Genomic DNA, 71,018 nt, shown 5'->3' on the forward strand with positions numbered 1-71,018 from the left:
TATTGTGATAGAAATCAGAATGGCTGGATCTGGGGGTTAGCTCAGTGGTTGAGTGCATGCTTTGCATGTGCAAGGCCCTGGGTTCAATCTCCAGACAAGGAAGGTAGGGAGGGAGGAAGACCAGAAGGAAGGAGAGTGGGGTGGCAAAGCGGGGAAGAACTCAGAATAGTGGTTGCCTGTCAGGGGAGGGAGGGGCAGGATGATAGGGAGGCGATCATGTTTTCTGAAGTGAAGGAAATTTCTCTCTTTTGTAGATGATGGTTGCACAGATGCATTTATTTGTCAAAACTCATCAAACATTACACTTAAATTTATCTATTTTTAATACATAAACTATACCTCACTAGAGAATTTGACATAAAGAGTGAGAGAAAGTTGACAATGGGCATTCTGCAATTACCAAAGGACAATACAACACATGTTAAAATATGTAAAAATTGATGACATTCCTTTTTTTTAAACACTCATTCTTTATTAAGTCCAATTTTACTCTGAAACTTTTGATTTTTGGTGGGGTATCAGGGATTGAACTTAGGGGCATTCGACCACTGAGCCACCTCCCCAGCCCTATTTTTTGTATTTTATTTAGAGACAGGGTCTCACTGAGTTGCTTAGTGCCTCACTTTTGCTGAGGCTGGCTTTGAACTCATGATCCTACTGCCTCAGCCTCCTGAGCCGCTGGGATAATAGGCTCATGACACTGCACCTGGAAAAACTTTTGAATTTATTTTTACCATTTCTAGTACTCATCTCACTTAATAAAGTTCACTTTCAGAACCACAGTAGAACTGAGACAAAGAGAGAAGAAACTGTACATGACGTTCTAAGACAAAGATAGAAACAAGGTTAATTAATGAAAGAAAAAGCCTGTAATAGACTTAACTAAATTGTGGGTAACGACAAATACAGGAAAAGAACTATTCCTCCAGAGGGAAGGAAGCAGATCTTAGAGGAAGTCTTCAGAGAAAACAGGTGAAGCGAAAGCACTAATTAGCTGGATCTGACCTCAGGGATGCCACTTAACTTCCCTGGGGATGATTCCGATTTTTAGATTTTTCTATATGTTAAATGATAGAATTGAACCAAAAGAACTCAGAGCACCATTCTATTAAAATACAATATAATAATTAATATTTATGACTCATTCAGAAGTGGCTAATTTGTGTTACCCTGTACCAAGTAATGTCCTAGGCAATATATTTCTATTGTCTTATTTAATTTATACTTTAATTGGTGAGTGAATTTTATAACTTGCATACTTGGATCAGGTAAGAATGGTTAAAAATAACATTTATTTATCTTTAATAACAATAATGCAGCCAGGCATGTGGGCGCACACCTGTAATCCCAGCGGCTAGGGAGGTGGAGGCCGGAGGATTGTGAATTCAAAGCCAGTCTCAGCAATTTAGCAAGGTGCTAAGTAACTCAGCGAGACCTTGATTCTAAATAAAATATAAAAAAGGATTGGGGATGTGGACCCTGTGTTCAATCCCTGGTAAAAAAAAAAAAAAAAAAAAAAAAATCACCAGTATCAAAATAATAATTGTGGTAATAATAATAAAAGTGATAATAATGATAATGCAGCATCATTACAGAAAACCAGAAAAATAAAATCATAGAGAAAAAAATAATCTTTCACTGTAAAAATAACCAGCAACATTTAGAGTACATCCACTAAATCTTCTGAATATACATATGTACTTTTGATTTTTAAAATAAAATTGTGGTAAAATTCAACATATTCTTTGTATCTTGCTTCTAATTTCAAAAGTGTGACTTTTCAATAACCACAGAGCTTTCCATTTTGTAAGTAAAAAGAATCAGATCCCTTATTATTGGCCCTAAGGGAAAGGTTGACACCAGTGATGTAAATTTTAGTTACAGGAAAAATTCCCTGGGGCAGTGTCTTAATCAGGGTCCCCAGAGGAAACAGATGGTATACTTCAAGAGGGTAATTTGGGAGTATTAAATACAGGAACGATTTTCAAAGAAGTGGGTAGGGACTAGGGCACCACATGTAACAAGGCAGTATTTGACAGCGCTGCTGATGGCACCCCTTAGCCTGAAGGGGCAAGAAAGAGGAAGGGGCAGTTCCTGGAACCTGGAGACAAAGGAATCTCCATGGAGACAGCGGCCTGACAGAGCCGTAGCTGGCACTAGATGGGGAGCTGCCAGCCTGCTGCTTTCTGCCTGGAGGACTGGAGGGAGCTGGGGATGAACACTTTGAGACCCCTTGCTCTGAACTACTGCCTGTGCTCCCCACTCTCGGAGGGCCAGGGGGGACAGTGTAGAACACACAGGTCAATCTCTGTGGGTGCCAATCATGGTGGAGAAAAGTGAAGGGTACAGTTGGAGGAGTGAATGGAATTCTAAGCATATATACTTTTTTGTTTTAATCAATCTTTGTAACGACAGTCTGGGAGTCGGAGAAGGTTTCTCTTATAAGTGATGCTGAATCTGAGACCTAGAAGATGGGCAGGTGTTGAGAACGTCAAGAGCAAGAAAAGAACACACTAAGCAGCTGGAAGAGCATGTACAAGATCCCTGAGGAGAGAGGATGTGTTTCAGAAACTGAAAGATGACTAGGGGTGACACAGAAAGACAAAGGGGAAGAACAGAGTGAAGATTTTGGCAGGCCACATGTTAGGTAGGTTCCACTTTGGATTTTGAACTTTATCCTTAAAACAAAAGTAAGACATTGACACGTGTTAGTCATCCAATTACAGATTAGATTTGTATAAGAAAATTCTTTCTCTTTTGCTTTGTCCCTGGGAAGAAGGGAGGATTGAGGATGTGCCTTCTAGAAGCCCATCCTCAGCTATTTGCTCCTTTGCTTCCTTTCCTCACTTCATGTTGTGGAGTGTTCCCACCCTACTGCAGTATGAACTTGTGGACAAGTAGGGCTGAGCCCATCCATCTTCGTATGCTAACCATCGTAGCCCACTGTGCTGCTCATCTGTCTATCATTTATCCTGTTTAATCTGAGTCTCTCCTGGGACTGACTGTGAGCAAGACCCAGTCCCCACTTCCCTAGATCATACAAGGACACTGACACCAAAAGAGGCAATTCTTGACCCTAAAATAAATGCTGATGGTGAGGCAGGGGGTGAAGGTCAGGAGTCAGTATAGAGAATGAATGATTGGGTGGAGAGGATGAGAATTGGTTATCAAAGAAAGGACAACGAGTTGCTCATGATTATACTCCCCAGCACAATGGGTTGCTAAGGATTAGTGCTCCTGCTCCTTCCTGTCCCCTAGACACACAAGAGAAGAAAGAGAAGGCAGCTGGGCATTGTGGCCCCACACCTGTAATCCCAGGGATTGGGGAGACTGAGGCAGGAGAATCGCAAGTTCAAAGTCTCAGCCTCAGCAATTTAGCGAGATCCTGTCTCAAAATAAAAAATAAAAAAGGGTTGGGAATGTGGCTCAGTAGTTAAGCGCTCCTGGGTTCAGTCTGAGTACCAGAAAAAAAGAAAGAGAGAAGGCAATAATTAAAAGGGTGGGGGGTTCCAAAATCTATACGAGAGACCAGACTACCTGCTCCTGTGGAACCCAGTTCTGGGTTCCCCTTCTCTTCAGAGAAGCCTGTCTGTCCTTTTTCTTAAATAAAACTTGCTTTCTACATTTGCCTTGTGTTTCATATTCAGCTTCGGGAACAAGGATCTGCTCCTGATCTCCAAGACCTGGCATCAGCCGTACAAGAACGGGTGCCCCAGAGGACAAGGGATGGAACAGAATCCTGGAGACAGCCTTGTTAGCACAAAAAGACAGTGCAGAATGCAAACCTCATACGTCATCTCAACTCTGTATTGGGGCAGGGGGGATGAAATGGTGCCTGTGGACCCACTCTCCTTGGTGGAAAACGAGCCACAGAACAAAGGACTCGGTGTTGCGAGCAGTCAGTAAGAGAGAAATCAAGTTTGGTTCCAACAAGTGGATTTTATTCATGCAATGCACACTCAACTTAACGTTCCTAATAATAGCAAGTCACAAATACATTGAAGATTCACTCCCTTATTCACCTAGAGTCCAACCCCCATGGACTTACTCAACACAATGTCTCTTAGCCAAGATGCCAGTCAATAAGACCGAGGGAATTCTTCCCAGCTGTAGGCTCTCTCAGCTCCTTGGATGTCTTCAGATATCCTCGGGTGTCCAATAAGCCTGAGGCTGGATGCCAGTCATCGTTGTGGGAGAGATGGTTAGTCATGTGGCCTCGGTGACAATGGTCAATCAGCAATCAGCGATAGTGTGAACAGCAGTCAGGGCAGTCAAGAGATAGAGCGATGTGGGGTTCTCTGGTCACGGTGCTGCTGACAGTTTGCTCCAAAAGTTCAGGGGTTTAAGTAGTGATTTTCAGCCCAGTCATGCTCTGGTCTTCATTGATAAGGACCAGAACATGACTAGACTAGGAGCCACCACTGAAATCATAGATAAAGATTCATATTGGCATTGTTCAGGAGTGTCATCCTGCCACACAGCAAGTTTGTCACCAGGCGACTTTTATGATTTTAGTTTTACAAGTCCAGGCAAATACCAAATATAACTTATTATTACTACATAACACACAACTATAGCAATTCCTATTATTTTCTGTCTCATTATACAGGGTTTATATAGTTCATTTGAGGGGTGGGCTAGTGAACATATATCAGTTTGCTTGGATATGCAAGCCTTTTGGTCAGGGACTGTGGATGGTGTTTGAAGAGAGTTTACTTTGGAGATTACCATCTCCCAGAGACTGCTTCCTTTAAGGGTGGTAAAACACCTCCTCCTATCTGCATCTGGCCAGGGGTCTGGAAAACATTTGTCCTGGGAGATGAAGGCTGTCAGTACATTGGCCTTCATTTTCCCAGGTCCCATTATCTTGGGGATCTTTTTATTCTCCATATCCATTAAACCTAGCTGTTATTCCGCTGCTAGCTGCAAACAGAAGTCCTGCCTGAGACCCATTTTATCTTCCCACTGCGTTACATTTCAAGTGTGGACCTTGGGGTTGGGTGTGGGGTGGAGGTTCAAGGGACATCCCTAATATTCCCCAGTCTCCTGCCTCTGCATGTTCTGTGATCTCTATCGAGTGCAGGAGTGCAGAGAGCAGTCTTCCTGCCAGATGGTGGCCACACTCAGCAGTTACTAATAAATATTTCTGGAGTAAATGGAAAGGTCAGTGCAACACTTGTGCAGTTCGAACTTCTTGCCCCTCCTTCCACTTGAGAAGCGGATTCCTCACCATTCTTTCCGTAAACCCTAAACCCCGGCCACTCGGCCGCTGACAGAGGCCCCGCCCACCTCTGGGCGCGGCCCCGCTGGGCGCGCTCCCACCGCACCCGCGCGCGCCTCAACACTCCGGGACACGCGGAATCAAGTTCCGGGTCTCAGCGCGCTTGCGCAAGTGTTGTTGCGGCTGAAGGAGGGCGGAGCCTGAGAGCTTGCGCTGCGGTGATACTGAAAATACGGAAAGGATCAGGACAGTCGTTTGCTGTGGCTCCTTCAGGTTCCTTCTCTCCTGGTCCTTTAGTGGGTGTCTGTCCTATCAGGGACTCATCTGAGTTTACACACAGCGTGCCTTTAACTGCTAACTTATCTGTTCATTTTTGTTTTTTTCAGTTAAGTTTAGTGGTGGAGACCCAATTCTATCTTTGTTCTGACTCTGTGACTTTAGTCTTGAACAAATTATCTATCCAAGCTTCAATATCTGTGTATGGAATGGAGCTGATAACAGTCACGCACCTCACAGGACTTTTGTGGAGATTACACAGTGTGTGTAAAGTATTTGGCAATGTACCTGGTATCCAGATAAAGTCTAATAAACGTTAAGTGCTATTGTGACCATTATTATTACTATCATGCTAATCATCATAATCTGGATTTGTGTGGGTCAGGATCCTTTGTATGCAACTATTATGCTGGCGATCTTTGGGAACTAGGAACTATCAGACAACATAAGAAAAAGTAACAGAAAATTCGAGACTGGATGTAACAGCTTGCTGCATGATGTTTTTATTTCGTTTAAGTGTGGACATCTTATCAGATCTCATAAGTGAGAATTGGGAATGAACTACCTCTCCCCTCAGAACGTTATGTCAAAACTTATCAGACCCCATACTTGAGTTACTGTCCTGAACTATTGGACTTCAAAAATACATATAAACTCATAAATATCATATTGGATAAACACCATCATACATGGAACATCACTAATTGGGACACTCTGAAATGCCAACTGATAGATTCTTCACGGTGGCACACGAACATATAGTGTTTCATGGTGCAAGAGTATAACTAGGAGAAAGGAACTTCTTTATTACCCTTTCATACATATGACATCAAAGCAAAATAGAACTACAATTTAAAGCATGTAAATCTCTATTTACTACTCATAATGTGTTAAGACAGACCATTTCAGATTATACAGATAGATTACATAGGACCTGCCCCATATTTGAGAACCTGGCTTATATATGCACCATAGTTAATACTCCATCAGAATTAAGATTGCCATTATTTGACTGCATATGGTGGTTCACACCTGTAATCCCAGCAATTCAGGAGACTGAGGCGGGAGGATTGCAAGTTCAGGTCAGCTTCAGCAACTGAGCGAGGTTCTAAGCAATTTAACAAGACCTTGTCTTAAAATAAATAAATAAAAATAAGGGCTGGGGAGATAGCCCAGTTGGTAGAGTGCTTGCCTCACAAGCACAAGGCCCTGAGTTCAATCCCCAGTACTGCAAAAAAAAATAAATAAATAAATAAAAATAAAAATAAAAATGGCTGGGGATGTATCTCAGTGGTTAAGCACCCTTGGGTTCAAGCCCCAGTACCAAAAAAATTTTTTTCCATATATTTATAAGAAAAATGACCAATAGCCTACCATTAAGGCATTAGGAATATGGACTTCGTGTTATGAAAACTCTTTGATAACTGAGTTGGATCAAGGTACTTACTTCATAGGCAAATTTGTACAATCATGAGCCAATGAACAAGATATTTTGTGGTATTTTCACATTTTTTATAAGGTCTTTGGTTCTACTGAATGCTTTAATGGCTTGTTTAAACAAGATTGCTCACTTACAAATGAAGGCAGGGGCCAAAAGTTTATGACAGGGTACTAAATCTTAAACATAGGTACAAATCCAATGACTATGCTTTTTGAGAAATGTTACTACCCATACCAACAATATTACTATCCATAAGATTGTAACTGATAATCACAAACATTGAAAAGTCTTAATTAGAAAATATTTTAACACCTTTTCTACAGGTGAAATTATTTTTTACTCCTCCTACTAATAAAACCTCAGATAACAAAAGGTAAAGGTATCTTACACCAAATTAAAGACACAAATCTCATGTGTTTTTATATGACCTTGAAAGCAATGAGACTTTTTACCTCCTTAAAAAAAAAAAAAAAAATCAGAACAAAATGAGTGGGATGATACATACACTTGGGAGGCTGAGGTAGGAAGATCACAAGTTCAAAGCCAGCTTCAGCAACTTAGTGAAACCCTGTCTCAAAATAAAAGATAAAAATGAGGGCTGGGGAGATAGCTCAGCTGGTAGAGTGCTTGCCTCACAAGCACAAGGCCCTGAGTTCGATTTCCAGTACCACCAAAAAAAAAAAAAAAAAAAAAAAAAAAATGGCTGGGAAGGTAGCTGAGTGTTAAAATGTCTCTGGATTCAATCCCTAGTACCAAAGAAAGAAAAAGAAAAAAGCAAGCACGTAGTACTAGCAGGTTTGGAGCAATTACAAATTCCACCAACAAATATTTTGGACTTGCTTCTAATACATTAACATAACTTATAGATATCAAGTTTTAGATGCATGCTTGGCATTAAACAAGTACCTACACTGCAAAGTACTGTAACATTTTAAATGTTTTACTTTTTTCTAAACTGGAATGCAATACTCTGGAAAGAACACAACAGTACCATCTGCAGAGCAGCTGACTTCATCTTTTGACTTATAAACCAGGTTCTCCTCATCCCAACCTTCTGTTCCCCTACTACCAAGATGGAAAAGTTTTCACCAATGAGAGATGGAGTTCTACAAAAACCTGAGAGGCCACTAAAACAGCAGCTCCTTTTTTCTCAGAGAGAATAGAATAGGACCAGCTGGAAGAAACAACAGTGGCAGCATATGGCCTACATTAGCCATCTAATGGTGTAACCCACCTACTCTTGCTTCGGTTCTGTTACCAGGTACTGACCAGCCTATCTTTCCTGGAACTTGGCTTTGAGAATTAGGTGCAACTTTGGGTAGCATTCAAGGATTGTGTGAATTCTACCCTGATTTTATCCCTGATTTGTTTAAGTGTTGTGTCATACTACTGTAGAAGAGCTGCAGCGTTTTCAGAATTGGCTCTAGGCTTTATGCAACCCACTGTCATACCGACCTCTGCAACTGTTTGCACCATGCAATATCTTGTGGCTTTTGCTCAGCTGGGTGCCTAGGAATTAGATTGCATCCTTTAGGAATTCCTAAACATTGTCATAAATACCCATCTATAATAATGGCATAGACCACTTCTCTTTTTATACTTTAGGAAAATAGATTTGGGTACTAGAACTCCCAGTGTTACTAGTACTCTGGGAGGAACACCGTTTCTACTTCTATTCTTATTACTCCTAATCCCTTCTCTTCGTTGCTGAAATATAAAGGAAAATATTTAACTTTGTCTATTACCAAGGAATGGTTAGGCAATATTAGTTTTTGATTAGGCAATATTAGTTAATGCTAATTAGGCAATATTAATTAGATTCCATATATACAAACCTACATAAACCCTTGTAATTGAAGGAGTTTTTGCACTACTGTGCAAAGGTTTAACCTCTCCTGAAATTAGAGAGAAGTTAAAAAAAATATCATGTGTACTTTACTGAGAGAATCACACCAGATATATACAGGCCCACGTCTGTAATCCCAGTGACTCAGGAGGCTGGGGCAGGAGGATCATGAGCTCAAAACCAGCTTCAGGCAAAGTGAAGTGCTAAGCAACTCAGTGAGACCCTGTCTCTAAATAAAATACAAAATAGGGCCGGGAATGTGGCTCAGTGGTCAAGTGACACTGAGTTTAATCCCCAGTTTAAAAAAATTAAAAAAAAAAAGAAAGAAAAACCCATGTAACAATTCTTCACTATTAGACGATGCTCTTTAAATACCTTTTATTTTACTAATTTTGGAGACAAAATGACAATGCTACTTGCCTCAATTGAACCTAAAACTGATTCACATAGATTATGTGAATGATACCTTGAACTTTCTTCTAAAGACATGAACCACTTAGCAATGTGGCAATAACTTCAGGATTGCCTCACATGAAAGCAGGACTATGTTCACATAAGTTACAAATATTCCTATGAGGAAGCAAGCACTAGACATCAGCACTCAAAACACCTGCATCACAACCAATACACCACTATTACCAATATCAGTCTATAATGAAACTCATTAATTCCACTAAAATATGACCTCTACTAGCAAGAGTATTTTATCTTTACCATATACACAAAACCTTCATTTAGATATTCCTGAGATCATAATGTCACAAACGGTAACAATATTACTTGGCTGATATCAGAATGGCCTAATTTATTCTTTTCTGGTCACTTAATTGTACATGAAACTACGTGCCATTTCCATAGCTGTCTTCTTTAACCCCTTCTTCAACATCTCTCCTACTGTGAATTAAATTGGCAACATCAAACTTTTCCTCTTATATTCACCAATATCAACTCCACCACATTTAAATATAAAGGAAATATAAAGGAAAATATTTATCCCAACGATATATCCATAGCTTGCCTACAGGCACATCACTTTGAAAATAAAAAAAAAAAATTACAGTACTGTGAGCTATGTGTATGTGTAAATAAATAAAAAGAGGCAAAGAAAGCGAGGATGAAATTTAAACGTAATATATACATCAGAAAGTTCCTTTTGTCAACAGGACTAAATATTGCCAAAATGACACCTAATTACAGATGGCCTGAAGAGTCTATTGCAAGATGCAACTCTTCTGCATAGGAGAATACTATATTCAGCAGCTCTGCAGGACCTGCCACACTAGGACCACTTATGCCCATATTTACTGGCTACAAATATATTTGCTCTCCCAATATGGTATTATAATAATACACACATCAACATCTCTGCATCAATAGTACAAACAGCTTTGACTATAGTCTCACTAATTCTATCTGCAATAAGACTAAACTTTACAATAATCACACTTCAGTGACTGCTATCAATTATGTGTTGCACAATTTTAAATTTTACATGTGAAATTTTTTTTTAATTGTCAGTGGACCTTTATTTTACTTATTTATATTTGGTGCTAAGAATCGAACCCAGTGCATTGAACATGCTAGGCAAGCGCTCTACCACTGAGCTACAACACCAGCCCTGTGAAATATTCTTTAATGCCATGTATGGTACAGTTTACAAATACTCCTACAATGCTTCAGGAATAAATTATAATATTAACACATGGTTCAAACCTGAAATTTAATATGTTCAGACTCCTGTACTATTATATTTAACAGTATACTATGCACATTATCTGTGGGCAAAACAACCTCTCTAACATTCCCTTTTGGGATAACACTACTTTAAAGATATGGAATTTTACTACAACTGACTACATGGATTAGAAGGCTAGAATGAAATCTGATACACTATCTAGTAGCAGGTAGAATATATTCTTCGTTTCACTGACCTCATATGCAGATGAATTCTCCTCGTGATCTACAACATCTCAGGTGCTGTAATATATGACTTTAGTTTGAATACTAATGTACATCCACGTGAAAAGGGTTGGGCTAAGTTATCTCTAGTGGTAAATGGTGTTAGGGTTGGATGTAAGGTGTCCCCCAAAAGCTCATGTGTGAGGCAAAGCAAGAAGTGATTCAGAAATGATTGTGTTGTAAGAGTCTTAACCCAATCAGTGATTTAATCCCCTGATAGGGGATTACCTGAGTGGTAACTGGAGGAGGTGGAAATTGGGGCGTAGCTTTGGGTATATATTTGTATCTGGGGAATGAACTCTGTCTCTGCTTCCTGAACATGAGGTGAGCTGCTTCCCTCCACCACACTCTCCCACCATGATGTTCAGTTTGGAGGAATGGAGCCAGCCTTCTACGGATTAAAATTTTTGAATCAATGAGCCCTCAAATAAATTATTCCTCCAATACAATTGTTCTGATTGCGTCATTTAGTCACAGCAGTGAAAAAGCTGACTAAAACACATGACTATTTAGCATATCCATGACTGACGATGTATAATGTATATGCGCCTATAAAATAATTGAATACAGATGCATAGACTTTATGTCTAGATTTTAAAAACTGATCAACCTTGTAAAGTTTATAGAGGTAAAATTGCTATAAAAATTATTTTACCCTAGGTCATACATGGTATTTTACAGCAGATTTCTATTTAATTCCATCTATTTTCAAACAAGGATTTGGGAACTGATGACTAAGGATAAATTTAATGTAATTCTGTCACACCTGTAATCTCAGTGACTCAGCAGACTGAGACAGAAGGATTGCAAATTTGAAGTAAGTTTCAGCAACTTAGTGAGATCCTGTCTCACTAAGAATAAGAAATAAGAAATAAAAAGGGCTAGATGTGGTGGTGCACACCTGTAATCCCTGCAGTTTGGGAAGCTGAAGCAGGAGGATTGCAAGTTCAAAGCCAGCCTCAGCAATTTAGCAAGGTCCTAAGCAATTTAGAGAGACTCTGTCTCAAAATAAAATTTAAAAAGGGCTAGGGATGTGGTTCAGTGGTTAATTGCTCCTGCTTCAATCCCTGGTACCAAAAAATAAATAAATAATAAAAAGGGACTGGGGATTTAGCTGAGTGGTAAAGTGCCCGTGGTATAATCCCTAGTCCAAAAAGGAGGAGGAGGAGGAGGGGAGAAGGAGGAGGAGGAGGAGGAGGAGGAGAATGATGGATACTTTGATCATCTCCTTATTTCCACATATGCAGCACTGGAAAACATTCTGCTTGTGAGGCAAGCACTCTACCAACTGAGCCATATCCCCTGCCCCTAAACATTCTGATTTTTAAAAGGAGAAAAAGCCATCCTCCCTATCCTGCTCTCTCTCCCAGAGTTATCCTGAATAGTGTGCAGTCTCCAAATATTTTTACTTACATATCTCTACATGGGTATGACTTGTAATAGTTAGGAGTTTGTTAGGCTTCAGGGAAATGAAAAAACAATAAAAGGAAGCAATTCATTAGTCTTGTTCAAAAAGAAGCCCAAAGGAAATGATCCAAATGTCCCTGTATGAAAAATAAACAAAAAAAGGGTATACATACAACGGAATTTTATACAGCCTTTAAAAAGAGAGAAACTCTGATTCATGTTACAACCTGGATAAATGAAGACATGCTATGTGAAGGAAGTCTGTAATGAGACAAGGAAATAATAGGAATTGTTATAGTTGTGTGTTATGTAGTAATAATAAGCTATATTTGATATTTGCCAGGACTTATAAAACTAAAATCATAAAAGGCGCCTGGTGACACTCGCTGTGTAGCAGGATGACACTCCTGAACAATGCCAATATGAACCTTTATCTATGATCTGAGTGGTGGCTCCTAGTCTAGTCATGTTCTGGTCTTTATGTAACATGACTGGGCTGAAAATCACTACTTAAACCCCTGGACGTTTGGAGCAAACTGTCAGCAGCATCGTGACCAGAGAACTCCACATCGCTCTGTCTCCTGACTGCCCCAACTGCTGTCCACACTATTGCTGATTACTGATTGACCATCGTCACCAAGGTCACATGACTAACCACCTCTCCTGTGACGATGACTGCCGTCCAGTCTCTGGCTTATTGGACACCTGAGGACATCTGAAGACATCCGAGGAGCCGAGAGAGGCTACGGCTGAGAAGAATTCCCTCTGTCTTGTTGACTGGCTTTTTGGCTAAGAGACATCACATTGAGTAAATCCATGGGGGTTGGACTCCAGGTGAATAAGGGAGTGAATCTTCGATGTATTTGTGATTCGTTATTATTAGGAATGTTAAGTTGTGTAGGGAACATTCCTCAAGCTTATTTGACAGCAGTTGCTGACACCATGGTCTAAGAAAGCCAAACAGTCTGGACAGAGAAATTGAGGTAATGGTAAAGACTCGCTATGGAATGAAGGTCTTTGCTGTTGCTGAGGCTGAGTTAGGAACTGAGGGAGGCCTTGCTTATCAAGCATCCCAGAAAGCTGTGATGTGAGCTGCCCGCTCATGCTGCCTTGCCTCATGCTGTGTGTAGGAGCTTACCACCCCCCAGTCCTTTGCCTCAGACTTATTGCTGGGCAGAGTTACTTAGGCATATTGATTTGTTTACACTACCTGGATGTATAGTTCACCCATAGGCTGATTCTGTTATGCTTTAACGAGCGTGTTAACCTGATTGGATAATGTGCCTATATATGTCTTGTACAATCCTACATAAAATTAGATCCTTGCCTTCAGAGCCTGGTCCCCGGTGTCTGAACTGGGGTAGACACCATACGTCCTCACCCTCAGCGGGACCCTAGTCTCCAAACATCTACAAAGTTGCATGTGTACTGCATGAATAAAATCTACTTGTTGGAACCAAACTTGATTCCTGTCTTACTCACTGCTTGCAACGAAGTCAGATACAAGAAGAACTCAAATTACAAGATTCCTCTCATATCAGGTACATATGACAGAGAGTAGAGTAGTGGTTGCCAGAGGCTGGGGGTATAACACGAAGGGGGAGCATGTTTAATGGGTGGGATCTGGGTTTTTTCATTGTTGTTTTTTTGGTGCCAGGGATCAAATCCAGGAGAACTTAACCACTGAGCCACATCCCCGGTCATTTTTTCTTTTTTTTTTTTTTTTTTTCTTTTGTACTGGGGATTGAACTCAGGGGCACTCACCACTGAGTCACATCCCCAGCCCTATTTTATATTTTATTTACAGACAGGGTCTCACTGAGTTGCTTAGCACCTCACCATTGCTGAGGCTGGATTTGAACTCAAGATCCCCCTGCCTCTGTTTCCTGAACCATTGGGATTACAAGAGTGTGCCACCACGGCTAGCCAGTGGGTGAGATTTGGGATCATGAAAATGTTCTGGAAATGGGAGGTGATAATAGGTGTGCAACAGTGTGAATGCACTTAATGTCACTAAACTGTACACTTACGTATGGTTTACCTCAAGAAGAAAAGGAAAGAAGAGAAGCCAGGGCAGGCAGTGCACAGTGGACAGCGTGCAGTTCAGCTCAATGATGACACCAGCAACCCAGGTTCTTTCTGTCTTTCAGTTCACTGTTCCCAGCATTTGGCTTTTGTCCTTGTGGTCATAAGATGGTTGCTGCTTCCCTGGTGTTATGTCCATGGACTAGAAAGGAAGGGCCAAAAGTCATCTTCTTTTGAAGTTTCATATTTGCATTCAGAAAAGAAAGCCTCACAGAGTTTCTGCCTGTGATTCACTCTCCAGAATTTTATCACATGCTCTCAATGCAGAGTCTGGGAAAGTTACCTGTCAGGTATCTAAAGTAAATTCAGGTAAATTCAGGTAGCCAAATTTTCAGTGTCTGCCATAAAAACATGCATGTTAGCTTGGAATTTTTTTTTTCATAAATAGGCTTATACTGCATATTAGTTTTTTGCAACTTGTTATTTTTCTTAGCAATGTGAATGAGAATTTCCTATAAGGGCAGGAAAGAAAGTCCTTGGATCCGTTGGCTGCTGCATATAATCCTTGTTTCATTATTCTCAGGCACACTTTTCCATTCGCATTTTACAATCTCTAAAATTGGTGTGCATTTTACAGTTGCTATCAGCTAGGCAGCAGTTGTGATGTAGCTGTCATTGCCTGCTGGCTAGGCAAGGAAACTTGCAGAATAAAATTCAGCAGCCTGGAATATCAATGACTCTGAGACCAAACATTATTCAGAAATGTCTGACTTGGAGAAGGGGATTTGGATATGCTTTAATCAATTTATTTCATGAAAACTTTCCTTTTAATATATGTCCAAGTGTGATATGGAACTTAAAAATCTACAGCTTAAGTCTCAATTAGCCTTTTCAAAAGGTCTAAAAATTATAAATGGTAAGAAAGTTTTCCATTAAAGTTCAATTAGAAGTATTTTTAATGATACAAAAAATGATGTATATAATTGATGACAGTGAAATATGACTTTAAACACTATGACTATTTCATAACTTATTTAATCATTTCCCTTTTGGTAAATGTTTTTACTTTTGTGTTTTTTTTTTTTAAATGATGCTTCAGTAAACTCTCCTTCATGACTTTTTTTGCATCTACACAAGTAATATTTCTCTTGATGTCTAGGATTGTGCATTTTAAAATACCAATAGCAATTGCCTCCAAAAAGGTCCTAACCTACATGGAAGTCTTAGGCAGGAGGATCACATGTTTGGACAAAAAAGAAAAAAAAAAAGGAAAGAGCCTATCGATTTATACTCTTTCCAAAATGAAAAGGAACCAATTTTTCCAACCAATTCAAAATTTTAGCAAATCTAATCTCCAAAAATAGCACATTATGGTTTTGATTTTGTCTTTTAACATCACTAAGAGTCTTTATTACATAGCAGTTTTTGTGTGTGTGTGTGTGTGTGTGTGTGTGTGTGTGTGTGTGTGGTGTTGGGGATTGAACCAGGGCCTTGTGCTTACTAGGCAAGTGCTCTGCCAAATGAGCTATATCCCCAGCCCTAGAGGTTGTTTTTAAAATAAACTTTTTATTTTTGAATAATTTAAGATGTAGAAAATTTTTGAAAATAGAGTATTTCCATATACTCACATCTAGTTTCTTAGCTGTTAACATCTCACTGTTAAGTAGTATGGTACTTTTACCAGAATTTATGAGCAAATATTGATGGAGTATTATTAACTAAAGTCCATGCTCTGTTCAGATTTCCTTACTTTTTCCTAATGCCGTTTTCTGTTGCACAGTCTCATGTGCAATCAAATGTAGTCAAAAGTTTTCTGTGTTCTTCTTGGTTGTGAAAATTTCTCGGACTTTCCTAGTTTTGATGTCCTTGATGTTTTGAGGATTACTCTCTAGGTATTTTGTAGAATATTCCTTAGTTGGAATTTGTCTGATGTTTCTCTCCTGATTAGACCAGGGTTTGGGTTTTGGGGAGAAGACAACAGAGGTAAAGTGCCATTCTCACCACATCATCTGAAGGATGTTCACTATCATGAGACTTATCATTAGCGATGTTAACCTGGATTGTCTAGTGTTTGTTTATCAGACTTTTCCACTATAAAGTCACTCTTCCTTTTCCCCCTTTCCCACTGTGTATGTACCCTTTGAAGGAAAGTCACTGTGCAGTCCATGCTTAAGAAGTGGGGAGTTACACTCCACATCCTTGAGTGTGGAGTATCTTCCTAAATTATTTAGAATTCTTCTGCTTGGAAGGTTTTATTCTCTGCTACTTATTTATTTATTCATTCATTCATTCATTTGTTTATATCTGTAGGCACTCATGTCATTTATTTCATACTTTGTGTTATAATTCATTCAATACTATTTTATTTTGTTGCTCAAATTGCTCTAACCTTGGCTACTGGGAGTACTTTCAGTTGGCTCCTGTGACCCTTCAATACATTTCTATAGTTGCATGTGTGTGTGTGTGTGGGGGGGGGTATGTGTGTTTGTGTGAATGTATTTTTGTTCTTGCTTATATTTTGGCATCACAATACGCTCCAGATTCATACATTTTCTGTTTCAGCCCTAGAAACAGTCATTTCTTTAAGAAATTCTGATTTCTTTTACAGAAGAACAGTATTAGAAACCAAGATTTAGGATGGGAGTAGTAGATTACATGCCAGCGACTGGGGAGGCTAAGGTAGGACAATTCTGACTTCCAAGCCAGCCTCAGCACCTTAGTGAAGCCCTAAGCAACTCAGTGAGACCCTGTCTCTAAATAAAATATAAAAAAGGACTAGAGATATGACTCAGTGGTTAAGTGTCCCTGGGTTCAATCCCCAGTACTAAGAAAAAGAAAAAGAAAAAGAAAAGAATAGAAAGAAGAAAGAAAGAAACCAAGATTTGGATGTTTTCTGGGTAGAAATCAATTCTTACATAGTTAAATTCATCAATATCGTCCTGTATAGTTTTGATTTTTGTGTCTTACAGAAGAAAATTTGCCTTTTCTGTAATCAAACAAGTTCTATATTTTATTTTATACCTGCATAATTTCTTTAAACATAACTTTAGATTCCATCTGGAATAATTCCTTTTGTATGATGCAGGGTAGGAATGTTACTTCATTGTAAATGGAGAGTTATTCTCACATACTTTTGGGGACTAATCAATTATTTCCTTTGTGGTTTAAATGTATGATAGTCCTACGTGTCCAAGAGTCTATTATGGGATCTATTATATTCTTTTTCTTTTGGAGGGTGGGGTACTGGGGATTGAACCCAGGGGCATTTTACCACTGAGCCCCAGCCCCAGCCCTTTTTTACATTTTATTTAGAGACAGAGGCTCGCTGAGTTGCTTACAGTCTTTGAACTTGCAATCCTCCTGCCTCAGTCTCCCAAACTGCTGGGATTACAGGTGTGTGCCCCTGCACCTAGCTTCTGGAATCTATTATGTTCTTTGGATTTAATTGTCTATTCCTATATAGCAACATGCAGATTTAATTTCTATAGATTTGTAGCATATTTTAATATCTGGCAGAGAAAATCCCATCTTGAAGCCTTTGCAAAAATATCTTTACTATTCTTAAACATTTCCTCTTGCTTGTGAATTTTAGAATTAACTTGTCAAATTCCATAAAAAAATGCTTTTAGAATTATTATTTCTTATTATTTTTTATTTGTGGTGCTGGTGATTGAACCAAGGACCTTGCGCATGCTAGGCAAGCACTTACCACTGAGCTACATGACCAGCCCCCTTTTAAATTTTGTTTTAAGACAGGATCTTCACCAAGTTCCCCAAGCTGGCCTTCTGCCTTAGCCTCCTGAATAGTTAGAATTACTAGTTGGCCTGCTGCACTACACTTGGCTTTGGGATTTTGATTGAGAGATACAGTACCCTCTTTTATTACAGTAAGTGTACAACAGTAAGTGTACAGTAAGTGATTTCTCAAGCTTAACTTGAAAAAGAATCCACCTAGAGAATTTATTAAAATGCACTTTCATGGAACCCAGCGGTTTTGTTTGGGCAGGATCCATGAAATTAATTTGAATCTCCAACAAGTTCAAAGCTACAGATGGTTGCCAGAGGAGAAGCCGCGAGGCGAGCTGTTTGGACTCTAAGCGACCGCTTCTGAACCCCGGGGCCTGCCCTGAGGACGAGGAGGAGGAAGAGGAGCGCGGCCGCTTGGATTCACAGTGACTGCACCAGAGCTACAGGCGGTTGCCAGAGGAGGGGCTGCGTGGCGAGCTGTTTGGACTCAGACCACTTCTGAACACCGGGGCCTGCCCGGAGGAGTAGGAGGAGGAGGAGGAGCGCGGGTCGTGTGGACTCGCAGTGACTGCATTAGCGCTCCAGGCGGCTGCTCAGAGGAGAAGGCGAGTGGTGAGTTGTTTGGACTTAAAGCGACAGCTCCTGAACACAGGGGGGCTGCCTGGAGGAGAAGCGTGGTGGGTCGCTTGGTCTCGAGTGGCCGCACCAGAGCTCCGGGCGGTTGCCCAGAGGACCGTGCAGCGGGTCACGTGGATTCAGAGCCACTGAGAGTCACCACTCCTGAACACCCGGGGGGTTATCTGGAGAAGGAGGAGGAACGGGGAGGGTCACTTCGACTCGGAGTGATTGATTGCCCAGGGCTACGGGTGGTTGGTGGGAGGAGGAGGCACGCAGTGAGTTTCTTGGACTCCTAGTGACCGCACCAGAATACTGGGCGGCTGTCTAGAGGAAGAGGCGTGTGGCGGGTCTCTGGGACTCAGAGCGATTGTACGGGGCCCCAGGTGGCTGCTCAGAGGAGGGGCCGCATAGCCAGGCGATTAGGTGCAGAGCAGGGTCCCAGGATCTAGGAGGCTTCTTGGTGGAAGAGCTGCACAGAGACATGCTTAGGGTGGAACAAAGGTTCCAGGCCTGCGGGCAGATTCTCTGAGGAGGGGCAGCCTAAGGAGATTCATCTGTGAAGGGTGAGGCTCCCAGGCCCAGGAGGTAGGGCCGGGCCCCTGGGAACTTTGCAGAGGAAGGCAGCCCAGCCCAGGCAGTAGCTGTAAATTGAGGGGAACCTCTAGGAGGGAACTGACCAGCGAGACCGCCCCACTGGGTGAGACTTCCCTGCCGGGTGAGGTTTCCCCACAAGGACAGTAAAAACAGAGTCTCAGACCCAAACAGGCCTTGCCTCAGCCCGCAGCCTAGGTCCCCTTTGGATGACCATTGGTCAACAAGTGGAGGCACCTCTGCCCACTAGCAGGGATTACACCCCACCTGAAGGCCACCACTCCTAGAGAGGCAGCTTCCTTGTGGAGCACTGCATTATCAACTTCCTCCAAGACTTCAGCCTACTGAAGGCTAAGGGGGGATATATAAAGAAATCTTCAGGGACATTGTAAGTCAATAGAGGAAATCTGCAATATCTCAGCGGTCCACTGATACCTGAACAATATGAGAAAACAAGGAAAGAAAATGCTGCAAACAAATCTAGATGTTACATCAATAAAACCCAATGACAGCATGGCAGAAGAAATGACAGAAAAGGAGTTCAGAATGTACATAATTAAAATGATCAGAGAAGCAAACGATGAGATGAAAGAGCAAATGCACGCACTGAATGATGAGATGAAGGAGCAAATGCAAGCATTGAATGATCGCACCAATCGACAATTAAAAGAGCAAATACAGGAAGCAAAAGATCATTTCAATAAAGAGTTAGAGATATTAAAAAAAAAAAACAAACAGAAATGCTTGACATGAAGGAAACAATAAACCAAATTAAGAACTCCATAGAAAGCATATCCAATAGGATAGAACACCTGGAAGACAGAACCTCAGACATTGAAGACAAAATATTTAACCTTGAAAACAAAGTTGAACAAACAGAGAAGATGGTAAGAAATCATGAACAGAATCTACAAGAACTATGGGATATCATGAAAAGGCCAAATTTAAGAATTATTGGGATTGAGGAAGGCCTAGAGAAACAAGCCAAAGGAATGAACAATTTATTCAATGAAATAATATCAGAAAATTTCCCAAATCTGAAGAATGAAATGGAAAATCAAGTTCAAGAGGCTTATAGGACTCCAAATACACAAAATTACAACAGACCCACACCAAGGCACATTATAATGAAAATACCTAACATACAAAATAAAGACAGAATTTTAAAGGCTGTGAGAGAAAAGAACCAAATTACATTCAGGGGGAAACCAATACGGATATCAGCAGATTTTTCAATCCAGACCATAAAAGCTAGAAGGGCCTGGAACAACATTTTTTAAGCCCTGAAAGAAAATGGATGCCAACCAAGAATCTTATACCCAGCAAAACTTACCTTCAAATTTGACGATGAAATAAAATCCTTCCATGATAAACAAAAGCTAAAAGAATTTGCAAAAAGAAAGCCAGCATTACAGAACATTCTCAGCAAAATATTCCATGAGGAAGAGATGAAAAACAAAGAAGCAAATCAGCAAAGGGAGGAATTATCCTAAAGGAATTGTCAAATAAAGGAGGAAACAAGTTGTGTCAAACAAATAAATAAATAAAATTTTAAAAATGAACCAAATGACCGGGAAACCAAATCATATCTCTATAATAACCCTGAATGTTAATGGCCTGAATTCATCAATCAAAAGACATAGACTGGCAGATTGGATTAAAAAGAAAGATCCAGCAATATGTTGCCTGCAAGAGACTCACCTCATAGAAAAAGATACCCATAGACTAAAGGTGAAAGGATGGGGAAAAACATACCATGCACATGGACTCAGCAAAAAAGCTGGAGTATCCATCCTCATTTCAGATAATGTGGACTTCAAGCCAAAGTTAGTCAGAAGGGATAAAGAAGGTCATTTCATACTGCTTAAGGGAAGCATAAATCAGCAAGACATAACAATCATAAACATCTATGCCCCAAACAGTGGCTCATCCATGTATGTCAAACAAATCCTTCTCAATTTCAGAAACCAAATAGACCATAACACAATAATACTAGGTGATTTTAACACGCCTCTCTCACCACTGGACAGATCTTCCAGACAAAAATTGAACAAAGAAACCATAGATCTCAATAACACAATCAATAATTTAGACTTAACGGACATTTATAGAATATACCATCCAACCAAGAGCGAATACACTTTCTTCTCAGCAGCACATGGATCCTTCTCTAAAATAGACCATATAGTATGCCACAAAGCTAAGGTTAGGAAATACAAGAAGATAGAGACACTACCATGTATTCTATCAGATCATAATAGATTGAAGTTAGAAATAAATGAAAGAGTAAAACACAGAAACTATTCCAACATTTGGAGATTAAACAATATGCTATTATATGATGAATGGATAACAGAAGATATTAGGAAGGAAATTAAAAAATTCTTAGAGGTAAATGAGAACAAAGAAACATCATATCAAAATCTCTGGGACACTATGAAAGCAGTACTTAGAGGGAAATTTATTTCATGGAGCGCATTTAATAAAAGAAGTAAAACTCAACAAATAAACGACCTAACACTACAGCTCAAAGCCCTAGAAAAAGAAGAACAGAACAGCACCAAAAGTAGTAGAAGACAGGAAATAGTTAAACTCAGAGCTGAAATCAATGAAATTGAAACAAAAGAAACAATACAAAAAATTGACAAAATAAATAGTTGGTTCTTTGAAAAAATAAACAAAATTGATAATCCTTTAGCCACACTAACAAAGAGAAGACGAGAGAAAACCCAAATCACTAAAATTCGGAATGAACAAGGAAATATCACAACAGACAGGATTGAAATACAAAACATAATTAGAAGCTATTTTGAAAATCTATACTCCAACAAAATAGAAAATTTCGAAGACATCAACAGGTTTCTAGAGACATATGAATTGCCTAAACTGAACGAGGAGGACATAAACAATTTAAATAGACCAATTTCAAGTACTGAAATAGAAGTAGTCATCAAAAGCCTACCAACAAAGAAAAGTCCGGGACCAGATGGGTTCTCAGCCGAGTTCTACAAAACCTTTAAAGAGCTCATTCCAATACTTCTCAAAGTATTCCATAAAATAGAAGAGGAGGGAACCCTCCCAAACTCATTCTATGAAGCCAATATCACACTAATACCTAAACCAGACAGAGACTCATCAAGGAAAGAAAATTTCAGACCAATATCCTTAATGAACATCGACGCAAAAATTCTCAACAAAATTTTAGCAAATCACATACAAAAATATATTCAAAAGATAGTGCACCACGATCAAGTGGGTTTCATCCCAGGGATGCAAGGTTGGTTCAACATCCGGAAATCAATAAATGTCATTCACCATATCAATAGACTTAAAGTTAAGAATCACATGATTATTTCAATAGATGCAGAAAAAGCATTTGATAAAATACAGCACCCCTTCATGCTCAAAACACTAGAAAAAATAGGGATAGTGGGAACATTCCTTAACATTGTAAAGGCCATTTATGCTAAGCCCATGGCTAATATCATTCTAAATGGTGAAAAACTGAAAGCATTCCCCCTAAAAACTGGAACAAGGCAGGGATGCCCTCTTTCACCACTTCTATTCAACATCATTCTTGAGACTTTGGCCAGAGCAATTAGACAAACCAAAGAAATTAAAGGGATACGAATTGGAAAAGAAGAACTCAAACTATCCCTGTTCGCTGATGACATGATTATATATTTAGAGGAACCTGGAAATTCCACCAGAAAACTCTTAGAACTCATAAGTGAATTCAGTAAAGTAGCAGGTTACAAGATCAATGCCCATAAATCCAACGCATTTTTATACATAAGTGATGAATCTTCAGAAAGAGAAATTAGCAAAACTACCCCATTCACAATAGCCTCAGAAAAATTAAATACTTGGGAATCAATCTCACAAAAGAGGTGAAAGACCTCTACAATGAGAACTATACAACACTGAAGAAAGAAATTAAAGAAAACCTTAGAAGATGGAAAGATCTTCCATGTTCTTGGATAGGAAGAATTAATATTGTCAAAATGGCCATACTACCTAAAGTGCTATACAAATTCAATGCAATTCCAATTAAAATCCCAATGATGTACCTTACAGAAATAGAGCAAGCAATTATGAAATTCATCTGGAAGAATAAGAAACCCAGAATAGCTAAAGCAATCCTCGGTAGAAAGAGCGAAGCAGGGGGTATCACAATACCAGATCTTCAACTCTACTACAAAGCAATAGTAACAAAAACGGCATGGTATTGGTACCAAAATAGACAGCTAGATCAATGTTACAGAATAGAGGACATGGACACAAACCCAAATAAATACAATTTTCTCATACTAAACAAAGGGGCCAAAAATATGCAATGGAGAAAAGATAGCCTCTTCAACAAATGGTGCTGGGAGAATTGGAAATCCATATGCAACAGAATGAAACTAAATCCATATCTCTCACCATGCACGAAACTAAACTCAAAATGGATTAAGGACCTCGGAATCAGACCAGAGACCCTGCAGATTATAGAAGAAAAAGTAGGTCCAAATCTTCACCTTGTTGGTCTAGGATCAGACTTCCTTAACAGGACTCCCATAGCACAAGAAATAAAAGCTAGAATCAACCACTGGGATAGATTCAAACTAAAAAGCTTTCTCTCAGCAAAGGAAACTATCAGCAATGCGAAGAAAGAGCCTTCAGAGTGGGAGAATATCTTTGCCAATCATACTTCAGATAGAGCACTAATCTCCAGAATCTATAAAGAACTCAAAAAACTCTACTCCAAGAATTCAAATAATCCAGTCGACAAATGGGCTAAGGAAATGAATAGACACTTCACAGAAGAAGATCTACAAGCAATCAACAAACATATGGAAAAATGTTCAACATCTCTAGTAATAAGAGAAATGCAAATCAAAACCACCCTAAGATTCCATCTCACCCCAATTAGAATGGCGATTATCAAGAATACGAGCAACAACAGGTGTTGGCGAGGATGTGGGGAGAAAGGTACACTCATACATTGCTGGTGGGGCTGCAAATTAGTGCAGCCACTATGGAAAGCAGTGTGGAGATTCCTTAGAAAACTTGGAATGGACCCTCCATTTGACCCAGCTATCCCACTCCTTGTCCTATACCCAAAGGACTTAAAATCAGCATGCTACAGAGAACACATCAATGTTCATAGCTGCTCAATTCACAATAGCCAGACTGTGGAACCAACCTAGATGCCCTTCAATTGATGAGTGGATAAAGAAACTGTGGTATATATATACAATGGAATATTACTCAGCCATAAAGAATGATAAAATTATGGCATTTGCAGGCAAATGGATGAAATTGGAGAATATCATGCTAAGTGAGATAAGCTAATCTCAAAAAGCCAAAGGAAGAATGATATCGCTAATAAGTGGAGGATGACACATAATGGGGGGGAGGGAAGGGTTAGTGTTAGGGTTAGAGTTAGGGTTAGGGAGGGGGGCAAGTATGGAGGAAGGAAGTACTGTATAGAGGGTAAAGAAGGGTGGGAGGGGTGGGGGGAAGGGAAAAAATAACAGAATGAATCAAACAACATTACTCTATGTAAATTTATGATTACACAAATGGTATGCCTTTACGCCATGTACAGAGAAAGAACATGTATCCCATTTGTTTACAATAAAAAAAAAAAAAGAAGCTGCAAATTAAAGAGAGGATTAAATGAGAAAAAAAAAAAAAAAGAAATGTGAAACATAAATCCAGGAAAAGAAGACATCAAGACAGTGCCTGGTTGGTAGAAATCTACTGCTCAGAGTGAGTCCTCATGGCAAGCCCTAGCTCACTCATAATGTTACTGAGCTCATTCTTTGTCTCCATGCCAATTTAACAAGGAGGACTAGGTTTTGAGGGGAAAAAAAAAAAAAGGTTTAGTGCTTTGCTAGCAAAGGAGAAGCACAGGGAAGTTGTGGTCCTCCCATAAAGGAGAACAAAGGTCTTTTAAAGAAGCTCTTCAAAGGCTACATTACAGGTGCACCCTGATGCTGTGTTGAAATTCACTTGTTAATTTGCGACATGGTCACTTCCTGAATGGTCCAGTGACATCTCCTTTCTATGGTGGGTGAGTGTTCAAGGACAGATAACTCAGCTTAGGATGGGAAAAGGCAATCTTTTTTTTTTTTTTTTTGTTGTTGTTGTTCTAATTAGTGGGAAAAGGTCATCTTGTTCTCCACCCCCAGGTTAGGGAGGGCAAGAGGGAGAAGAGGAAAGAAAAGCGTGACCCTTTTAAAATAAGCAGGGGCCGTGGTTGTGGCTCAGTGGTAAAGCACTTGCCTAGCATGTGTGAGGTACTGGATTCGATCCTCAGCACCACCTATAAATAAATAAAATAAAGGTTCATCAACAACTATATCAAATACACACACACACACACACACACACACACACACACACACAAGCAGGGAGGACTACATTCAAGAGTTAAAGTAGACCACTTTTACAAGATTTATGAGATTATCATGTTAACAGAGCTGGGAACTTCTGGGAAACTGAGGCAACATATATCCACAAACTGAAGGTGAAAGAATGGGAAAAAACATATCACTCATATGGATCATGTAAAGAAGCAGGGTTTCCATCCCCATATCAGATAAAGTAGACTTCAACCCAAAGTTAATCAAAAGGGACAAAGAAGGACATTTCATATTGCTTAGGGGAATTATACATCAACAAGACATAACAATCATAAATATTTATGCCCCAAACAATGGAGTGTCTACATACATCAAACAAACCCTTCTCGATTTCAAGAATCAAATAGACCACAACACAATAATACTGAATGACTTTAACACACCTCTCTCCCTACAGGATAAATCTCCCAAACAAAAACTAAACAAAGAATCTATAGAAGTAAATAATACAATCAATTAATAAATTAGACTTAACAGACGTATATAGAATAGTTCATCCACCAATCAGCAAATACACTTTCTTCTTAGCAGCACACAGTTCCTTCTCTAAAATAGGCCATATCTTAAACCACAGAGCAACTCCTAGCAAATACAAAAAAATTGAGATACTATCCTACATTCTAACAGATCATAATGGAATGAAATTAGAAATCAATGGTAAAATAAAAAATAGAAGCTACTCTAACACCTGGAGACCAAATAATACACTATTGAATGATGAATGGATAGCAGAAGACGTAAGGGATGAAATAAAAAATACAGGTAAATGAGAATGCTGATATGACATGGAGATCTCTGGGACGCTATGAAGCCAATGCTTAGAGGAAAGTTCTTTCCATTGAGCTCACTCATTAAAAGAATAGAAAGTCAACGAATAACATTATATCTCAAAGCCCTAGGAAGAGAAGAATAAATCAACACCAAAAGCAGAAGGCAGGAAACAATTAAAATCAGAGCTGAAATCAATGAAATTAAAAAGAAAGAAACAATTCAAAAAATTAACAAAGCAAAAAGTTCTTTAAGAAAATAAATAAAATTGATAAACCTTTATCCACACTAATGCAAAGAAAGAGAGAAAACTGAAAGTACCAAAATTCCTGATGAAAAAGGAAATATGACAGACACTACTGAAATACAGAAGATAATTAGAAACTACTTTGAAAATTTATATTCTAATAAAATAGGGAATCTTGAAGACATCCACAAATTTCTAGAGACATATGACCTATCCACACTGAACCAGGAGGACATGGATAATTTAAACAGATCAATTTCAAGCAATGAAATAGAAGACTCCATCAAAAGCCTACCAATTAAGAAAAGCCCAGGGCTAGGGACCATCTATGAGCCATGTGGGAATTGAGCAACGTCCGAGTCATTAGACAGGGAAACCTGGTTTTGGGGACCCCCAGCTGGAATGCACTGGTTCCAGACTGCCCAATTCATGTGGCACCCTGTCTTCACTCACCACTGGAGTTCAAGCACAGCCTCCTAGAGATGAGTGTAGCCTGCCAAACACCAATCAACCTGTTTATTGCAAGACCCCTGCCACACCAAGAAACAAGCACCAGAAACAAAATTCCTCCCACTGAAATCTTATCCCTACCTTTGAAGTACTACCCCTTAAATAAAGAATTGGGACCTTTTGCAGTTGTTCACTTCCAGTTCCTATCAGGACTGGAAGAGCCATCAGGTACTCCACTTTTTGACTCTAATCTTCGGTTTTGTCTTATTTCTTACTGATTATTTCAGACTTTATTTTCCCAGGTGACTCACATCTCCTAAGTGAGAACCTGCTCTGTTGGGGTGCTGGCCATCCCATCAGCCGAGGACCAGACAGATTGATTCTCAGTCGAGTTCTAGAAGACTTTCAAAGAAAAATTAACAGGAAACTCCTCAAATTATTCCATGAAATAGAAAAGGAGGGAACCATTCCAAACTCATTCTATGAGGCTAGTATCACCCTGATACCAAAACCAGACAAAGAAACATCAAGGAAAGAAAACTTCAGACCAATATCCCTGATGAACATAGATGCCAAAATTCTTGATAAAATTCTGGCAAATCACATACAAAAACATATTAAAAAGACAGTGCACCCAAAATATAGAGGTGTTCATCCCAGGGATGCAAGGTTGGTTCAACATATGGAAATCAATAAATGTAATACCTCACATCAATAGACTTAAAGACAAGAATCATAAGTCATCTCAATAGACGCAGAGAAAGCATTTGACAAAATACAGCACCCTTCATGTTCAAAACTCCGGAAAGACTAGGGATAGTAGGAACATACCTCAACATTATAAAAGCTATCTATGCTAAACCCAAGCCAACACCATTCTAAATGGAGAAAAATTGAAATCATTCCCTCTAAAAACTGGAACAAGACAGGGATGCCCTCTTTCACCACCTCTATTCAACATCGTCCTCAAAACTCTAGCCAGAGTGATCAGAAGAGAAGAAAGTAAAGGAATACAGATAAGGAAAAGAAGAACTCAAGCTATCACTGATTTGCTGATGACATGCTTCTACATTTAGAAGACCCAAAAACTTCCACCAGAAAACTTCTAGAAGTAATAAATGAATTCAGCAAAGTAGTAGGATATAAAATCAACACCCATAAATCAAACACATTCTTATACATCAATGATGAATCTACGGAAAGAGAAGTTAGGAAAACTATCCCATTCACAATAGCCTCAAACAAACAAACAAACAAGCAAAGACCAACAAACCTGGGAATCAATCTAACAAAAAAGGTGAAAGACCTCTAAAATGAAAACTACAGAACACTAAAGAAATAAATTAAAGAAGACCTTAGAAGATGGAAAGATTTTGCCCAGTGTGTGGCACACACTTGTAATCCTAGTGGTTCAGGAGACTGAGACAGGAGGACTGCAAGTTCAAAGCCAGCCTCAACTAAGCAACTCAGTGAGTACCTGTCTCTAAATAAAAATACAAAATAGGGCTGGGGATGTGGCTCAGTGATTGAATGAATGCCCTTGAGTTTAGTCCCAGTACCTGCCCCTATCAAATAAATAAATAAATATAGAAAGAAAGAAAGAAAGAAAGAAGGAAAGAAAGAAAGAAAGAAAGAAAGAAAGAAAGAAAGAAAGAAAGAAAGAAAGAAAGAAAGAAAGAAAAGAAAGATGAAAAGATCTACTATGCTCCTGGATAGGCAGAATTAATATTGTCAAAGTGGCTATACTACCAAAAGAGTTATATGGATTTAATGCAATTCCTATTTAAATACCAATGCCATTCATAGAAATAGAAAAATCAATCATGAAATTCATTTGTAAGAATAAGAGACCCAGAATAACCAAAGCAATCCTTAGCAAGAAGAGTGAAGCAGGAGGTATCCCACCATCAGACATTAAACTACAGTACAGAGCAATAGTAACAAAAACGGTGTGGTATTGGCACCAAAACAGACACAGATCAATAGTACAGAATCAAAAACACAGAGACAAACCCACATAAATAAAGTTCTCTCATACTAGACAAAGGTGCCAAAAACAATAATTGAAGAAAAGATAGCCTCTTCAACCAATGGTGCTGGGAAAACTGGAAATCTATATGTAGCAAAATGAAATTAAATCCCTATCTCTCACCCTGCACAAAACTCAACTCGATGTGGATCAAAGACTTAGGCACATTTGACCCTGCACCTAATAAAAGAAAAAGTAGGCCCAACTCTCCATCATGCCAGCTTAAGAACCAACTTCCTTAACAAGATTCCTAAAGCACAAGAAGTAAAATCAAGAATCAATAAATGGGCTGGGTGCTGTGGTGCATGCCCATAATCCCAGCGGCTTGGGAGGCTGAGATAGGAGGATTGACAGTTCAAAGCCAGCCTCAGCAACAGTGAGGCACTAAGCAACTCAGAGAAACCCTGTCTCTAAACAAAATACAAAACAGGGCTGGGGATGTGGCTCCATGGTTTAATGCCTGGTACCCCCCCCCCCAAAAAAAAAAATCAATAAAACGGTTGGATTCAAACTAAAAAAAGCTTCTTCTCAGCACAGGAAATAATAATATGAAGAGAGCCTTCAGAATGGGAGAAAATCTTTACCACCTGCACATCGGAGCATTAATCTCCAGGATATATAAAGAGTTCAAAAAACTTAACACTGAAAAAACAAATATGCCAATCAAAAAATGGGCTAAAAAACTGAACAGACACTTCACAGAATAAATACAATTGACAACAAATATATGAAAAAATGTTCAACATCTCTAGAAGTTAGAGAAATGCAAATCAATACTACTCTAAGATTTCATCTCACTCTAGTCAGAATGGCAATCATCAAGAATACAGGCAACAATAAATGTTGGCAAGGATGTAGGGAAAAGGTACACTCATACATTGCTGGTGGGACTGAAATTGGTGCAACCATTATGGAAAGTAGTATGGAGATTCCTCAGAAAACTTGGACTGGAAACACCATTTGACCCACTCCTTGGTTTATACCCAAAGGACTTAAAATCAGCATACCACATCAATGTGAAGCAGCCACATCAATGTTTGTAGCAGCTCAACTTACAATTGCCAAATTAGGGAACCAAACTAGGTGCTCTTCAATAGATAAATGGATAAAGAAAATGTGGTAAATGTACACAATGGAATATTACTCAGTCTTAAAAAAGAATGAAATTATGGCATTTGCCAGTAAATGGATGGAGCTGGAGAATATCACGCTAAGTGAAATAAGCCAATCCCAAAAAACCAAAGGCCAAATGTGTTCTCTGATATGCAAATGCTAATTCACAGTAAAGTGGGGGTGGCGCTATGGAAGAATAGAGGTACTTTGTTTTAGGCAAAGGGGAGTGAAGGGAGGTATGGGGTACGAAGGAAAGTAGAATGAATCAGACATTACAGTCCTATGTGCATATATGACTATACGACTGGTGTGATTCTACATCATGTACAACCGGAAGAATGAGAAGTTATACTCCGTTTATGAATGATGTGTCAAAATGCATTTTACTTTCATGTATAACAAATTAGAACAAATCAAAAATAAAATAGATGAAAGGGAAAGGTAGAGAGTAAGTATTTGAAATCCAGGAGTCCTGGAATCTTCTTGCAGCTCATATTTTGTTCTGGATCTGTCCCCTACTATTTCTTAACCTGCAACTCTTCTAGGTTGCTTTTCAGCACTAGCTTTTGGGCATTCAACAGCTCTACTGTGGCATCTTGTATTGCACCTCAAATTCCTCTCCCCTTAGTTCCTCTAAGCACAGATTAAGGACTATCCAGTTGTCTGCTATGTAATAATAATATCTAATATTTATAAAGAAACTTCAAGTTGATTTATGTGTGTAAACTCATTTAATTCTCTGAACAATTCTGATACATAAGTATTCTGCTTTATAAGATCACTTGCTATTTTATGGTGATTAAGATTTTCCAGGAAAGTCTCAATTTCTCAAAAATCTTGTTCTATTACTGATCCTTACCTTTCAAAATACTTTGGAAGTTCCAGTATTTCAGAATTTGAACTACATATTCCAGATTGCCTCTACTATCACAGAGTATATTCCAAATAATTTTTATACTACTTAATATTTCAGGTTAGAGCATATGGTCATATTAGTACAATGATTTCAGTGTGCCAGCCACCTTCTGGTGAATACCATCACATAGAGTCCTTGCTGTGCTGGGTGGCTGTTTTTATATATAATGTTACCTTCACAACAGCTGATTGGATCAGAAGAAACTCCTAATCCCCAGTCAAGTCCTAGGTTGCCAGTTTGTCCTGGCTCAAAATAAGGGACTGGGCCCGACAATTTTTTTTAGGAACATATGAACCAAGAAATAAAGAAGAGGTTTCCACATTGGCCTTGGACTGGGGTTGAGGTGTCCTTCATGGCCACGTGCAGGATGACTGTCTGAGAAGACAGAGAACAGGGTGGGAAATAGAGAATGGAGTACATATTGCAAGAGAGGTGTAAAAAGACAGAGAGAGGAGACTAAGAAACAAAGTTGGAGAGGCGGAGACATAGAAAGACATTGACTTCAAATGAGAGATAAAAATTGATCCTCAGTAGCTACAAAGTCCTGCTCAGGTTGGGTTTCTACCTTGTAATTCACCTAAGATTCAATGTACCTCCTTTAGCAAACTTGAATGAGTCTCTGTTCTTTGCCAAAAGAGACTGAAGACAATAGTTTCTAATGTCCACTCTTAATTAGATTTCGGGAGGGCTGGATCTGATCAATCAAATTAGTAACAGACAGATGAATAAACTCACCATGTATTAATTTTCAAACAGAATTTAAATTTCTCAGAACTCTGGAGTATTCAGGCTGGAGGTTTAGTGTATTTTCTCTCCTTTAAAATACTATAGAAATCACCTGCTATGTCAAGACTGCTTGGTGAGGGGAGACCATTCGTAGAACTAGTCTCAACAACCTACTGGACTGCAATGCACCATCATCTCCTTTGTGGGAATGGACCTCCTGGGGAACCCTCATGCTCTTGGGGAAGGGACAGTTTCTCTATGGCTTTCTTTTACTAGACTCTGTGTAGACCCTATCTTTCTGTTAATAGTTCCTTTCCTCGGAGAAGTTATAATAGCTTTATCATTGATGATACTAGCTCATCATTTTTTCTATTAGCTAGCTCTGTGCTAAGTTCTTTATCTAAATGTTTCATTGACTCCTCACAACCCTATTAAGTAGGTATTGGGGCTGATAGTAGTAGCTCAGTAGAAGAGCACTTGCTTAGCATGTGTGGGGCCTTGGGTTAGAAACCCAGCACTGGAAAAAAAAAGTTGGTATTTTTACTCCATTTTAGAGACAAGATTCAGATGAGTTTAAAAACTTGTCCATAGACCCTTGCCATTCTAACTCAGGGAACAAGGAAAAATCTGGGAAGGCAGCAATTACAGATCCAAATAATTACCATGATCACATTAGTTTTTAAAGTCGGTAGCAGGGAGTAGGCTTACTCTTTTGATTTCAGGAGATTCGTAATTAAACATGAGTTTTCCATTTTTCTTTAGTGGCATTTCTGCGTGTGGCCCATGTCAGTCATCAGTATTTTGAGTATCACAGATTTTTTTATTGAAGTCAGACTAGAAGCTTTCATCTACCCTGTCAGGTAGACTTTTTTATTCTCACCATAGAAGTGAGATAACACATTCTAGGAAATAACTTAGTTCATGAAGAACTAAGCAGTACAGAGAAGGATTCAGACAGAGGTCTGTTTGTCATATATAATGCTCTTTCCACACGTACCACCTATCAATCAAATTTCCAGAATTGACCTGATTTCATACTCCAATTGTTTTCCCTTGATTCTAATGTGGCACTAAGTGGAAAATACGAGTGGAAATGATGTTCAGCATTGGCTTCCAGGGTGATATCATAAAGTTATTTTTCCAGTAGCAACTCTCTCAGGATGGTCTTAATTTCTAGGCTCTCTAGACAATTTCAAAACTACTTGCATAGGAGAAAATTTATTGTTAAAATAATGATCAAGGAGTAATATAAATTTTAGCCTAGTGTTTTTATTTTTCTTGGTATTTCTGTCCCCCAGGGAGTGTTTGGAAGTTCTTTGTCTTTGTAGTCAAAGCCTTGGATCAGCAGTTTAAGGTCTGTGGGTGGTGGGAGCTGGACAGGCAGGCATTGGCCCCCCAAATATCCAAAGAATTAAAAAAAGGGAAATAGCAAGTGTTGGTGAGGTTGTGGAGAGATTGGAAATTTCACAGATTTCTGGCAGGACTGCAAAATGATTCATTCAGCTGCTCTGGAAAACTTTTTGGTGGTTACTCAAAAAGTTAAAACATAAGGGTCCAGGATGTAACTCAGTGGCAGAGTGCTTATCGAGCATTCCCCAGGCTCTGGATTAGGTCCCTAGCATCATTAAAAACAAACAAAAAAAAAAAAAAAAAAAAAAAAAAAATTTAAACGTGATATATTATCATATGACCCAGTAATTTCATTCCTAGGTATGTACTCCAAAGAGTTGGAAATGACATTAGACAAATACCTATGCAGGAATGTTCAGAAACAGCTATGGAAAAGGTAAACAAACAAACTAAAATCCAGCAACATAGGAAAAGTGGAAATATCCCAAATATCCACCAACAGATGATGGATAAACAAATTGTGCTATATACATCCAAAATGGTATCTTATTCAGTCATGAAAATAATGTACTATCCATGCTACAACATGGATGAACCTTAGATGCATCAGGCTCAGTGAAAGAAACCAGACCCAAAAGGCCACATATTGTATGATGCCATTCGCATGAAATATCCGGAAAAGGTAACTCGATTGAGACAGAAAACAGATGAGTGCTTGCCATAGGTTGCGGGGAGTAGGGACTGGGTGGGTTATGGCTTTACTGGTGCAGGGGTTTCCTTTCGGGACGGCGGAACCACTTCAGAATTAGATAGTCATGGTAGTTGCCAAACATTATAAATGTAATTAATGTACTGGATTATTTATGGTTATTTTGTGCCATGTGAATTTCACCTCCATTAAAAAAAAAAAAAAAAAAGAAAAAAAAAAAAAAAGTTCAGCAGCCGCTTTTCTGGTCTTAGAATCTTCCTAATGGATCCAGGGCAAAAGAAGCCATCCTTGCCGGAAGGGCTAAGCGCTTTGTCAGTAGAAGAGTGCTGTGTCCCACAGTCGTTCCACCTGGTGCGCATTCACCTACACGCGCGTTAGTTCCCACTGAGTCAGCACCCAGCGTCTCAGCAGGTGCTGAGCTCGGCAGGCACGGTCCCGGCCCCCAGGGGAGCGCACAACCTAGGAGACACATCCCACCAATTAAAACAAAACAAAAGTCGGTGACAAACGCAGAACACGGGGGCTGGCTGTTCCCAACAGCACGGAGTCCCAGGAGAAAAGGGCCTAAATCGGCCAGGAGGCCTGGACCGAGCCGAGTCCGCGACCGCCGCGTCCCTCGAGACAAATGCATTCTTTTGTTGTTCACGGACACACTTTATCGGGCCCCTTCAGGAGCTCCTCGGTCAAGGTGGGGAAAGGGAACCGGACCTGCCCGAGGAGGCCAGCCGGGGATGGCCAGCGCCCGGTCGCGGCGGCCCGGCGGGTGGAAGATGGACACCCGCGCCCCGCCCCTGCCCCCCGGGGAGCCCGGCGGCCGCGGCTCGGGGAGGTGGGGACTGCGCGGGGCCGCGCTCCCGCCCTCCTCGGCGCCTACCGACCGGCAGGCGGCGGCGGCCCGCGAGGGGGCGGCGGCTTCGGGCTTTGTGGCCGCGGCGCGCGCGGCGGGGCCTGGCCGGCCGGGGGCGCGCCGCCGCCGCCCGGCGCTCCGGAGCCCGCGGCCCTCCCGGCCGCCCAGCCTGCGAGAGGAGTCGAGGCCGCCGCGCTCGCGCCTCGCCGGCCCCTCCCCGGGTCTCCGCGGCCGCCGCGCCGCCGCCGCAGGTAGGAGGCTCCCGGCCAGGAGGGCCGCGGCGGGTCGGGCGCGCGGGCCGGTGCGGGGCCGCGGGCGGGCCTGGCGGGCTTCCGGGCCGAGCCGCCGCGACCCCTCTCCGCAGGCCGGGCGCCGGGCGGCCGCCTCCGCGCGCCGCGGCGGGACTCGGCGAACCGGCCGGCCTGCCGCGTACAAAGCCCCGGGGCGCGGGCCCAGTGGTGCTCCTGGAGCCGGGGGATCCGGGCCCCCGGCCGGGAGCGACTGGGGAAGAATCCAGGTGACCTGCAGTGTTGCGGTCCTCCCAGCCCCGGCTTCCTCTGCACGCCGCCGGGGTTCCATAGTTGTCTCCATAAAGACCCCCTGTGCTCTGTCCAAGGGTGTAAGAGGAGGGATCCCCTCACTCGGAGGATGAAGGCAGAGCATCCCATCGCTGCCGACTGACCTTGGGGAAGCTCCTGTACTCCGAACCTGGGCTACTGTTTTTGTGATTGGGGGGCGGGGGGCGTGATGTAATACCTCCTCTCAGGTACTGTTGTGAAAGATGTGTGTGCACAAGATAATAGCTTAATTTTGAGCACTTTCTATAGAGCAGGCCCTAGTTCCTAAACAGTTGGCATGAATTAGCATGAAGTCATCGCACTGGTGCTATGAGGTAGCTTCTGTAAATTACATGAAAAATCTTTATTTAGAAGTAGGAAACAAGAATGTAGACGTGCTCTTCTGATTATGGAGAATGGATGTTTCTTAGGTGTGGTAACATTTAAGAGTACAAATATTCTTGCCATACTTAGAGTGGTTATAATATGCAGGGATGTATTTGTCCCACATTTAAACCCGGAGGTAGGATAATAGGGGGGCCACGAGGTGTGCATTTAGCATGCCAGAAAAGACCGTGTGTTACCTACGGTCTTTTAATTAATTAATTGTTGAACATTGATTAAAAAACATAGTTCTTGAGTTAGGATTGAGGACTGCTGTGGGAATTTGGGGTTGGAAAGAGACAAGGAGTGGAGAGGAAGGATTCTAAATCCCTAGAGAAGATGTGGAGGAAGGGAGAAGGGCCCACCCCCTCCTCTCAGCAGCATGCTGGACCAGCCTTCCAACCTCCCTTTAGAAACCCGGGAATGGTGCCCCCAGGGAGATCACAGGTTGTCTCTTCTTACTCTGGGGCCAGGACAAAAGGGTATTCAGAAGGAATGCAGGCCCCTGACTAGGAAGGCCTCTTAAAGTGTCCTTATCCCTTCTGGGATGCCTGCAATTTCTTGTAATGTGTTTCAGGAGCTGGGGATACTCACCAGGACTAAAGGTTGATAAGATGCTTAAAATACCAAGGACTAACCGATGTAATGGAGGAGGGTGTTTGAGTTACATTCACTTGGTTAGAGAAGCAGTGGGCCTCGGGAGGTTTGTTTTGGGTTTCATTTTGGAATCCGGAGAACTGGAAGACTTTGAACTATGAAAAAGTAAGAGGGAAACAGGAAAGGCCTAGGGATGCACTAGGGGGAGAGGTTGTAGAAAGAGAAGCTGGCTGCTTCAGCATACCCTCAGCAGACCACCTGGAAGACTTCATTTCTCAAGCCACCAAGGAGATACCCTGCCGTCTTCCAATGTCTTACATAAGTGCTGCAGAAAATCAGGCAGGACTAAAGTAAAGGCAAGTGAACAGGAAAGGGTTCTTAGAGAAATGTGCTTTATTTTGAACTAGGCCTTGAAGGAGAAGGTATTTGGGAATGCAGTGCGATGAAGTTGGTGAATATCAAGCATAGTGGGAAGAGTAACTGCTTTGGGGAGATAGTCAATATGGGGTTCAAATCCATTTCTCTGCCATTTTTGAGCATTGTAACTTTTTCGTGAGGACAAATAATGTAATTTTTCAACTATCTAGCAGGGAACTCAAGAAGCACTTGTACTGTTTTCCATGCTTATTCAACAAATATCTATTGAGCATCAGTTGTGTGCTGAGTCATATGCTACATGCTATGATTCAGAGATGAATCAGAAATTCGCCCTTAGAAATTCCCCAGTCCAGTGAGGGAGATGGACATGAAGGCAAGTTACAAAAATATATGAGAAGTGCTCCCAGGCAGGCATCTAGAGTTGGTAGTGGGCTCACAGAAGAGTAGCTAACTCATAGTAGAGACTCAGGGCCAGTGTACTGCTAACGAGGTAGGTATGAGACCTGAGACAGATCTTTCGAATGCTCCTTTACCTCCCAGTTTTTATTTCTTATACTCTAGCTTGGCTTTGCCCTGATAGTTTCTCTCAAGAAAACAAAAGTTGCAATGTGTGCATAGTTTGTAAGTTGCTTAAAACTCATTTAAAAAACTCATTTTAAAAGGAAGCTGTTGTAAATAAAACAAACTTAACCGCCTGGGCATTAGTTGAGGAAGCCTTCAGAAAAATCACATGGGATTTGGCCCTGGTAGGAAGGCAGCGGGCCCTGGGTAAACCTTGGGGTGAAGATTCCAGCCAGAGGAAGCCTCATGTACTTAAAGAGGCATAAGAACATGGCAGAGTCAAAGGCACAAAGGTGAGTTTGATCCAGTTAGGTTGAAAAATACTGAGAGAGTGGGAGAGGTGATGAAGGGGGTTCTATAATCAGGGTCAGATCCAGAAAGGCCCTGATCACCAAGTGACAGTTTGGATTTATCTGTCATTTAGGGAGGGGGAGAGATGTTGGAGGAATACAAACACACCTGTGGCTTGATCACTGTGTTGTAGGAACCTCCCTCCTGTGGTTGTGTGGAAGTTTGGGAGATCATTTTAGAGATGACGGTCTGACCTCAGCCATGGGCAGTGAGAATGGGAGAGGAGGGAACAGATCCTGAGTGAATGTACACCATCTTGTCCTCTGGTTGCATGTGTTGAAGAGCACGCTGAGGTTTCTGCTCTGGGAGGCCAAGTCGAGTGACTGAAATCATCAGACATCAGGGGAGGTAGGGAAATAGTTTGTTTTTGATGTTGGAGAATTGGAGATTTCCAAGGTTCCCATATTGGGCTGCTAAATAGAAGTGGTTGGGAGATAACTTGCAATGCTTTTGATGCTAAGCAGAGAGGATGGGACCTGGGAGAGAGGGTCTCCCTGACACCCCACTTTCTTTTGAACAAACATTGAGCCTCTTCTGTATGTGAAAGATACACATGAAATGTTGTTCCAAGCCTCAGACAGGGGAGATCTTTGATGTGGGTAGATCCCAGTGCTGAGTGCGTCTCAGAGTGCTGAGGGGAGGTAAATACATGGTACCCATGGTCTAGAGAAGACCTGAGAGCTGATGGCTGTAACTGAAGTGGTGGGCATGGAGGAGACTGTCCTTGGTAAGAGACACTTTCTTGGTAAGCAAGCTGGAGTGGGAACACCTACAGACAGGCACCTTCTGTATTTCAGAAGTGCTTTTGTGGAGGATGCTTTAATAATGATTCCAGAGGCATTTCAGGGAAGTCACTGGGTGGGGGTGGTTTAGGATGGAGCTGTGGGGGAGGCAAAGGAAGGAATCAGACTTTAAAGAACTCTCATCTGGTTTATAGTGGGGACTGTGAGGGCAGGGGAAGGGATCACAAGGGGCCTTAAACACAAGGCTGGTTCTGCTCAAAGTCATACTCAGACACAGATGGTAAAGATGAACTATTCAAGCTACGTGGCTGCTGGGGTGGGCGGGCAAGGGGAAGAGGAGGGAACACATTAGGGACATATTTGGTGCTTGGTCAAAGACTGGAAAATCTAAAAGGAAAGAAAGAAGGTGGAGGGGCAGAGAGGACATGGGGAGTGGCCACCCAGGGTAGACAGGTCTGAACGTGTGAGGATCGAATGAGATCAGGAGGATTCATAGTTGTCATGAAGCTCTTGAAAAAATGGCATTTCTACTTCTTTTTGGACTGTAATGGTATTTATAAGAATAAGCCAGAAAATGATTTTTTTATGATAAATCCCTTATAAAAAGAGAAATTTTAGATAGTATAACATCTAGCTATATAATTAGTAAATTAGTAATTATAAAATTAGTAATTAGATATATAATTAGTAATTAGTAATATTAGTAATATTATATAATTGCAAATGGCAAGTAGGTGAGTCTGTATATATTCCACAAGTGTTTATCAAGTACCTACTCTGTAGCCAGTGCTCTTCAAAGAGCTGTGGAAAATGAATCACATCACCTGCCTTAGCCATTTCACCTGGAATTGCTTAACCTATGGAGTTGAATCTGTGTATGGACCTTAAAGCATATAGTGGGATTGTGTGAGATCATTTCCTTGTGTTGCAATGTTCTCTTTCATTGGCTAATAACCCCACTGGCCTCATAAATAATCAGAAAATACCATCCATGAATCTTTGGCAGTGAGCTGTGGAAATCAGGTTGCAGAAAATCATCAGTGCCAGCAGTATTGCTGATATGGACTCCAGCACTGGATTGGACTTCAGGGAACACCCTCTTTAGTTATAATTTAGAGATGACGAATTGACCAGGAGGAAAGAGGACTTGCCTAATGTCACAAAATGAGTTGGCAGAGTTGAGAGCAAGGACCTTAAGTTTTCAAATGATATGTTAGCTTTCTGTTGTTATAACAAATGCCTGAGATAATCACTTTATAAAAAGGAAAGGTTTATTATGGCTCACAGTTTTAGAGATTTCAGTCCACAATTTGTTGGCCCTGTTGCTTTGGCCCTGTAGCAAGGCAGCACATTGTGGTGGGAGTATGTGGCAGAGTACCTCCACTTACCTCATGACCAGGAAGTGAAGGAAGAGAGGAAGAGGAAGGGGTGGGGCTTCGTGTCCTCTTCAGCATACCCTCAAAGACCTGAAGGCCTACCACTAGGCCTCCCCTCTTAAAGCTTCCACCACCTCCCAATAGCACCAAGCTAGGGATCAGGCCTCTGACACATGGGCCTTTGGAGGGTACTCAAGATTCAAACCATAGCAGATAGGATAATCAGGAAGTCTTGAGGGAACCTGGTGAAAGGGGATCTTGATGGGAAGGAGTCCCAAAAGGGGAGAGGGCCCACAGACAAACCACAAAGGTTTGATTGGAAGCTTTCCTCTGTTACAAGGCCTTGAGAAGCCCCTATTTTGCTCTGAGTCTCAGTTTCCTCATCTGTAAATGTGAGAGGATTGGACTGAGGTCCCTTTTTTTTTTTAAATTTAATATGTTAGGATCTAGATTGTTTCAAAGACAGGTTACTTTTGAGATGTTGAGTCAGGAGACAGAGTGTCAATATAGGATGGGAAACAGCTTGATCCCCTACAACTTGCTGGCAGGCACCTGGAGGGTGGGTGCCCCATTTCCTCCAGCTCACCCACCACTTCTCACTGTGTTATATTAGTCTCTCAGATTGTGACCCTGCTTTGTTCTAATGCTAATTCTCATAGGACTTAAGATTCCTATTCTAGGACCTCACCCATCCCAGAGTAGTGTCCATAGGCACATCTCTATCACCATACTAACCTTATTGCCTTGTCACCAGCCTGTCCCACGATGCACTCTTGTGTTACATCATTGTGGGACTGGGATCTCATTTACCTTTAGGAATGCCATTCCCTCTGACACCTGCACAGAGTAGGTGCTCAGTTAGTCCTCATGCATTCCATTGCCCTGCTCTTGCTTTATCTTTCACCCTAGTGTACACACACGTTCTGTCATCCTTTCCTTCATAGTAGTCCTTGGCGTGTACCTCCTCTTCATTACCATTGTCCTGCTCAGAGTCCAGGCCCTTTCTTACCCTTTTTTTTTCTTTTTTTTTTAAATCTGAAGCATCTCCTTTGACTCTCCCTGCTCATCTCCTGTTCATTCTTACAGATCTAGCACACACGTCCTCTTGTTCATGAAAAAGGCAGATTCACCTGTTCCCTCTCACCCAAGGCTGCGTGATCCTCCCTTACATTGTCTGCTTCGGCCTGCCTCTTGCTCGCTGTAGTTGTCAGTTTATGCATGCCAGTGCTCTTAGGCTGCAGGAGTCAGCTGGCTTTTGTCTCTCACATATTTAAGGGCAGTGCTCAATCTTTGGCAGGAATGCATTCTATACTTGTTGAAATGTGTGTATATGAAATAAAAAGCCCATAAGCATATAGTTGATGTATATATTGCATATAGACCACTTTTCTACTTTTGGAAGCAGTCGGATATGTGTGGGAGGTGGGGAAAGAACTACAATGTATTGAAGCTCTCATTTATGCTTGTTTTTCATTCATATTACAGGACTGTGGTGCTCAGGGAGTGAGACAGGTTGGGGGTCATTACTCCATTTTATAAATGAAGCATTGAAGAATAACTGACTTGTTTGAAGTTATGCAGCTAAGTGAGTTCTGAAGACTGGACCTGAACCCAGATTTTATGCATTCAGTTTATTTTAGGAGCCCCAGTTCATTGAAATCTTGATATTTGTCCAAGGCCAAGGGGGTCACAGCTATTCAGTTATGATGCCCATTAACTTCAAAAATTTTCTTTTTCTACCAAAGGAAGTAGAAGCAAAATCTTTGCCAAATTTCTCTAGTCTTTGCTCAGACTTTGAGACTTGGTTTCACCCTTGGCAGATTTAAAATCATTAGAAACCTTATCTAGTCTTCTCAGGCTGCCATGACAAAATGCCACAGATTGCATATTTCATTTCTCATAGCTTCAGAGGCTGAGAAGTGCAACATAAAGGTGCCACCAAGGTAGGTTTCGTTCTGAGGCCTCTTCTCTTGGCTTGGGGTTGTTTTCCCTCTCACTGTGTGCTCACCGGGCCTCTTCTGTGTGTGTAGAGAGAGGGTGCAAGCTCTGGGGTGTCTCTTTTCTTGGGGGGTGGGCAAGAACCCAGGGGTTCTTTACCACTGAACTACATTACCAGCCTTTTTAGTTTTATTTTATTTCGTTCTTGCTAAATTGCTTAGGACCTCACTAAATAGCTGAGGTTGCCTTGAATTTGAGATTCTCCTGCTTCTGCGATTACAGGCATGTGCTACCACCCATTACTGGTGTTTCTTCTTATAAGCACTGACTAATGAACGTATTTATTAGCATTTACTAATCCCATTGGACTAAGGCCCCATATTTTTTATTTCATTTAACCTTAACTACTTCCTACGGTTTCCAGTTCACCAATATAGTCACACTGGAGCTGTATTTGAATTTTGGGAGCACACAGAAATTCAATGCTTAAACCCGTTTTTTTTTTTTTTGTTTTTTAAGGTAGGATATTAAATGTACCTATTACAATCTTCTGGTACTTTGCTCAGTGTTAGTGTTTTGGGGATCGTGCTAGTCACTTTCTCCTTACTCTTTTATGATATTAGAATTGTATTGTTTTATTTAGACCTATCTATGTGTCTTTCTTTGCTGAGTCCAAGGGGACCTTTCATGGTATTTGGGTTTTGCTATTTTATTGACCATTTTTACCTTAATGTAGCTTTTAGTGTACTGTGTTTTTGTGTGTGATATTTTGAGCATAATGGGCAGTTTTACACCTGTGTAAAAATGTAGGAATTTGTTAAATGTTTACTGATGACCCACTTCGTGAGGGTCACTGGGCTGCTTGTTGGACCACAACCATACACAAGAACAGGTTATCTAGCAGAATAGCAGGTGTAAAAGGATCGCTACTGAGCAGTTAAAGGGAGGACTAATTTATCTTTAATAAAAGCTGATGTTGGAGGCTGGGGTTGTGGCTCAGTGGTAGAGTGCTTATCTCACATGTGTGAGGCACTGGGTTTGCTTCTCAGCACTGCATATAAATAAATGAATAAAATAAAGGTACATCAACAACTAAAACATATACATATATATTTTCTTTTACATATTTATTTATTCATTCATTTACTTATTGTGGTACTGGGGATTGAACCCAGGACCTTGGGCATGCTAAGCAAATGCTTTACCACTGAGCTATATCCCCAGCCCCTAAAAAGTATATTTAAAAAAAAAAGCCGATGCAGCGGGAAAAGCTTGTTATATTGTCATTTGTAGCCAATCCTGGACATTGCTGAATAGTTTAAAGCTAGAATACAATTTCCAGCCTGGATGTTTCTATTAATAAACTTTGCTAGGGAGAGCTCTTACTTTGGGAAGCCCTGGTGTGCTGAGGACTGTCTTTCAGGTGCTCAAGCAGAATGCTAGTATTTCCCTGGGGTGTGGGCCATTTTCAAACTCCATGTGATTTTTTTTAAAAATTTTTTTTTAGTTGTCAATGGACCTTTATTTTGTTCATTTATTTTATTTATATGCAGTGCTGAGGATCAGACCCAGGGCCTCACACATGCCAGGCAAGTGCTCTACCACTGAGCCACAACCCCAACCCCTCCATGTGATCTTTACGGTTACTTTCCAGACATAGTTCTTACCAGATCAACAGCACAAATTACTTTGGAGCTCTGAATAGTGAGTGAGGTATACCCTGTTGGGGACTGTGAGACCTGGGTTTGAGAAAAAGAGGGAAGAGATGAAGGAAGCAAGAGAAATAGCCAGTGGGGGAAAGGGTTGGGAGAAGAGCCAACAAATGGAGATGGACAGAGAAGTCATAGCACCCTAAATTGCCCTATCCATGGACCTTTGTCATCTGGCAATTAGAATGCTAATTAATTGACATTATTTGAGCAGGGGAGTAGGGGCTGTCACTAGGTCTGAAATAAGAGAACTAAGAGGAGCATGGGCATTGGGCTCAGACCTGAGTTTGGATCCTGGTCTTGCAGCTTACTGTTGGTGTGACTGTGCAAGTTACTGAGCCTCAGTTTTCTTCTCTGAGAAATGGTAATAATCATTGGTTAGCAGAGATAAACAACCTATTTGTAAGGTTGCTGACAATCTATAGGGAACCTTTGGGTTACATTGACTTATACTAGAATGTAACTTTGGGGCCTAGGGAAGACTGCTGTTCTAAGAAATTAAGCAAAGTAAATTGGTAACTCTGGATTTACTTAGCGATTAAATAACAGTTTAGTTAATAGACTATTAATAGTTCCCAGGTGTGGGTAATTCTTAGTATTTGCTTTTGAGAGTGGTTGCTTGATTTCTTCTGGTACTGTCATTTTTTTTTAAGCAAAAAACTATTGAGGTGTAACAAATGATGCTCTCAAGAGTTATTTTTGGGAGAATTGTATAATGTAGTGCATATAAAGCATTTGGTATAGTGTGTAATCCACAATAAGAGATCAAGAAAAGTTATCTGCTATTACATCATTGTCATTATCAAGGCTCACCCCACTAGCCACACTTAAGGCAAAATCTCCCCCCAGTCCACCACCGCCTGGTGGCAGCTAGTGGTACTGCACACATTGTGAGGAAGAATTATTAAATTGCTTGGCATTAATTCCACGTAACTTCAATTCCATTAAGTATCACAGGGGTTTTCCTCAGAGTGTGGCTTATTTGCCTGAGAGCTAGAATCCATATATCATTAGATAGTAAATTAACTTTTTTTTTTTTAACCTATGCAGATGGCATAGAATTTTTAAAAAGTGTTAACAATAAAAGCAAAACACATGCTTGCAATCCCAGCGGCTTAGGAGGCTGAGGCAGGAGGACTGCAAGTTCAAAATCAGCCTCAGCAACTTAGTGAGGCCCTAAACAACTTAGGGAGACCCTGCCTCAAAATAAAAAATAAAAAGGGCTGGGGATGTGGCTCAGTGGTTAAGGGCCTCTGACTTAACCTTCTACCTTCTACCAGAACCATCCAACCAACCCCAAAAAGAGTAAATGAAGTATGGAGACAGATATGCTTACATGCTGTTAGTATGAATGTAAGTTGGTACAAAATTTTACAAGGACAAGTTGATGGTGTCACAAAATCTTTAATATTTTCATCTTTTGTGGTAACCATTCCTTTTCTAGGAATTTTTCTCGAAGAAATCATTGAAATAGGAAAAAGATTTATTTGAAAAGTACAGGTAACTTGTATGCATACACACATGTATAAGGTACATATAAGATGGCATTTTATGTAATAAAACAAAATAGGGAGCAAGTGCTTTTTCCCTTGTGGATCAGAGCCCTCTGAATCCTTAGAGTAGCAATTCTTAAAGAGTTGGGACATGAGGAAAATACTCATATTGACATCTTTGTCTTGGGGCCAAGGAGTTGGGGTGGGGAATCAGGTCAGAATTTGCACTGTAGTTTAAGAACATTCAATACACCCATTGATTTCATAATAAAAAAAACTATAGAAAGTAAGTAGGACGTGGACATTTTGACACATAGAGACTATACAGAAGAGATAGATTGTCTAGGGCATGTATTAATAAATTTCAGTTTGGGAAACATTTCTTTGTAGTGAATGGAAGAATTGACAAAGGTGAAAAATGAATTTTGGACCATTTTGGAAGAAGGGGCCCATATTGGGCCTGTCAGGGAAATTAGAGTAATGCAATCAAAGCACAGGTTGGGAGTTTAGAGGTGCAGGAACACATACCCATCTCTTTTACTATTGCTTAGGATCTCAGCCAACCTGCCTTTGACATGTGTTTAAATCTCTCAATTTCTAATATCAGATGTACCCAGTGTGACTAGGAAGAGGGGTGCCGGTGGAGACCCTGATCATTAGTACTTCATTCCAACCTTAACTTTTGGGATGAGGCAGTGCCTCATAAGAGAGTCTGATAGATTTTGTTGCCCTAGTCTGAAGCTCATATTGCTTGGCCCCAATTTCAAAACTCTGATCTGGCCTGGTCCTCTGCATCCTTGGCCTAATGCAATTATAGTAACCCCTCCTCAGGTAGAGTGCGTGAATAGGTGGCATATACTAGTGTGATTTTAAATCAGTGTACATACATTTAAAAGCCATAGCCTCCCCTCACCCCAGCTCTTTATTGTAGAAATTTTTAAACATACTCAAAGATGGAGAGAATAATGAATTTTGGTGTATTCACCACCCTTGTTCCAACTGTCCCACTTTTAGCTGGTGGGACTCCTTTCAAGTTGTTTCCTAATTCTTTAGATATGGATTGGCCAGTTTTGAATGGATTATATCATCATTGTCTCCATACTTGCCTTTTACTCTGAAAGATTGGAGGCTTGGAGAATACAGGAAAGTCTGGGAGCAGGTTGTCCTTTTCCAGCAAGGGGACAGAGAGCGCTTACTCTATTGCTGCAGCCAGTGTTGCTTAGTCACCTGTCTCCGTCACATTTTAGAGGTTGACCTTACAGGAGCCTCCTGTGATTAGAAGATGTGGGAACCACACAGAGGTCTCAGACTTAGTGGAACAACACCTTTACAGAGCAACTTGTGTGTGGAAGATGTTGACTCAGCCCTGTAGGGGAATGGCAAGGTGGCCTTGGGGTCATGATTAAATGATTTGGAGCCATCCAAGGCAAGAACCCAAAAGATATTGTAGAGTGATGCAAAGAATACCAAACTACTGGGACAAAAAAGGTTCTGGACTTTCCAAGTCACCATCTTCATGATCTTGGCAAGCTCCTTTTTCTTTCTGGCCCTTGTCTCCTTCAGTGTAAAAAGGGCAGAGGACTCAGTCTCTAGTGTGCAGGCCCTTCCACTTCTCCAATTGTAGAAATAGTTTACATAAGATTATATGCTTTTAAAATTGGCCCCTCAGACCTGAGAAATCACAGATTCCATTCTCCTTTCATCATCATTATTATTATTATTATTATTATTATTATTAATTTTGGTACCAGGGATTGAACCCAGGGATGCTTAACCACTGAGCCACATCCACAGTCCTTTTTATATTTTATTTTGAGACAGGGTCTCGCTAGGTTGCTTAGGGCCTCATTTAAGTTGCTGAGTCTGGCTTTGAACTGGTGATCCTCCTGCCTAAGCCTCCAGAGCTGCTAGGATTATAGGTGTACACCACCTCACCTGACTCTACTCCTCATTTTTTTTTAAATTTATTTTTATTGTAAACAAATGGGATACATGTTGTTTCTGTTTGTACATGGAGTAACAGCATACCGTTTGCATATTCATACATTTACATAGAGTAATGATGTTTGATTCATTCCGTTATTTTTTCCTTCCCCCCCACCCCTCCCACCTCTCTTTTCCCTCTATACAGTCCCTCCTTCCTCCATTCTTGCCCCCCTCCCACCCCCCATTATGTGTCATCATCCGCTTATCAGTGAGATCATTCGTCTTTTGGATTTTTGAGATTGGCTTATCTCACTTAACATGATATTCTCCAATGTCATTCATTTGCCTGCAAATGCCATAATTTTATTATTCTTTATGGCTGAGTAATATTCCATTGTATATATATATACCACAGTTTCTTTATCCATTCATCTATTGAAGGACATCTAGGTTGGTTCCACAATCTGGCTATGGTGAATTGAGCAGCTATGAACATTGATGTGGCTGTATCTCTGTAGTATGCTGTTTAAGTCCTTTGGGTATAGGCCGAAGAGTAGGATAGCTGGATCAAATGGTAGGTCCATTCCAAGTTTTCTAAGGAATCTTCACACTGCTTTCCAGAGTGGCTGCACTAATTTGCAGTCCACTCCTCATTTTTAAAGGTGAAACTGAGGTGGTTTCAGGAGTGTGACCTAAGGTCACAGACGTAGTGATGGAAATGTCAGATCTTTTGGACTAATTTCTTTATGTCTGAAGTCTTGCTAGTGTTTACATCTTCCCTTATGTTTGATTGCACAGTGTCTTCTCCTGTATCCATCTGTGACAAAAACTCGAGAAAGTCGTTTAGTTCCAAAGCTGCCTGACATTAGATTTGGGGGGTGGGGGGATAATCAGTTCCCTTAAACAGAAATAAATTAAGAAATCAGAGTTCCACATAGATGTTTAACTTTTCTTTTCTTTCTTCTTTCATTTTTCTGTTATACACAAAATATTCATAGTATGACCAAGCCAAAGGAACTACTAGAAAATCTTGGGAAGCGTAAAACCCAGTTCCTAGTAAATTTCTGAGTATTTTCCTGTCATTGTCATAATTCAATTAATGGAAAAGAAAGTACTGACCCCCCCTTTCAAAAAGAATCAAGTTAGGAATTAAGCTTAAGTGATTTGCAGGCACTTTTATTGCCAGAGTTGGTAATTTTTGCTTCAAACTTTCCTTTACAGGATAGGTAAGGGCCTGAAGAAAGAGAGTGGAAAATGCAAAACAACGAAATTATAAAACCTGCCAAATACTTCTCCGAGTTGGAAAAGAGCATCTTGCTTGCTTTGGTAGAAAAGTACAAATATGTGCTGGAATGTAAGAAAAGCGATGCCCGAACTATCGCCCTCAAGCAGCGGACCTGGCAAGCGCTTGCCCACGAATACAACTCTCAACCAAGTGTGTCACTGCGGGATTTCAAGCAGCTCAAGAAGTGCTGGGAAAACATCAAGGCTCGGACCAAAAAAATTATGGCCCATGAAAGGAGAGAGAAAGTGAAGCGGAGCGTCAGCCCGCTGCTGAGTACCCACGTCCTGGGGAAGGAGAAGATCGCCAGCATGCTGCCTGAGCAGCTGTACTTTCTGCAGAGCCCGCCCGAGGAGGAGCCGGACTACCACCCTGACGCCGCAGCCCCAGGTACCGCTCCTAATGCAAGATGTGATGACTGTGTGGATATGCAAGTCATGAAGTGCATGAAACAGAAGTACTTGTTTAAGTCCTTCTGCTATCCCTCTTAGAGATTTTATTATCACTTAAACATAAAGAAAAATTAGGGACTACATTAATAGAGTTGTTATTAATGAGGAACATCAGTTGCTTCTCTCAACCCATTTCCAGTGTATTAAAGATAATTTGATGAGGGTTTATTTTCATTCAGTCTTTTCTCAAACAATATAATTTCAGGACCTTTTATGTGCAAAGCAGTGCACTAAACCACTCAGTGGCTGTATTAAAAGAGTAAACTATTTCAGACTTAAAAATCAAAGTACAGAGACTAATATAGCAAATATCCATTTGCCATTCATCAAAATTGAAATCCAGTGTTTCTATCTATTGTAATATTGTGATCTAAAGTTCTATTTGTGGCACTTCAGGGATTTTGAGGGATTCTGAAAAAATATTAGTTTTAATATGCTTCCATTGAAAAGAAGCAACTATGTCATATGTAATTCTAGGAAAGGAAAGTAATATAATTGAAGGTGTAGTGATAGTTTGTCATAGCTTCAAGGGGCTGGCATTAAGAGGCTACCGAAATGTCTCCAGGCACAGGGAGGGTGGAAACACATAAATAAATTTCCAATAATTTCTGCCTCTTTTAAGATGAACTGACCCATTTTTATAAAGGTTCATAGTAATTTGCAAAAAACACACTATGAAGCAGAGGAAGGTTTCTGTGTGTTACTTATAAGGTATTCCAAGGACTCAGTGAGAACTTGCCCAGGAAAATCTGGCTCTTGGCTCAAAGGATCAAAAATTCACTTGTCAGTGTCCCCAGAGTAGATTGAGCTCTGTGGGACTGGTTTCTGTTAATTAAAAGTCATCAGAAAAGTCATTCTGAAACCAAGAATGTTATCTATGTAGAGTGAAAAAGGTAATTACCAAGTGAACCAAATACAGGCTTTTGATTAGCAGTTTTTTTTTTTTTTTTTCCTGTAGGCAGATCACACTGGGAAGCTAAATCATGATCAAAAGTTTGCTTGTGATCGTTTGGCCAAGGTTAAGTCCAGGGAGCCAGTTAGGTAACCACAGTGGTTAATGTAATGGCCCTCTTGCATCATTTTCCACTGCAGGTGCCTAGTGCCAGGGTTTTGATTCTTGGGTTCCCAAACCAGGCTGGCTCCTTAGCAGACTGTTTTCATAGACACTGCTAACTCTCTTTTTCCTCCCTGCTGCTTCTTTGGGCCTGGGCCCCACTGCTGATTGACAGAGTCCTTGCTTTGTAGATGCTTATAGCTTTAGCCGATTTCTTTCCATCTTGCTGGCCTTAGAGCAGTTTAGCCTCTATGAGCAGCGTAGGAAGTGGTGCTGAGGTGGGGGGAAAGTGAATCAGCTTAAGTGATTTTCTGGCTTTCCACATTGCTTGTGTCCCCTGGGCTCTGTTACTGAGAAGATGCTGGGATGAACTCCCTTCAGTTCATTTTGCAAGTCCATGTTCTAGATTCTGGTGTATTGATTTTATAGGGTCATCCTTAGGGGATAGTCTCATGTCCACATTTTCAAAATCTGGGGTAGGATCTAGAAAGTGCATCCACAATTTTTTTTTTTTTTTTTGGAGAAGAAATTATATAATTCTTTTACTCATAATACACTATATAAATTTCCAACAAGAAGAGAATGAATGTGGGTTCTCAATGTCCTTCCTGTAGTGACATTTGCTGGAGACTCACTTGTAAAAGAAATTTATTTTAAGTTGAATGTTTATACCTGTGTAACACAGGAGACTTCTCTTTGCTTCTACTTTTTTCCAACCCAGTACTGGGGATTGAATCCAGAGGGGCTCAACCACTGAGCTATACCTCCAGCCCTTTTTAATTTTTATTTTAAGACAGGGTCCCTCTCAATGTGAGAGTAGACTTTGATTTGTGGTCTTTCTGACTCAGCCTCCTGAGTTGCAGGGATTACAGGTGTGTACCACCAAGCCCCACTCACTGGTACCATGGTACCCAGCCATATCCTGCCTTCTCTGTCTTCACACCTGACCTATAGGGCAGTAGAGAACCTTGGTCGTTAGTCAGTTGGGAAGTGTTTCCAAAGCCATCTGTTAGTACTAGTAGTTAAGGTATTGGAATTCTTTATGCATATTAAAACAGCTGTAAGGTTATTTCACTCATTTTGTGTTTCAATTTATTCTCAAGAAAGAATAAAAAATAAAAGGTTAGAATTGTCAGTCATCCATTCTGGGATTTGGTGGGGAAAAGGTTGAAAATCTGCTGTATGTTTAAGGCCCTCCTTGCCTCTTGTGTGTTTTGACACACGGACTCTGTGTATGTGTTTGTTTTACTTCTCTTATCTCTAACACTGCACTGTTCGATACAGTGGCAAGCTGCATGAGGCTCATAAGCACTTGAAGTGTGCGTAGACCAAATTGAGATGTGCTTTAATAGTACACATGTTTTGAAGACAAAACCACCAAAAGAATGTTGAATATCTCATGATTAAATTTGAGATTGATTCCACATTTAAATAATAATATTTTAGATACATTGGATTAACATAGGAATTAGAATTTAAAATTAACGTAAAATCAATTATGTACCTTATATTCTATTTCTATTGGACAGTGCTGTTGTAACATCTTTCAGGATACCTCTTAACAAAATTAGGTGCTCAGAGATTTGCTGAAATTTGTTATAAAAATGTGAAGCAGGATGGAGCCTAGCAGTATTCCACTAGGGGCCTCCCTCCAACTGTGTTTTGATGTGAGGTAGTATGAACTGTGTCATCTTGATCACTGTCCCCTGGATATTATTAGCTTATTCTTTGCTTTGCCAAGGACTTTTGTAAAATGTACAAATTGTACAAAATGTCCAAATGCATTTGAACACAGTGACCTTAAAGTTTAAGAAAAATGGGAATGTAAAATAATAAAAATAAAGACAGTATTTTTTCTCCATAACATATTAAACAGTTTATACCCTGCAGATTTTGTGATCTGTGATAATATGACTTCAAAATTTATTTTCCATTATCTTTGGATATAGGATGTGGAGAACAAACTAAGGGAGCCATCAAAATTTGCTAGGAGTGACTGGAAAGTAGAATGATAGTCCAATACATTTAAGGAAACTAAGCCTCTGAGTAGCACTCAGATATCTTGGGATAATTTATACTTAATTACATATGTTTTATTTTCTCTATTAAAATTAAGTAAGGTGAATATTTCTTAACATGTTCCATTATCATCATCACTGTTTAATCCAATCTCATTCTTTTGGTGTGGGAACTCAGGTACAGAGGGCTGAGTTTTATTTCCAATCATGGCACACCTACATCACTGGTCTGTAAAAAGCCCCTCTTTTATGTTAGTTCTGTGTTTATCCCTTTTTTAATCCCCATTCCCCACTTTCATTCTCTTCTGCACTGAAATCAGTCTAGTATGCTTGAGTATTATTTCACATGTGTTTTGTGTACTTATATTTTTAACTTACATAGATGAAAAATCATAGATATCTCTGATTTTGCATTTTCCACTTAGAATAACATTTTTAACATCTATTCTCACTGTAGTGTATAAATTGAATCCTTTCTTTTAGTTATGGCATTATCTCCCATGGTATGCCTTCCTCTCATCTCATTTATGCATTTCTCCATAATCCTGTTTTCTTTGTTCCTTTGATAACTGGAGATTGGCCTGTACAGTTTCCTCATAGGCTTTCATTGCCATGTAGACTTTTCCAGCTAATGCTAAATTTACTCAAAACCCAAGTGAAAGAACACCCTCTTGGCTGTGTTCTCAGTCCCAGGAAAGCTTTCCTAACCTTTTTGCATAAAATTGAGTTGTTTTCTACTTTGGTTGGTTTGGTTTTACTTGGGAAAGAGATTATTAAATGGTACATGTTTGCAGCAGATTGCTATTCCCTGGATAGTCTTTTTCCAATTAGGGGAATATTCTTCCTATCTGAACACTATTTTCTATTAATTGGAGCTCACATATGTTTGAAAGTTAAATACTCTATTGGGTTTCCTAGTTTAAGTCCTATCTATGCCAGTCTTCTTAAGAAGTCTGACTTTATTTAAAATGTTCGTTAGTGCACATTTAAAAAAGAATAGTCTTAAAGTAGTTATTTCTTTGTTCCAGACATGAATACTGTTTGAATGTTCAGAGAGAACTTTTGAAGATCAAGAATTGGAATACATGCTGATACTCTTAGTAATAATAGATGGTTTAGTAGTGGATACAACTTTTGGGGTGTATTTTACAGTACATAAGTGATCAGCTGAGCAAGCAAAGTCGTGGGAGGCTGAGATGAAGAGGTTGAGCTTGGATTTTGGAGTCATGTAGATTTGAATTAGAATCCTGGATCTTTCAATTAGCCAAATGACCTTGGAAATTGTATTTGGTTTTCTATAATAATACCTCCCTTGGAGTGGTGTCGTAAGGATTAGATGAGGAAGTGTTGTAAAACACTAGCCCATACCTGTTTCACCATTCAGAAATGGTAGTTATCCTCTTCCTCCTCCTTCTCCCTTTCCTCCTCATGTCCCTAAAGCCTAAAATTGCTGAGATGAAAGTGAGCATTCAGAAATTGGTAGTGACAGCAGCATTGTGAGAGGATGAACTTTAAAGACTCAGAGGAGTATCCAGAACTATCCCCTGTAATGAAATAAAAAAGCAAAGAGGGTAGAGGTATCAGAAAATGTCTAATGTGTCTAGTTCTCAAAGAAAATATGTTCAGATTAAAGACTAGAAGGGAAACGGGTGAGGTAAGACTTTTTGTGGTTGACGCTTACACCCCAGGTCCTCTGTCCTCCCTGTTAACCCTCTCCCATTTCTTTGTCTTGTGCTTCAGTCACCCACTTGAAGCACTATTCTTTCTACTAGTTGTGGGTGGGGGGCATGGTCTATTGCAGCCAGTTTTCCCTACATACATTTCTTATATACCCAGCACTGTCCCAGATCCAGTGCAGGGTTCTACCTGAGTAAGAGACTCAGAGAATTCAGAAACCTGAAGGGGAGGTAGCTAAACCACCTCTGAGCCAGAGGTGGGCCCAGGAGGCAGTGGGAACCTGAAGGAAGGACACTGAATTGAGACCAGAGCTGTGGGAGTTGGAAAAGAGTCCCAGGGAGTCGTTGTCATTGTCTCTGGCACAGAGGTTCTCTCATTTTAAAACCTTCTCTTCCAAAAGTAAGATTTTTACCTGTTCTTTAATCTTAATTAGGAACTAGTTATGGTTGTTACCTTACCCCTTGGAGTGAAATAATCTAAACAGTAGCCATTTTACTTTTATTAACAGAGTAACACGAATTAGGTTTCCCCTAGTAGCCATTAACATTCCCAGCATCCAGTCTTCCAGAATAATGGAGTGGACATAATAATGTAATCAACTCTTAATAAATTGGTATTACTTTTCTCTCAGGAGAAGATTCTCATTATTGGAAATGTAAAGCTTCTCAAGAAAACCTTAGAGTCACAGCTAGACAACTCCATGGGTTAGTGGAATTAATGGTTTCCTTATTGAAATTCTCTAATTGACCCTAATGTCATTTCCCTATAAAAATATCAGTGCAAACATGGCACCTACCAACAGTGGCATCCTTTTGCATCCATGTGCTCTTTTCCCTTTGTATTCAAGGGTTCAGCACAATGAATATTACTAGGCAACCACTGTGTACTGCAAAGTAATTTGTGCCTAAGGATAAAAGAAGTGACTAAGGCCTGGTGTGTGTTGAGTGCTGTAGGAGGAGTACCTATAGAGAAGGGAAAGATCTGAGGTTTCACAGAGCAAGCAGCATTGGTCCTGAATAAGTAGGAGTTAGCAGGAGTTGAAAAAGGAACTTGGGGGCTAGTGAGCCTGCCTTCAAGCTGAGGGGATAGTGAGACATAGAATTGTGAAAAGCAGCATGACTTTTTAAAGAATGTGAGTTTTTGGTAAGGCTAAAGGGTGCACAGAGTATTTTGAAGAGTAAAGCAAGAAAGATAAAAAGAGGTCGGAACCAGATTTTGATATTACTTAGGGTGAATGAAGAAGAGAATCAGAGATGGGAACCTTAGGGGAACCTGAAATAGTAACAGGTGGGTGGAGAAGTCTCGGCATCTCTAGGAGACTTGAGAGCAGCAATGGAGAGGAAGGAGACCACAGAGACACTGAGGAGAGCAGTGCTCCAGAAACCAGTGGAGGAAGGACATCTCAAGAAGGATTGTGGAGTGCCAAGGAGAGGCTAAGGAAGAGGGACATTGACAAGTCTCCTTGGGATCTGTGTGTTACCACGATGTAGCAGTATAGTAGTAACAGTCAGGTGCAGGAGATGGAGGAGAAATGGTGTGTGAGGAGGCTAAACCAGGGAGTGTAGACTCATCTTTCTAGAAAGAGCATTCATAGGATGGTATGAGGGCCAATGCCTGTGAACAGGAAATTGTAACCAGCAACCATGCTCTTGGGGAGATGGAGCAAAAGTGTTTGCAGCTGAATGAGAAACTGGCAAAGGGTGATCAGACTGACAAAGAACTCCATCTGAAGACTCACACAGTTGGCCTCGTACTGTGGTCTCCTCATCAGAATTGTGCACATTTCAGTTTAGAATTTGTATCAACATCACAAGGTCTCTGATTCTTGATAAGCACATTCTCTGACCACTGTGCCCACAGTTTGCAGTTCTAGAAATAACGTAACAAAACCCTTTAACATTATTTCTTAAGGGGAAATTACTTTTGGTTTATGGGGTTTTTTAAATGTCAGGTGTGGCCAGGGTGCCTGTAGACATGAAAGCCAAAGCAGACACTATTTTGGACCCATTCTGTAATGAGGCACCCTATCATTTGAGTTAGGATTGACTTTTTTCTCTGCCTGTAAAATCTTTGAACATGTTTTCTGCTACTGTTTTTCAGAATCATTTGCTGTTTCAAATAGAGAACTGTGCGATGATGAGAAAGAGTTCATACATTTTCCAGTATGTGAGGGGACCTCTCAACCTGAACCCTCGTGTTCAGCTGTCAGAATAACAGCCAATAAAAACTACAGGAGCAAAACCTCTCAGGAAGGTGCTTTAAAAAAGATGCATGAGGAAGAACACCATCAACAAATGTCCATCTTACAACTGCAGCTGATACAAATGAATGAGGTGCATGTGGCCAAAATCCAGCAGATAGAGCGAGAGTGTGAGATGGCAGAGGAGGAACACAGGATAAAAATGGAAGTTCTCAATAAAAAGAAGATGTATTGGGAAAGAAAACTACAAACTTTTACCAAGGAATGGCCTGTTTCTTCATTTAACCGGCCCTTTCCCAATTCACCCTAAGACTTTGGGGGTGGCTCCCTTGTAATTAATCTGTGTTGGCAAAGGAAGTCTGGAACATGAACTCGCGGTCAGTAACCTGTAACAGCTACAACTAGGAAAATTAGAGTGGTAGTAGTCACTTATTTAAGAATACATTCAGGTAAACAGCTGCATCCTATGTACCCCTTAAGTGGCAAAGAAGCTGTTATAGTTTCTGAAAAGTATCACTGAGTGCTATAATTCTGAATGTAATGTTTCTTAATTAGAATTCATACAAGAACCATGTGTGAGTGTTGTATCTTTTTTTAATCAAATGCAAGTGTGACTATAAAGGAGTGTGGCTGATTTTTTTTCTTTCTTTCTTTTTCTTTTTTTAAAGCAGACAGCAGAACTTTTCTATCAAATGAATGCTCTCCCATTGAAGGCTGTCCAGGGTGGCCCACACGTGTCTCCAGTGGCTGTGTTATTGCTCAGAACTTGCTAGAGGTCTTTAAGGAACCTCCGCAAGAGCTGCAGGGCCTCTTTCATTTTTTTCCAATGTCACCCTCTGATGTGGATTTTCCGTTTCCAAATAGCCCAGCATTTGAAAGAATAGTTTCTAATGTGGCTCATAAACTGGCTTTTAAGGCTCTTCCCCAAAGAGGAGTTCCAAGTACTGTCTCAACAGTGGAGAGTTTTGTTGGGAACTAAGGATGTAACAACTGTGAGGGAGAAATGTTTATTTAGGTTTATACATTGTTGTTTGTTTTATTAAAAAAAAAAAAAGACTTGCAATTTTATAGTCACACTGTGTATGTTTTTTAAAGGTGCTGCCTTCTCAACTGAGCCCCTGTTTTTGTCCTGCCTCTGTCCTTTCTCCCAGCTTGTGCTACTGAGTTCATAGTTGCCCTTGCTTAGTCTTAGCCTCCCTTCGGAAAGCTCTTCCCTCCCTGTGCTCATGGTGCTAGTGAACAGTAATGCTGTGGAGTTGCCATTACTTGGCTTTCTGAGATTCCATTACCAACATATGTAGAAATATGGGTTGATAAATAGGTATTTTGATTGAACTGTGTGCAGCTGCTCCTGTAGCCTAGCAGTAAAAACAGTCCTAGGAGGAGTAGGTGGAGCAGTACTGGAGGCACAAAGTGACTCTTCAGTTCCTAGCAGATCATCAGCTCTGATAATGAAATTTCAAGGCCTTGTGGTAGGAGTGGAGTAGTAGATGTGGCAGCGGCTTTATAAAGTAAGGCAGGACTAGGGGTCTGGGTCTAAGTTCCAGGCATGGCTCTGTCTCAAGCTGCTACATGACCTGGGATAACTCCTTAAATCCTTGGTGTGGTGTTTCCTGTCCACAGAACAAGGGAGCTGGGTTGGATAGGGTTTGGAGTCTGCTTCAGCTCCTTGGCCGTGGTTTGGTTTGTGTAACTTGGATGGGTATCAGCCAACATCATGACTGCCTGTAGGGCATGGGTCAACAGGGAACAATTGTCTCCTGCAATGGCTTAGCCGCTCTCCTTGATAATTTTTTAAAATTTGAGTCCTGGGAACTGTAAGTTCTGTAAGGTACACCTGGACCATGATTTATGTGCTACATAGAACTTAAATGAGTATCAGTTTATACAAGGAATCACATTTTAAATATCTTAGAGGAATTGGTTAATTATTTTAGATATCCTGTAATGAGAAACTAGAAGGCTAGTCTTCGTTGAGAGGAAGGATACTTTTATAAGGATTTCTGTCATTAATGTAGTTTTTAACCAAATGGATCCTTCAGAGAATAAAGCATCCTAAAGTCTCAAGCTTAAGTGGTTTGTGAAAGACCGAATGTGATTCTCCTCATCCTCCTCCACATCAACACCTTCAGGATTAGGACAGGAAACAGCGGGTCCTAAACATAGATAGGAACTGAGGAAAGACTGCCTTTTCCTCACCTATTGATTCATCTAAAAATCTTGTTAATATACACATTCTAGAGTGAGGCCTGAGATTCTGCATTTCTAAGAGGCTCCCGGGTTATACCAGATTATGCTTGGTTGGTTAACATACTTTTGAGTAGTAAAGGTTTAGAAGACCCTATGAAGTTTTTAATTTAGCAACCTAAAAGAAAAGGTGAGGAGGTCGTCCGTCTTCATGTACAGTGGTGTGCTGGTTATTGTTCTTGCTCTAAGAACTTACGACTTTGGCACACAAACAAGAAGTAGAACAACACACAAAATATTGGCACACAGTAGTATATTTTAATTGAACTATAAAAGCACTGAGCTAATTTCTAACTGAATAAATAAAGGATAATTAAGCCAGCAGCCTAAAGCACCTTGCTCTACTGTTAATGGTATTTATAACAGTAGTTTGCAATGTTGACTATGCATTAGAAGCAGTATTTTATAAATAATTAGTCCCACTGGGTCCTACTTCCAGAGAATTCTGATTCAGTTCACCTGGGTTGGGACCTGGTACTCTGTATAAGGGGAATCTTATAAGTGATTATGATGCATAATTGGGATTGAGAACCACTTATGTAGAGTTCACAAATGTGTCTCATTTGATTCTTAATCCTGTGAAACCCTGCAAAAGTAAGAAAAGGATGCCCTGAGAACCACCTGGCACCAGGCCTACAGCCAGCAAGTGGCAAAGCAGAGCCTCAAACCCAAGTCTCTTATCTCCAAAACGTATAATCCCATCTACCTGCCCATGCCCCTTCCCTTGAAGCTACATCATGGATTTGTTTTATTCTGAGTCAGATCACATTACAGGGTGCTTCTTATAGTGTTCATTCATGATGAAGTACAGAACATCCCAATTCATTTCACTTTTGAACTGTTCCTTACCTGACATGGAAATGTGGTAACCATCTTTGCAGCATTGTAAGGGAATAGACATATTCACCACCCCCCACCACTCCAAATCATGGGCACAGACCAGTTGGGAGGTAAGATTTGTAAAGAGTTCTCATGTAGTTGATAAGCACATGTCTTCAAGCACACTAGTAGGTGAGAGCAGTGAACTAAGAAGCTTGAAGGAAGGCCTCATGGAGGAGGTGACATTTGCAGTAAGTCTTCAGAGTTGTCATTTTGGCAGGTGGAAAAGCAGAGGAATTCCACTAGATGCCAGGTCCTGTTGAAGATGCAAGATGAGACACAAATGGGAGGCAGGGAAGGAATGGGAATTTCCAAATTAGGCAGTACCACGATCAGAACTGAACTCAGGAGAAAGATTAGAAAATGAAACTGAGAGAAGACGAGTCAGGGATATCAGGTAAGAAGGTTTGGTCCTAGTGAGGATGAGATGAGAGTAGGACCCAGAGAAGGTTGTAATAAACCTAGAGAGACCAATGTGAAGGGCATTGCTGAAGTGGAATCAATAAGCCTTGGTGGTTGATTGCTTTTTGGGGGAAAGAGGGGTGAGGTGTTAAAGCTAGGTGCCTGAAAGAATGATGCCGCTGATTGGAACAAAGGGAGAAAGGATGCATTTGGGCTTTGACCTAGGAGAGGCCGAGGCAAACTAATGCTACTGCCTCCCTCTCAGCTTCCAGTGCCAGCACCTCCATCCATCTCTTGGGCTATCGCATCTTTGCTCTGATGTCTGTCTCTCCAGCTGCCTGTGCTGCCACATCCACCTGTTCATTTGACACTGGCCCCTCCCTGCTGGGTCCTGGGTCACCCCTCTCATTTGATACTACCTCTGCCATCAATACCTCCACTGCAACTGGTGGTATGTCATTCACCATCTCTTAGACTGGGCTCCACGCTAGAACAATCAGGAAAGGTACCAAGGAGCATTGGCTGGGAGGGATTGGTATTCCCTGTGTATGCTTCTCACAGCCCATTTACAAAAATATCAATCCTACACAATGATGCATCAAAGATTTAGGAAACATTTTAGGATTTTGCAGGGAGAATCTTAAGGTGCATTTTCATTTTGTTTTATTTCAGAAGAGACTAGCAGGGCAGAGGAAGAGAGGTGGCATGGTGGGAGAGTGCATTTGAGTTGTCAACAGTTTCTGCAGTGTCAGGTCAATTACATCAGCACTTGGTCTGGACCAGAGGAAAGGAATGATTCTGCCTCCTGGGAATGTCAGAATGACCTGATAATTATATTTGGCAAAGCCATGAGGAGTGGTTCTATAATGTCATTGCTAAGAAAGACCCTTGTAATAGCATTTCTGGATGCCTGAGCTTTTCAGATGAATGACACTTCATTTCTACTGTGGCTTTCCTTTCTGTTGGACTGGTTCCCAGTTGGTCCTATTGTTCTTCTCCCTTGCTTTAATACAGTCTGGGTTTTCTCCTCTGTTTTCCTTCCCCACCCTGTTTCTCCAGCACCTCCTTCTGTACTCACAGCATCTTCCACCCTCCTGTTTCGAGGTGGAATCATGTGAGAATGTGTGGGGAATGCTTGCCAAAGGACAGCATATTCAGCATCCGGTATCAACAAGGTAACTTTCAGCCTTAGCTAGCCAAACCACGGATGACTTCTTTCCATGCTCCACCTGATACTTTTGTGTTAGTGGGACTCAGAACATGGTAAAGGTCATCAGTGACCTGTGACTGTGACAGATTCTTTTTCCAATTGTGCCATATATTATGCCCTTCAATACAATCTAATCTCTGTCTCAGTTTCTCCATCTGTGAAAGTGTTGTAATACTTATCTACCTCCCTCGAATGTTGTGAAGATTAGTATATGTTGGTAAAGCACTTTTAAAATAAAAAATGATGTCAAGCATTTTAACATTATTGTTGTCATTGGGATAGGGTTGCCCTCCTGTAGAGAGGCTGCCCTGTAGGGGAAATACTCCAGTTGTTCCATGGTTTAGGAATACCCAGTTTGTAAAACTTCCATAACAAATACAAGAGTGCAGTGATTTTTTTTAATGAAAAATTGCAGCATTCTTTAATGTTGTCATTTCCTTAAATAGTACTTTGGTGCGTTTATAATGAGATTCAGTTGATAGAAGTGTGATTTATGCAAAATTTTAAAAGAACCTCTATTATCCAATGTAATTGTTGGACTTGCAAGCTGATTATTAACCTAATGGTGTACTTTATCATCATTAGGTGGAAAACTTTTGTATCTTCATTATCCAGATGCCCCAAACGTGCGTGAAGGTTCCCTCGTTGTTGGCACTGATTGGGATGGACTAAAGGGTGATCCTGCTACTTGTGAATTAAAGGATCCAAGACTGTAGTCTTATAGAATGTCCTTACATCACTGCTGGTATAGGGGGGAAAGACTAGTCATGTACACTCTCTAGAGGGCTGGGAGTGTGAGGAGGTCTCTAGCTGTAGGCATGGGCTTATCTTTCTAAACTGCTGGTGACTGCTAACAGATTTTATTAGGTTCTGGCTTGAGTTTTCTCTTCTGTGTGTTTGCTGGGGTAAAAATTCCAAATCCTGTTACTTAACAAAGGTTGGTTCTTTTAAATCAAAAGGATACTTGTTATAGTGGAAATACTGGGAGTAGCAGTAGAAGGTTACAGTTCCTTTTCTGTCCTATCATCTGGATCAGTTTGCAATAGCTCAGCTTAGACAGGTGCTCTGCTGCATATGAATCTAGACTTTTTTGTTTTTTTGGTGTGTGTGTGTGTGTGTGTGTCTGTGCCGGGATAACTCTGGGCTTTATACATGCTTAGTACATACTCTGCCACTGAGTTACATTCCCATTCTCTTATCCACAAGTCTCTACTAAGAGTTTCTTGGAATGGGCTGGTATTACACTTTCTGCAGGATTGGAGGGTACTCAGCTATTGGAACATTTGGTGGCTGATGCAGATCTGTGGTCACTCTGAATCCCAGGCCAAAGGGGCAGTAGCTCTCCTGAGGAATCTCTTAGGGCAGAAGTGAAAGAGAAAAAACCCAATTTTAGGACATTTCAAGTTTTGTTTTTCTGCTAGCCTCTCCTTGGCCAAACCAATTCACATGGCTGAACCTGCAGTCCAGGGAAGGGAAGTAGACTCCTTCTAAGAGGGAGAGGAGAAAAAGTGAATAGTCTTGAATAATAATTTAATCTACCACAGTATTACAAGGGGGAAGTGAGCTAGTGGGATACCAAGGAGTTGAGATTACATTATAAATTAAGAAACAGGGAATCTGGAGGAGAAATCCTTTCCTCATTTTCTAAGTCACTTCTTCCTTCTTTTCTTCCTTCTGGTTTTCAGCAGGTAGAAGGGATTTAAAATGGTGATAATAATAGAATAAGCTTCATTAAGTTGTTGAAATAAATGAATAGTACAGATTCTCCAATTTGTATGATGGGGTTACATCCTGATAAACTCATAGCAAGTTGTAAATATCATCAAAAATGCATTTAACACACTATAGGACATAATAGCAACACTGCCTTGTAAAGTAGTGGTTATTTGCCCCAGTGACTGCCTGGCCGCCAGGGAGCTACAGCTTTCTGTCTGCCCATCACTGCAAGAGGGTACCCTACTATACATTGTTAGACTGGGAAAATATCAAAAGTCAAAGTACAGTTTCTACTGAATGCTTATCACTTTTGCATCATCAGAGTCAAGAATTATTAGTCAAACCATTTTAAGTCAGGGATGGTCTGCATGTGTTTTTAGAGCAGTGCCTGGCACGTAATAAACACTGTAAATTTTAGTCCTTTTATTTTCTCAAAGTCATATGGCCTCTACGTGGAAAAGTTTGATTCCAAGTGATCTGGCTCCAGAGCTCATGTTTTTAAGAATCATAACAGACTTTCTATTTGAGGGTCTCTGTTAAATCTTAGCTTTGCAAAGAACATTGGCCTCCTGAGTATTAGATTATCATCTGCCAAATACCAACTTCTCATGATTGCTATAATGATCACATAAGAATATAACTATGGAAGAGTCTTGTAAATTGTAAAATCAAAACCAAAAATTTCCTAGACCTCTCTTTTGACCTTCTGTGTTATAAGAAAGTCTGAGAAAATCTCAACTCCCTTCATAAAGCCTCATCTTAATTTCTCTTCCCACTCTCCCCTCTGTGACTCTCCTTGAACACAATCACTGAGTTGAATAGCCAGGCTCTGTGAAATCATTTCTGTTGAGCCCTTACCCGGCGGGTGCCCCGCCGCTCTGTGGTCCCTTTCCTCAAAGTCAAGTGAACACCAGGCTGACCTCCTGGAACTGGGCTTTGGTCCTAGTTTTGCTGGTAACTCATCATGTGATTGGGGGCAAGTTACTAGATCTCTCCTTGTTAATCTCCTTGTTTGAAAAAAAAAAAAGTGTTAAAAAAAGAGGATCTGTAAATTTCCTTCTGGTATTCTAATAAGTCTCATTCTGAAGTTAAATGAATTTTGTCACTTTACTGTGTGTAACCCAAGTTTGCAATTTAGTATTCTCCTTAAAAGATAATGTGTCTATAAATGGAATTCAAATACTACATCCAAGTGGATCAGCCCCAAGGTTAAAAGCAGCATTTGTGAATGTTATTGGTATTAGGATAATGATTATACTTAAACTGTTTATAACACAATCTAAATATAGACAATACAAGAATTTCTATATAATGGGAACAAAAGGGTTGGTGCTTCCAAAATGTAATTTTCCCAACAAAATGTAATTGACTGCTGTTTAACTGTCTCAAATTGTCCAAATGTATAGATTATAGGATACTTCTGTTTTACAAATTTCTGTGTTCTAAGGCAATAATGTGTCCAGAATATGTAGATTTGGCACACTTTTAAAATTCTTTTCAGTTGACTTCAGTAGACAATATCTCTTGTAAAAACAGAGCTGTTTGAGAACCTACTTTAGATGGAAGGATGATTTTCATTATTTACTGAGTATCTATGGGCCCCTAGACATGTTCATATATTATTTCATTTAATGCTTCAAATATTTTGCAGGTGTAGGTAACATTATCCATATTTTATACATAAGGAAATGAAGCTTTAAGAGGTTGGTTTGTTCCAAATCATGTGCCAGAAGTTTTGGAGAGGGATAGTGGTGAGGATGACACCATCACATGAATGTACTTTGTACCACTGATCCATATGCTTAAAAATGGTTAAAATAGAAAAATTTATATTTCACCCCAATTAATAAAAAAAAAAGAAAAACACACACAAGAAGTAAGTTAATTAGATTTAGATGCCAAGTCAGTGTGCTTTGGTCTACGCGTTCATGGCACGGGAGCATGGCACTCTGATGGGCTGGTTTTATTTATTAAAGATCTGCCAGGACACTGAAGAGCCAGAAACAAAGAAAAGCAGAGAGAAGAGCTAAGTGAGGTTAAAGGTGCAGCAACAGCAAAGGTGTCAGACCCCAATTCTGTCTGAAAGCAAGCTGAGAATCAGTGACCAAGCCAAAAAAGAGAGGTTTCCAATCTGTGTTGCCATTTTTGTTGGTGTCTCTCATATATACAGGAAACACCTAACATCTTGTTTAAAATGCATGTTTTGACTCGGTAAGACTGGTGGGGGTCCAGATTTTGTATTCCTGATAAGCTCCCAAGTGTTGGGGATTATTGCCGGTCCATGGACCAAACACTGGGTGGCAAGGACATAGATCACAATAACCTCCTCCAAGGTGGCTCACCAGGTGTGGGTTTCAGACCACCTGCACTGAAGAATCTGGGGCGCTTTCACAAAGCAAGTTGTGGGCCTTATCCCAAACCTATTAAGTCATGATTCCTGAGAATGGAACTGGAATCAACACATTTAACAAGCTTCCCAGTTGCTTGTTATGTATTATATTTGAGAACCACGGCTAATAGGCTATCATCGTGTGTCACTAAATAAAATAATTTGCTTTTCCACCTCCAGTTTAGAAAGGCCTTTCATTCCTTCTTTCTTCTGTACCTATACACCTGGTTGACAAAGATGATCATTAGCCCCACTTGGCAGATGAGGAAACTTGCATTCATTATATGCTGGACTCAAGGTTTTCTGACTCCAAGAAAAGCATTCTTTTTATTATTTTGTGGCTCACTCTTCCACTTTACCATATCTTTACTTATACTCCTACACAAATTAGAAGTGCTTTTATGTCTAAAAAGCTTTGCAGAGCAATTTTCTTGCTGTGATGCCTTTAAAGATTTCAATCTAATTTAGCACATTAAGCAGCACAGTTTATGCTTATGAGCATAGAGCTATCCAAGGTCATGACAAAAAGAAAATGTTTGGTGAAGTAATTAAGAAATAGACTGCTTTGAGATTTTTTTTAATCTTTTTTTTTCACCTTTCACCTAGACTTAACAATTGTTTTTCAATTTCTCTTTCAATCATTTGCCAGAAAATTTCTGACATGATGACACTTCACCCCTAAGTACTTTAGCATGTATGTACAAGCATAAGAATATTCTCCTATGTTACCACAATCACATTACCACACCTAAGAAAATCTACATTAATTTGGTAATATCGAATATGTAGTCTATGATTTAAATTTTTCTAGTAATCCTAATGTCTTTTATTGCTTTTTTCTCAAATTCAATCAAGGTTTATTGCATTTGGTTGTTTTGTCTCTAGAACAAAACTTTCTTCTTTTTTTTGTTTTTCATGACGTTAATTTCTTTAAAGTCTAGGCCTTGTAAGGTGCCCCACATTTTGGATCAGTGTGATTCCATTCTTGTGATTAGATTTAGGTTAAATGTTTTTGGCAAGACCATCACATAGGTAAATGTCATGTATCGCTCATTGCGTCATTACAGGAGACACAACTTGGTGAATTGTCTCACCACTGGTGATGCTAAATTTGATGAACTGTTGAAGGTATGCTATTATTTGCCAAAACTCACATTGTAGATTCTTTTGCTCATAGTAAGTTATCTGTGGGGTGATTCTTTAAGACTGTCAATGAATATCCTCCTCCCTCATAATCTTTTACCCAGTGATTTTTAGCATTCTCTGATAATTCTTACCCAAATCAGTTATTTCATTGAGGATTGCAAAATGGTGATTAAATCAGCCTGGCCATTTGTTGGCATTCACGTGGAAAGAAAGTGTGCTAGGTTTGATAGAACTCTACTTTAGGTCACCTCAAGTCACACTGGCTACTCACTTTTCCTCATCTTTCTTAAGAGGCCATCTCTCTTAGAACTCCTTTGCTAGAAGTGGGGAATACCAGGGATAGATTTCTCCCCAATGCCAGCAAATGCCCACCTGAGACAAAAGGCTCCCAAATTCCTTCTCCTGAACATCCTGGCTCCAGATAGCCTCTCTGGTGTTTGCCTGGCATTATCCATCTCTCTTGCACTCAGCTGGAGAAAATCATATGCTTTCTCTCCCATTATCATCAATGACCTCTTCAATTTTTTTTCCCACCCTTTCCAAATCTGACCCAGAATGTCTGCATAGCAGGGACTGGGGCAGCAATCTGAGGGGTGAGACCAGGGTGCTTGTCTTGGAGTGGTATCTCTCGCACAGACTCTATATTATAGATCGGATTTTTTAAAAAGTAAGATTTTATATAAGATAGAGAAGATGCAATTGCTCACATTAAAGATGGCGATGAAGACTGGGGTGCAGAGGCTGAGAGAGAGCTGATGGAGAGCTCAGTGGGGTTAAAGCTGCCTTATACTACCTCTTGAAGCAGCCACTCCCCCAACCCTTATACCCATTCTGCCTTGCCCCACTTCCTCTTCAGAGAGCCCAGAAGTCATGAACCAGGCATTTCCTCAGTTTCTCAATACCATGTCTACAAGCCCAGTTGCCTCAGCCTCTGTTCTATCTTCCTCCTCATTGCAAAGAAAGTATCTGCTCTTAAAAAGCCATTCCTTCCATCTGTGCTTTGAATTCCACTCTTCCTGTCTTCTCAAGAATCTTACACAACTGAATATCCTTTTCTCTGTCTTGTCTGTTCAGGTCTCCTCTTCTCCCTTTACTGGACCTTTATCATCATCATTTAAATGTTCTAAAAAAGTCCTTTCTCCACCCATAGTCACGTCCTGCTTGTTTCTCTTCTTCCCTTCACAGCTGAGCTGTCTAAATGTTCTACTTCCTATTTCTTATTCATGTCTCATTAAACTCTAATCTGGATTCTGCCCCTACCACTTTACCAAATAGCTCTTGCTAAGATTACCAGTGGCTTCAAGTGGCTGTACCCATTGGACACTATTCAGTACTGATCTTGATTGATCTCTCCAGTTGGCCACATCCTGCTCTGGAAGCACATTTGTTCCTTGGTCATTGTGCTTTCCTGGTTTTCCTCTTAATTTTCAAACAGTTCCTACTCAGTTCCTTCCCTTGGAGTTCCTCAGCTTCAGTGTAGACCCCTCTTCTCTTCTACTTTCTGGTATCTCATTAAATCATCACACTCACTTCCATGACTGTTTAAATCGTCTGATGCCTCCTGCACATAGATGCCCAGTGTAAATCTCTTTTATGAGCACTAGACTTACAAATCCAACTACTACTAGAGGCTTCCATGCAGATGCCTCACTGCTGCTGAAACTCAGTGTGCCAACACTGAACTCATTTGTCTTCTCTTCAAACCTGCTTTCCTCAAGGGTGGGTCATTTTATAAATGCTACTGAGCCTGGGGATAACTGTCACTTGACATTTTCTCTCTCTTACCTCCCACATCTAGTCATGTTTTTATCTGCTAAATCTGCCTAATCTATTTACTTGTCCCCATCTTACCTGGTCCAGGTCACCATCATCACTCACCTGGACCACCATAAAAAATACAGCATGTCATTAAGATGGTGACCATACTGGCTAATAGATGGTTTCTCTGCATACATTTTGTCATTTCATTCCATGCTGCATACTGCAGCCCAAGTGATTTCTGGTTTAACAGATTCATTTCAATTTTTTCTTTTATGCAGTGCTGGGTCTTGAATCCAGGGCCTCATGCATGCCAGATAAGCATTCTGCCACTGAGCTGTATCCCCAGCTGAACTGAAATGTCAGTAACATGACTTATAGTTCACCCATTTAAACAAAAGATCTTTTTCAAACAATTTTAAGCAGGTTATTCCCTGCTTGTAAACTTACATTCAAGTCTGAATCTTTATTCTGGCTTAACAGGCCTACATGATCTTTCCCCTTGCTTCCTGACATCTCTAGCTTCGTTCTGTTTCATTCACTCTCCAGACTTCAGCCATCTTTTCTGTTTCTTAAAAAACAAAACAGGGCTGGGGAGATAGCTCAGTTGGTAGAGTGCTTGCCTTGTAAGCACAAGGCCCTGGGTTTGATCCCCAGCACCCACAAAAAACAAACAAACAAAAAACAAACAAGACAAAATTATGTGTATTTATGGTACACAACATGATCTTTTAAATTATATATACACTGTAGAATGATCACAACTAGCTAAATAACAAATGGATCTCCTCACACATAGTTATCATCTTTATGGTGAAAACATTTTACATCCTCTTGCTTTGCATTTTTTAAGAATAAATGTTCAGCACAGTGGTAGAGCATGTGCTTAGCATGTACAAAACCCTGAGGTCAATCCACAGCACACATGCAAAGAAATATATCATCATGAAACAGTGCCCACACTGTATAACAGATCTCTTAAACTTATTCCTCCTATTTTTTGGGTGGGTGGGTTACTGGGGATTGAACTCAGTGTTTAACCACTGAGCCATCCTCAGCCCTTATTTATTTATTTATTTAGAGACAGAATCTTGTTAAGTTGCTGAGGCTGGCTTTGAACCTGTGATTCTTCTGCCTCAGACCCCCATGTTGCTGGGATTGCTGGCACGTGCCTCCCACGCTTATTCCTCTCATCTAACGGTAAAATGTATCCTTTGATCAACATCCCCCACTTCTAACCACCCCAGTCTTGGAACCACTATTCTACTCTCTACTTATCTGAGATCAACATTTTTTGGATTCACACGAGAGATCGTGTGGTATTTGCTCTTCTGTTCCTTGAACTTGCCATATCCTTTATTTCATTTTTACATGGTGAGCTTTCTTCATAGAATACTCTTCCCTCTTACCTCCTTCTAACTCTTCTTTGTCATCCAGCCTCAGCCTGAATGACACTTCTGGAAAACTTTCCTTGATACCTCCGGCTCCTGGTACATTAGGGGCCAGATGTTTTCTCCATCCTTTGCAAACCCTTCATAGTTGTGGTTGTTTAAATTTTGACATCCCTACCAGACTAGAGAACAGGGACTGTGTCTGTCTTGTTCATCTCTGTGTCCTAACTGCCTCACACAATTGCCTGGCACATAAGAGCAATCTCTAAATACTGTTGGATGAATGGGGCTATTGTCACTGTGCTCCGTGACCTGCGCTGCCCCCTGCTCTCATCCTTGTTGAGGTTACCACTGCCAAAGTTGCCTTATGCCTTATCACTGTCATTCTGGGCTGAGAGAAACAGCCTCAGAATGTGATCTTGCTGTTTTACCTTTGTAGCTCAGCTGGGAATACAGACTAAATGCTGAGTCCAACTATATTGGCCCTGATGCTAAGCTGCCAAGCCATTAGATTTTAGGGAATAATTTTGGACTCTGAACTAAGGAAGAAGAATTAAAAACTATTGACTCAATTCAAGTTCACATGTATGTATATAGATGAGTTGATACATAGAGTAATGTATGCATGAGTACACACATGTAAATGTTCATGTATAACCACAGGGCCCAGCTGTCACTCTCAAATATACATGCATGCACACCCTCACAGAAACAATCTGATATATACTCATTCCTTACATATGTACACAGAGAGTAAAATGGCATATGCTTGGCACTTATGCATATGTACAGAGGCAAGCTGATATACTCATTACATATGTATACACACAGGCAAATGACATATGCTCAAAACATATGTATACATACAGAGACAAGCTGACATACTTAAACACATTCAGTGGAAAGATAGAATTATTTAGTTCCATTTGAGTTTCTCTAATTCCTCCATGTGCCTAGCTCCTTGCTTTATCTCTCATGATTCTGGCTCAGTGGATGCCATTCTCAAGTTCCAGGCTCTTGGCTATAACCTCTTGTCCTTCCCTTTCACCCACCTGGATATTTGTCATAACTTTTCCTCCCAGCTGTTGGCTGCCCCTCCAGTCACCAGGTTTCCCTCTTGCAGTTCTCTTCAGTAGGCAGCCAGCCCAGATGAGTTCTTTTGTCTCATGAATTTAACCCTTTGGGTTTTGATTTGGAGTACTAATTGTGACATTGGATAGATCTGGTCTCAGCCCTGTTGCCCACTGACTATGTAACCTTGGAAAATGACTTAACCTAGTCAAATCCATTTTCTCATCTAGAGAATGAAGATAACATTAGCATCTTCCCTACTATGATTTTGGTAGTATATATTAGATAATACATATAGAACTTTTATCCTAGTATGTAAGTGCAGGTAATGACAACTGCCACTGAAAATAAGTAACATTTGCTGGTGATGTGGCACATGACTGTAATCTCAGCTTGTTGAGATGCTGAGGCAGGAGAATTGCAAGCTCAAGGCCTGTCTGCACAACTTAGAGAGACCCTGCCTTAATATTAAAGAAAAGTGTGTGTGTGGGGGGGCTGGAGATATAGCTCAGTAGCAGACCCCCTGGGTCCAATCCTGTACTGCAAAAACAAGTCCCACAGAAATCAAAAGCAATAATATTTATCACATGCTCATTATGCCACCACTTTTGGCTAATTATTTATTGAATACTTGTGATGTACTAAGTATGTTCTAAGCATTTTACATATATGAATCCCCCTTTTTACTATTGCATGCTAATATGCAGGGTCTCTTACATGCTAGTATGCATGCTACCACGGTTATACCCCCAACCCTCTATGAAACCATTTATCCTTACAATGACCCTGTGAAGTAGATAAAAACAGAACAGAGTAGATCATGGAACTGAGGCATAGTGAGAAGTAACTTGCCCAGGGTTACAGAACCAGCAAGTGACAGAGCTAAGACACAAACCCAGATGGTTTGGTTCCAGAGCTTACACTCTTGATTATTCTCTTCTACCTCCTGCTTCCATTTATGTGTGATTGTCTTTGTCAGGAAAGCTATTTCCTTGGTACAATCCTTTATGAGTTAAAACCCTTGGAGAAATTTTGAACTGCAGTTGAAATTTTCCATTTGCTGAAAGATCAAGAAAAATCTTAATTCTGTATTCAGAGCAGTGCTCAACAATTGAATGACAAGAAGACCTGCAGGAAAAACCCAGAGATGCCTCCTCATTCTCTCTGCCCACTCACAGGGACTGTTTGGGTGAGAAGACTTTCAAACTGACAGAATTATAGTGGGGAGGATGTTCTTTGGATTCTCATTGCACGTTTTGTTCGGATATCTATAAATGCCTCCTTGCCTCTGCCCACCATGCACATTATGGGATTGTGGGTAGGAGTAATAGTGCCTTCAACCAGAGTCCTTGACAAGGTACTCACAGGAATTCCTGCATCATGATCACAAGAAACCCCAACAAAATCTCCTGAC

General features: G+C 40.5%; 1 protein-coding gene across 3 annotated transcripts; it reads left to right on the forward strand.

The window, feature by feature from the left end:
• Window positions 1–34,812: 34,812 nt before the first annotated feature.
• Window positions 34,813–57,462, forward strand: MSANTD3 (Myb/SANT DNA binding domain containing 3). 3 transcript variants are annotated; one of them, XM_079112265.1, is made up of 4 exons: window positions 34,813–34,950; window positions 41,550–41,589; window positions 47,934–48,384; window positions 55,296–57,462. In XM_079112265.1, exons 3-4 carry the CDS (start codon window positions 47,967–47,969, stop codon window positions 55,703–55,705), a joined length of 828 nt encoding a protein of 275 aa, XP_078968391.1. In that variant the 5' UTR covers window positions 34,813–34,950; window positions 41,550–41,589; window positions 47,934–47,966; the 3' UTR covers window positions 55,706–57,462. The 3 variants fall into 3 exon arrangements, with proteins under 3 accessions (XP_078968391.1, XP_078968389.1, XP_078968390.1); XM_079112263.1 differs by lacking the exon at window positions 41,550–41,589 and having other exon boundaries at window positions 34,834–34,950; XM_079112264.1 differs by lacking the exons at window positions 34,813–34,950; window positions 41,550–41,589 and adding an exon at window positions 34,997–35,318.
• Window positions 57,463–71,018: the final 13,556 nt, after the last annotated feature.

This window comes from Sciurus vulgaris (genome assembly GCF_902686455.1).
Source record: "Sciurus vulgaris genome assembly, chromosome: 15".
Taxonomy (NCBI): domain Eukaryota; kingdom Metazoa; phylum Chordata; class Mammalia; order Rodentia; family Sciuridae; genus Sciurus; species Sciurus vulgaris.

Coding starts and splice junctions, on each gene's coding strand:
- MSANTD3 (XM_079112265.1), top strand. CDS start 47,967: ATGCAAAACAACGAAATTATAAAACCTGCCAAATACTTCTCCGAGTTG. Junction 48,385..55,295: donor CCCTGACGCCGCAGCCCCAG/GTACCGCTCCTA, acceptor ACTGTTTTTCAG/AATCATTTGCTGTTTCAAAT.